Source organism: Benincasa hispida, chromosome 2, assembly GCF_009727055.1.
Source record: "Benincasa hispida cultivar B227 chromosome 2, ASM972705v1, whole genome shotgun sequence".
NCBI classification, from domain to species: domain Eukaryota; kingdom Viridiplantae; phylum Streptophyta; class Magnoliopsida; order Cucurbitales; family Cucurbitaceae; genus Benincasa; species Benincasa hispida.
Genome location: NC_052350.1, coordinates 41889639 through 41961727, shown reverse-complemented (window position 1 = coordinate 41961727; position 72089 = coordinate 41889639). Strand labels below are relative to the sequence as shown.

General features: G+C 32.8%; 2 protein-coding genes across 3 annotated transcripts; both read left to right on the top strand.

The window, feature by feature from the left end:
• Positions 1 to 4380: 4380 nt before the first annotated feature.
• On the top strand, positions 4381 to 9135 carry LOC120071489 (calcium-dependent protein kinase 8-like). Of its 2 annotated transcripts, XM_039023803.1 has the most exons (9): positions 4381 to 4681; positions 5047 to 5611; positions 6497 to 6620; positions 6763 to 6906; positions 7228 to 7380; positions 7471 to 7586; positions 7701 to 7868; positions 8210 to 8440; positions 8561 to 8716. In XM_039023803.1, the coding sequence occupies exons 2-9, from the start codon at positions 5108 to 5110 to the stop codon at positions 8714 to 8716; spliced, it is 1596 nt and encodes a 531-aa protein (XP_038879731.1). In that variant the 5' UTR covers positions 4381 to 4681; positions 5047 to 5107. The 2 variants fall into 2 exon arrangements, with proteins under 2 accessions (XP_038879731.1, XP_038879732.1); XM_039023804.1 differs by lacking the exon at positions 4381 to 4681 and having other exon boundaries at positions 5108 to 5611; positions 8561 to 9135.
• A 31552-nt stretch (positions 9136 to 40687) lies between these two features.
• On the top strand, positions 40688 to 45888 carry LOC120071307 (sulfite reductase [ferredoxin], chloroplastic). Its single transcript, XM_039023502.1, has 8 exons — positions 40688 to 41023; positions 41771 to 42553; positions 42668 to 42964; positions 43772 to 43969; positions 44350 to 44484; positions 44867 to 44983; positions 45140 to 45298; positions 45415 to 45888. Exons 1-8 carry the CDS (start codon positions 40832 to 40834, stop codon positions 45619 to 45621), a joined length of 2088 nt encoding a protein of 695 aa, XP_038879430.1. The 5' UTR covers positions 40688 to 40831; the 3' UTR covers positions 45622 to 45888.
• The last annotated feature ends 26201 nt before the right edge of the window (positions 45889 to 72089 follow it).

Below are 72089 nucleotides of genomic sequence, written 5' to 3'. Positions count from 1 at the left end.
AACAAATTGGACCAAGGGAAGAGAGTTGGGCTTTGGACGTTCAACCTATCCTTCGACCTCATCCTGGGTTGATCACCTCCAAGGTCGAGGAGCCCAACTCACACATGAGGCATGACCAAGACACTCTCAGAGTCAACAAACCCATAAAATATCTAATTTAGTTATCTAATAACCTAATTTCTAATGGAGACAGAAAAAGACTCGGGTTAAACATTATTATAAATATATGATTATAACTTCCAAAGTGGTATCTTGAATCCTATCTCAAACTCCCTACCTTCCACCCTCTTCTACTCATGAAGTTAAGCATCAAAGTGTGCATGACAAACATAACACTGGTATAGGGGTGTTTGTGGGTTGGGTTGGATTTAGGGATATTTTAGGCCCAACTCTATGCTTTAGTTTGTGTATTTTTCTAACCCAAACTAACATTTGTTCAATTATGAACCCGAATCAAACCAACCCAAAGAAAATGGGTTGGGTTGGTTCGGTTCTATTGGTTCCTTTGAAAAAAAAAACTTGGAATCACTAATTAAATACCTACAAAATCTACATTACTTGACACTTGTAGTTTTTAATTACTTGATGTTTATGTGGAAAAAACGTCAAGTATGGAAAAAAAAAAGGTCAAGGGGTTAAAAAAGCGGAGATTAACGAAATATTTCGGATATTTTCATGCGAACATTTACTTGACATGATTTTCGTGTCAAGTAATATAAGGTCTTACTTGACACATTTCACGTGTCAAGTATAAGAAGCTCTTACTTGACATTTTTTTCGTGTCAAGTAAAAGGGTTAAAAAAACGGAGATTGATAGAATATTTCAAATATTTTCACGCGGACCTTTACTTGACATGATTTTCGTGTCAAGTAATATAAGGTCTTACTTGACACGTTTCGCGTGTCAAATATAAGAAACTCTTACTTGACAGTTTTTTGTGTCAAGTAAAAGGGTTAAAAATGCGGAGATTGACGAAATATTTCAGATATTTGATAGGCCTCCAATTTAGTAGGCGAATCATATAGCATTTGGTAGTTCCGAGTAAGAGATCACAGGGTATTCGTGGGCGATTGTCTAGTGTTACTCAGTGATCGTGTAGCTGAGCTCAGCGATCGTATAGCATTTGGTAGGTGTTCGTATAGCACTAGGTAGGTGATCGTATAGCATTTTGTTACTCAGCGATTGTGTAGCATTTGTTAGGCAATCGTATAGCATTGGATAGGCTATTATATAACATTTTGTTACTTAGTGATCGTGAAGTAGAGCTAAGCGATCGTGTAGCCGAGCTCAACGATCGTGTAGCATTTGGTAGGCGATCGTATAGCATTTTGTTACTCGGCGTTCGTATAGCAGAGCTAAGTGATCGTTTAGCCGAACTCAGCGATCGTGTAGCCGAGCTCAGCGATCGTGTAGCATTTGGTAGGCGATCGTATAGCATTTTATTACTCAGCGATCGTATAGCGGAGCTCAGCTATTATAGCATTGGGTAGGCGATCGTATAGCCTATTCTTCCTGGGTCGGTTCGGTTCGAACCGAACGGTTTTCCTATGAAATCGAGAAATGAACCGACCTATTCGAGTTCATTAAAAAAAAATCCAAACCAAATCAATTTTTTATTAGCCAACCCAAACTAGCTGGGTCGGGTTGGGTTGCTCGATTTTTTCGGGTCTTTGGTTTTTTTGAACACCCCTACACTGATGTGCAAGTTCTTTTTAACAAACATGTTCTTTCCCTTTTAAACAAATTCATTGTTGATGCTACATGAAGGTCATGCACGTTTCTCTTATCTGAATTTTAGCATCAATACTAATGTTCTGAAAAATTGTAAACAAAAAAACAACTAAGAAGAAATATGAACATTAATACCAACATGATTTAAAAAATTTATGCACCAAAAAGATCGTTTTAAAGCATATAATTCAACTTAATTAAATCTAAAACTGAAGAAAAATGAAAAATGATTGATGACTATTACTTTCAATAGTTTTAGTTGAAGCACAAAAAAGTCCAAAAAGTAGTTGCAAAATGTGACCAAAGGAAGAAGATTTTATATCCACATTTTACTTTGCATAAAGGTTGGAATTTTGGAATGGAAAAGTCCAAAAAGTCCACCAACTGTACATGTGTTGAACAATACCTACATTTATTTTGGGTTTGGTTTAAACTTAAAGTTAAGATAAATAAATAAATCCCAACTTGTTCTTTGTAGTCTTCAATTGCAACAATTTCAAAGTAAGAAAAAGAAAAACAAAGGCCTCTTGAAGGATTCATAAGGAAAACAATGTTTAATATTTAATACAATATTGTCTATAGAATTTGGTAAAGTGATTTTTTCAATAATATTTTGTCAATTCAAATCAATCTTCACACGTCTTGTCTGATCTTATGTCATCTGTATATTATGTTTTTGTAATCTTTTTCTTATGTCATATATTATTTTTATTGTAACATAATGATATAGATGCATGTTTTGGAATAATAATTGTTATATCATATGTTAGCTTCTTTTCTTTTCTTTTCTTTTTCCTACTTATGTTGATTATATTATGAAAAGAATATTAATTATGTTAAAATATATTTTTTTAGGAAGAAGAAACACAAAAACGACACCACACTTAGGGGCACTATGACCTATAATGAAAGAAAAATCATACAAAAACTTAGATACAACTCAAGACGGAAAGTGCTTAAGTCATAAAAAGCTTGAGCCTATAAATCCCAATCAAACCAATGAATGAATTGTTTGATTCGAATCATGAGGCACATATTGGAAGAAGACTAATATAAAAGAAGCACAAAGTCTCCTGATATCTGCAATATAATGAAACACTTCCATATGAATAGATAAAGCTCCTCTAAGCATTTGAACAATAATCAAAGAGTCAGATAAAACAAACACTGATTTCAATCGTTCTTTCTCCCAAATTAGTTGAATTATGCCTAGATTAAATATTTATGAACATGAAAAAAAAAAATCTAAACAAGCATTTTTATGGATGCTTTGAATTTGATACGTTTATTTAATAACCATTCTTTTAATATTTTATTTCAATTTTAAATAAATATTTAATATATAACAAATTAGTGAATAAGCAAAACTTTTACCAGATGCCATAACAAAGTCATGCATTATTAAATATTTCAACTAATATTTATACTTGAAATACAATGTGAAATAATACAATAAATGAAATGTTAATAATCTCTTTTTGTAATTTTGAGAACAAAAGGCTATAAGTGTAATATATTATTTTTTGCACCAATAATAATCAGTACTTTAGTTTGAGCAATATTTTTGGATCATCCACATGCAATTGGAAGAACTTTCAGCAATTTGAGGAAGGACACATTTGTTTTGTCTTATTGATTTTATGTTAATCTAAGTAATTAATCTTTGGACACTTTATTTGTCCATATTCCATAATAATGGAAATAAGGGGAAAAATTATTTTATTTATTAATTTTGAGTTCGACCCATGTCCACTTTTAGTTCATAGTATTAGTTATTTTAAAAATAATAAATTAATTGTAATTTTACTAAAAAAACTAATTATGATTGAATTTGTTTTTATCCATTTTTTATCACCATTAAAATTAATTTTAAAAAAATAAATAAATATAACATTTTGAAATGTAAAGACCGAATGAAAACCATATGGGCCAAAGGTATTTTACCATAAAATTAAAAACTTGTAACCCATCCTTAAAAAAATGGCAAATTGCAAAAACAAACTCTAGAATAGGATGGTAGTTGTAATCATAATATCAAACTTTTAATTATAAAATTTAAGCCTATAAACTTATACAAGTATTAATATCAGACTTCAAATTTATACAATTGAATAAATTATAACAAACGGTTTGAGTTGGAGGGTTCAATTTTTATAATTTGAGGATTCAATTTCTATTATTATTATAAGTTTGAGTGTCCAATTTTAACGTAAGTAAGTTTGAGGGGTACATTTTCATAATTGAAAGTTTGAGGGTCTAGTTGCAACTATCACCATAATTTAAGAGTGTTTTTGTACAATTTATCATAAAAAAGAGTAAATTGCAAAAACCACTCCTGAATTATAGTGGTAGTTACAATTATACCTTCAAACTTTCAATTGTAAAAATTGGGCCAATAAATTTTAAAATTAGACTCTCAAACTTATAATAATTGTAGAAATTGAATCCATAAATTATAAAGGGAACACTCAGTTATACAAATGTTATATTTTATATAATTATATAAATTTGAATGTCTAATTTGATCTAGTTTTAATACTCATGGTGGTTTTTTTGCAATTTGACTATAATAATAATAATAATAATAAAAATCTCAATTCCAAAAGATAAATTATTAGGAGAAAGAAAGAGGGGGAAAAACAATTCACCCATTGATTGGGAAAGGAAGAAAAAAGAAAGAGGTTTCTCTCTTCATTTGAATCAAGGAGAGAGAATTTGGAATTGAGAGAGACTCGCAGAGAGAAGGGTCTCTGCAAAATGAGCTTTGACCTTCTCTCTCTCAGAGAACCCATGGTGTATTCACACTTTTGAATTACCTTTTTCCTCTTCTTTTAACCTTCCCCTTCAATAACTCTCTCGATCTCCTCTTTCCTTGAGTTCTTCAACAGATTCAGAGAAACCCATTTCGATTTCTGGGTGTTTTCCAACAAATTTTGATCTGGATTTCAGGTGAGGTTTTTGGGTTTTCTCTGTTTTTTCTGTTGTGTTTGTTAAAGAAATGTTCTTGTAATTTGGGTTTTCTTATCTTTTTCTTTTTTGCTTGGTTTCCCTCTTTCCCTTTTGTTTGGTCCATGACAAGACTATCCTTTCTCGCTTTTGGATAATTTTGAAAGATATTTGCGTTTGTTGTTGTTTTCTCTTCTCCATTTGTATGAATCTTTTTCTTGTTTCTTTCTAACGTATTGCTTTCAAATACCCTCTTAATATCTTCTTTTAAAATCTCGATTCCCCCCCTTTTCTCTGTCTTAATCGTTGCCCTGTTTTTGTAACTTCGAGATCTGTTTCCCCTTTTTCCCTTTATTCGGTGTTATTAGAATCTCTGAAGACCAAAAGAAAGTTTAGACCCTCTGAAAGCTCGAGGATCTGATTTGATTCATGGGGAATTGCTGTGCTACTCCGGCTACTCCTTCAAGGCAGCAGCACAAGGGGAAGAACAAGAAGCAGAACCCATTTGCAGCTGATTATGTAGTGAGCAATGGCAATGGTGGTGGGAACTGGGTGTTGAAAGATCCAACGGGTCGAGACATTTCTGCCTTATATGATCTGGGTAGCGAGCTTGGAAGGGGTGAATTTGGAATAACGTATTTGTGTACTGATAGAAACACAGGGGAGAAACTTGCTTGCAAATCGATTTCGAAAAAGAAGCTGAGGACTGCTGTGGATATTGATGATGTGAGGAGAGAAGTTGAAATTATGAAGAATTTGCCTAAGCATCCGAATATTGTGTCATTGAGAGACACCTATGAGGATGAACATGCTGTTCATATTGTTATGGAGCTTTGTGAAGGTGGGGAGTTGTTTGATAGGATTGTTGCGAGGGGTCATTACACCGAAAGAGCTGCTGCAGTTGTCATGCGGACCATTGTTGAAGTTGTGCAGGTGAAACATTCATGTTTATGTTTTGTTATTGTTGGATCTATATGTTCTCCACTTTGTGGTTCTTGTTGTTCTTTGTTTGAAAGGGTGAGGATAAGGTTGTGTGTCTTGGTGAGCTTGAGCTGGTTTCAATGGTTCCTGATAACAAATTCTTTTGATTGTTTGATTTGATTATAACATAGGTTCCGGTTACTAATTTAGTCATTGAACTTTGGTAGACGTGTTATTAGTTTTCTGAACTTTAGAAAGTTCTAGTTTATGTCAAGAACTTGGGATTTTGATTCGTTATAGTTGTTTACTCAATGATAACATAGGTATATTTATTAGAGAAATATTGGTTTATTAGAATTATGCGTCCAATAGATAGTAGATGGAAGTGGAGAAGTAGACGACCGGACAAGATAAAATGACACGTGTAGGATACCCTCACCCTAAAGCAACATATGAAATCCCTCTGAAGACCATGCCACTTTATTTTATTGCATTATCCACTTTCTTATGTTATTTGTCTATCATAACATGTTAAATCTGCTAGTATTTATCTAATAGGTATCATATGAAACTATTTAGTTAATGGTGCTTATAGAAAACTTACATGTAGTCACCATTTAAAATTATGAGAATTAGTAGTACCTTTTTGAAGTTTAGAAACTAAGTGGACATGACCATAAAAGGTTAGTAACTAATTTTGTAATTTAATCGATAACTTATAGTTAGTATTTAGAGCACGACTTTGCTGCTGATTTTCAAATCCTTCTTGTGTTTTCAACTTCAACATCACCCCTGCACAATTGACTCCATTGTCTGGTGACAGTGTTTCCTTCTGTGTTGAGCTTATTGAGAAGTAATGTGAGTCACTTATACATTTATATGCATTTTGCTGTGCAGATGTGTCATAAACACGGTGTTATGCATCGTGATCTCAAGCCAGAGAACTTCCTTTTTGGAAATAAGAAGGAAACAGCTCCATTAAAGGCAATTGATTTTGGATTATCGGTGTTCTTCAAACCTGGTATTTGATTAGATCCATTCAGCATAACTGCCTTTTACCTTTCTAAAACATAGTTGCTTTCATGTAATGCAATTTTTTTCTTTATTTCTTCTTCTTCATAAGCATCTGCAAGTGTAATGTAACAAATATGCAATTCTCTTAGGCGAGCGGTTTAATGAAATCGTTGGAAGTCCATATTACATGGCTCCAGAGGTCCTGAAAAGGAACTATGGTCCAGAAGTTGATGTTTGGAGTGCTGGGGTCATTCTCTATATTCTACTTTGTGGTGTCCCACCTTTTTGGGCAGGTTTGTGTCTCTCAACTTCGTATTTTTAATTTTTTTTTCACCTAAGGAATTGAATTAAAAAAGAACCTTGAATTCAACTAATGTTTGTTGAACCTAAACACAAATCAGTCTTAATTCCCTTTTTCTATTTAGCCTGATTATGGGTCCATATCATATGAATAACGAATGTCATGTATATGAAAATTCTTGTGATCCATAGCATAAGAATGTCATGTGTATGTAAATGCTTGTGATAGGTATCATAAGAACATCATGTGTTTGAAGATTCTTGCCCATTTTCTCTTTCTTTTTGGTTAAATTCTCTTCATATATTGCAAGCAGAAACCGAACAGGGGGTTGCACAGGCTATCATTCGCTCAGTAATTGACTTTAAGAGGGACCCTTGGCCTATAGTGTCTGACAATGCAAAGGACCTTGTGAAGAAAATGCTCGATCCTGACCCCAAAAGGCGACTCACTGCTCAAGAAGTTCTTGGTATTAGGTTTTTTTCTGTTAAAAAAGATTATCTAGGCTTTACAATTTAGTGCTTCTTACGGAATGGTTTTCCCTTCTATTCAAATGTAGAGCATCCATGGTTACAAAATGCCAAAAAGGCACCAAATGTTTCATTGGGAGAGACTGTGAAAGCAAGGCTAAAGCAGTTTTCCGTGATGAACAAGCTGAAGAAAAGAGCTCTACGGGTAATAATATCTCGAATACAAAGAACACTTTTGCAATGGTTCTGGAAGTTCTTGCTGAACATTTAATATTGAAGAAGCTTAATGTCTCAAAATTTGAATTATATTGTATATTAGGTTATTGCCGAGCATTTATCAGTTGAGGAAGTGGCTGGAATCAAGGAGGCATTTGAAATGATGGATACTGGCAAAAGAGGGAAGATAAACCTCGAGGAGCTTCGTGTTGGATTACAAAAACTAGGCCAGCAGATTCCTGACACCGATCTTCAGATACTTGTCGAAGCTGTAAGCATTCTTCTTTTTCTAACCTCATCCGTTTATTGGACACCGTCTTCAAAATCATATATAACTACAGATCTGATCTGATTGCTCCTTGAGCTCCGCACAATCAATCATCTTAGTTTGAAGAACTTAAGGCTCGGACTCTTACTTCTATCGACAAAAGTGTGTAAGAAAGTGAAGAAACAATGTAACTGCTTAATTTTGGAAAAAGAGAACAAGTTTGACATGTTTGCTCACACGAGATGCATACAGTAGCTCCATCTTGTTTGGATTGTTGTAAAACATAGCAACAAGAAGTTTTGGTACTATTGTTAAACTGAGAAAAGTGTTAAAACTCTCGACAGGCTGATCTTGATGGTGATGGGACATTGAATTATTCAGAGTTCGTTGCTGTTTCGGTCCATCTTAAAAAGATGGCCAATGATGAACACCTGCACAAAGCTTTTTCGTTCTTTGATAAAAACCAGAGTGGCTACATAGAGATTGAAGAGCTAAGAAATGCACTTAATGACGAGGACGAGACTAACGGTGAGGACGTTATCAATGCCATCATGCATGACGTGGACACAGACAAGGTCAGTTTTTGTTCCATACATAGAAGGGGGTTCAACTCTCATGCCACCCTTTAATGGTGTTGTTCCGTATGTTGTTGATCTTCACATACACATGTAATGTTTTCCTTTTCATTACTTCAGGACGGGCGTATAAGCTATGAGGAGTTTGCGGCTATGATGAAGGCGGGTACAGATTGGAGAAAAGCGTCGAGACAATACTCACGAGAAAGATTCAACAGTCTGAGTTTAAAGTTAATGAGAGATGGATCGTTACATCTAACTAACGAAGCTAGATGAATTACAAATATTGGAAGCTGATTGATTTTGTGGATTTGGATGGGATGGATACAGGGAAGAAACTCTGAAAATTTTCTTTTTCTTCTTTTTTCTTTCCCCAACTTGAATATGTTTTACTTGGTAGAACAGACATTTTGGGATAGCCAGGATTAGAATGGAGGTCTAGAACGGGCCTCTTGAAATATTTATTTTTATCTTTAGGGTGTCTGTTATGGGGTAGTTGAGAGATCAGAGATGACCAGCTAGTTGTAGAGAGAAAAAAGGGTAAAAAAGGGTAAAAAAAAAATGTGTTGGTTGAGGACCTCATCAGTGTGTGATTGTGTGTATATAATCAATCAATTAGGCCAAGTGATTTCATTTACTAGCAATGTAAGAATTTGCTTGAATCTACTTTTCACCTTTGATTTTTTTATTTTCAACCTCTATTGGATTGTTGGATTAGTACAACATTTCTCAACTTCCACCACAGCATTTCTTCTTTCCTCTTTCATTTGGGGGTGACTTTTTTTTTTAATTTATTTATTAGGGTTTTGTTATGAGTTCCATTTTTATTTTTAAAAAAAAGGAAAAAAAAACCCAGCCATGAACAATAACTTCATTGTTAATTTTAGCATAGTTTAGTAAGAAATTTGAATTCTCACCCTCAACTCATTGTTGAATTTGATAATAATATAAAAATAACAATAACCATTCAGGGGTTGTTTAGTTGCGAAGATGATAATGTAAAAAATTAATAAGCCATGAAATCGATATTTTTTTTAGTTGGCGCTGCACCGTGGGTTTAAAAACAAGGTCATAAGTTTTCTCAACTCTTATTCCTTGGCAAAACATGTCCTTAATTGTATTATAATGTAATCTCATCTCAACGTTTATTTCTTCATATATCTTCTACAATTTTAACTTTCACTTATGTAAGTCCCACCATCTCAATCTCAATAAAAAATAAATACCCAACAACAGTATAATTAATGATAATTTGAGTGTTCAAAATGAGTACAGCTCAATTGGTATAGTGCTCGTATCTATTAAACACAGATACGGATACAATCTGATACGATGATTCGTCGTTTTCTAAAAAATTAAGATATGCATACGTCTAAGGATGTGCAATTTTTTTTTTTTATATATATTTCTAAACAACAAGGATACTGATACGTTGAAGATATATTTTTTTTCTTTAAAAAAATATAGGATATAGATCATTTTAGCATACAAGTTAATAACAATAGCACAAAATAGAATATAAACACTAAAATACAATACAAAAAAAATAATATCTAAGATGTTGAAGTAGAATAGTTAATAAAATGCAATAGAATAGTGACTCATATTGCAAAGAAGAAGAAGAAAATTAGAGGAAGAAGTATGAAGATTAACGAAGAACTTCTTCATTGAATTGTTGAAGATATCTAAATGGTTTATATTTTAGTAGACTTTGTGGTGACTCAAATATGAAGATGAAGATTAGATGATTCTAGTCTAGGGTTTGGTCCGTTATTATTATTTTTTTTCTTTTAGTTTTGGACTTGAGTAGCGAGCTTTCTAAATAGATTGCCTAGTTTTAGATTGGAAAATATTAGATGAGTTGCTTGTCTTTTTTCTTTAAAAAAAAAATACGCGTAGAGATAGATACGTCAAATCGCGTGTTAGATATGTATATGAAAAGTTTCTGAAAATATCGATATTCGATACGTGTCTAATATTGATTCTTTGCATCATATGAAGTATCTGTGCTTCATAGGCTCGTGTTATCAAGCTCCAAGTGAGAGTATCCATTTTTCCACCACATATTGACAATAAATAAATAATAAGAATCTGATTGAATTGAAAAACCAAATTTCTCTAGGATAATAAAATTTTCAATTGAGATTTGTTTTGAAGTTTGAATTAAATTTTTATGATATTAATAACATATTAGAAATGATATATATTTAGAGTAAATTAACAATTCATAAAATTAATACAAACTTTAGAAAATTACACTGAGATTTAGAATAATCTCGCTTCTTTGTCCCTATTGTTCACACTGAGTTGACTGACAAATTTTAGCACTATAAATATATTGATTTTATAATTCATTTTTTATAATATGTAAAGTCGGAGAATCGAACTTCGGACTTTGATATTATAATATAAGCATTATTTCAGTTAACTATATTCACATCTAATTTAAACAGTTGTTTAAAATAAGTTTGATACTATATTTATATATCGTAAAACTAGTTGTAGTTACCCATCAAATATTAATTGACAATAAATTATTATTAATTTATTTATGATCGTGTTTTATTTTACAAAAAATTTGTATAGTTATTATTTTGTAATATTATATAATTTATAATGCACTACATATTATATATTTTAATTTTTTTTAAAGATGAATTGAGTTTATAATATGAAATGTTGTATTTCTAAACGTTTTAATCTTTGTTTAATATAATTTTTTATTTTAAAATTTTTTAAAAAATGAACATAAAAATATTACTTTTCAGAATTTACACTGTTTGGATCATATAATCCAAAAATAGTTTTCAGAAACGGAATAAATGAATTTAAAAACATAGAACATAATTCGAATAGCCAACCAAACAATAAGACCTAAATTATTCTATCAAAATTTCAATTTTTGGCACTAAAAAATGTCATTAGGTTGTAAATTCAATTTTTGATCAGGGAAAAAATTATTCAGAATTATAAAACAAAATTCATATTTTTTTAAAGGAATTTTTCACATATAAACAAAATGTAAAACTATTTATAGAAATAGTAAAAAAAAAACTACCGATAGAAAATGATAAACTTTTATCAGTATCTATTATATAGTATCAATGATAGACTTTTATCAGTTTCTATAATTGATAGACATTGGTAGATTTCTATTAAACTCTATCAACAGCTATAAAAAAAGATCAATTTTTGTTATTTTGTGTAAATAATTTTTCTTATTTTTCTATTTTTGAAAATCCTCTTTTTTTAATCTCACGAATCAAATTAAATCAAAATTGTTAAGTATATTTTGACAACTCCTTCCCCCACACATTCATATAAGTGCATAAATTAAAGGGCAATTCAATTCATAGCTCTAAACTTTGGGGATTGTATCAATCTAAACCCTAAACTAATAATTGTATCAATTCAAACCTTAAACTTTGGAGATTATATCAATTTAAACCTGACTTTGTATCAATTTAAACTCCAAACTAATGATTATATCAATTTAAACCTTAAACTTTCATAAGTAAATCAATTTAAATCCTGAACTTTCATAAGTATATCAATTTAAATCCTGAACATTCATAAATGTATGTAGATCTACATAAAACACAATAAGGGTTTAAGTTGATTCAATTATGAAAGTTTAGGGTTTAAATTGATACACTTATAAAAGTTTAGAAATTAATACAATTATTAGTTCAAGATTTAAATTGATACAATCTCCAAAGTTCAAAATTTAAATTGATACAATTATTAGTTTAGAGTTTATAAACATTCAAAATTCAGGGTATAAATTAATATCTGCTCTAAATTTAAATTTGAAAATGCGACATTTGTTGAATGGTTAAAATTTGATTCATGTCATCAATTCAAACTAATGATGAATTAATAAGAAAATATATATTTGGAATTAATTATAAACATACACAGTGCCTTAGAATTAAATTAAATGGATATGAAAATTTTAAAAAGTAAATAATATCACGCCTGCAATTGATCTGTCATAGGGTTGGCAACAAGTTCAGGATAAGGTGGAGAGGGTTCCTCATCCTCATCCCCGATGAGCTATGAAGCACAAACACAAATACGGCTACACGATATAGATATGATCGGATATGGTGATTCGTCAATTTTTAAAAAACTAAGATACAGATACGTCTAAGGATGCGCCATTTTTTAATATATATATTTCTAAAAAACGAGAATACTGATACATTGAAAATACATTTTCTTTTTCTTTAAAAAAAAAAGATATAAATAAATTTAGCATGCAAGTTAATAACAAGTACAAAAGAGAATACAAACACTGAAATATAATACAAAAAAAAAACATCGAAGATGTTGAAGTACAATAATTAATAAAATGCAATAGAAAAGTGATTCATATTACAAAGAAGAAGAAGAAAAAGATTAGAGGGAGAAGTATGAAGACAAACGAAGAACTTCTTCATTGAATTGTCGAAGATATCCAAATGATTTATATTTTGGTGGACTTTGTGAGGACTCAAATGTGAATATAGAGATTAGATGGTTTTAGTCTAGGGTTTGGTTCGTTATTTATTTATTCTTTTCCTTTTAGTTTTGGACTCGAGTAGTGAACTTTTTAAATAGGTTGCCTAGTTTTAGATTGGAAAAGATTAGATGAGTTGCTTGTCTTTTTTCTTTAAAAAAAAGTACATGTAGAAATAGATACATCAAATCGCGTGTTAGATACGTATTTGGGAAGTATCTAGAAGTATCAGTATCTGATATTGTCTGATACAGATTCTTTGCCTCAACATGAAGTATCTGTGTTTCGTAGCCGATGAGAGATTTTACTCCCATCCTCGCCCCTGTCTCCCATTTGAAAGTGAGGATGGGGGAAGGGATTCCTTGTCGTGGAAACGGGTTCCCGTGGGGACCCCTTGTCCATTTTCCCTTTTGTTTCTCTATGAGGACTTTTTTTTTAAAAAAAAAAAAAATCTTAAATTTCTTTTAGGTTTGAGCTTAGATACTTTAATTAGGTTNATTTGTTGTTTAAGAAGGAAAAGGAGAGGAATATCGAAATTAGAATGTATGAAGGAAAAGAAAAAAGAAGTTATATTTATTTATATATATTTAAAAACCTAATCGGGACGGGATCGAGGTCGAGACCTTAAAGAGGTCGCCGCTTTGACCTCATTCTCGGTTAAACTGGAGATTTTCCGCCCCAATCAAGGTGGGACCCAGCAGAGACTCGAACCTTTGAGAAATTTTTCCTACTCTAATCCATCATTCGACTTAAACTAGTTTAATTAATCAAATTATATCATGTAGTGACGAGATCTAAAGCTAATTTAGCTTGAGTTCGTCTAAATCGAGATTAAGTTAAATCCAAATAAACCCAAGTCCACACAAGATTCATCAAAATTGAAGCTACTCATTTTGGGTATTCCTTTAATTCAGAATTAAAGACTAGAGCTTTTGAATCAAAGAAACCTAAAAAATGGATCAATCATCCTAATTCAAGAACAAGCTTTTGAATCAAAGTTTATATTCAAGAGAAAACATCATAGAGTCGTAATATTAGAAGCTATAAAATACTTCTACAAAATCAATAAAATCAACTTTATTTATATGAATCAAATTTCTTCGAAAATCTCGGGATGTGGAAAAATTGATTATGAGATGTTGGAAACTATATGGCATTGAAAATGTTTTTATACCTTACATATTTTTTTCAAAAAAAAAAAAAAAAAAAACTACAATTAACAAGCGAATTACTATTTTAAATATTTCTTTGTTAAAGTGTTTACTATTTTTTACCCATCCTCTCTTTTTCTCTTTGTTACAATGTTTACTACTTTCTATCTCTATCCCAAATACAAATGGTTTACTAAGATGGTTTACACTCCAAGCACAAATTATTATAATTCATATACTACAATAACCATTGATTATAATTACCAACTCAACGTCACAAACACCTCCTTCAAAATTATTTTCTTAACATAATTTATCTTTCAAGCTTCAACCATTTTTTTTGTAAAAATAAAATAAAATCAATCCAATTTTTAGAAAGTATTTTTTATTTGTTAAGATTTTTCTTCATAAAAAACATAAGATTATTTAAAATTAGTAATTTTTTAAGAGTATTTGTAGCAAAAGGCAAAACTAGGCTAAAATATCTATAAATATAGCAAATATTGTAAAAGTATGGCAGAGATAGCGATCTGTTTTCTTTTATATTTAAATTTCTTGTAATTTTAATTTTACGTACCTTTATCATAGTGTATTGTTGATAGATTGATATTCACATATGATATCAAACTATCGGCCTTAAGCAAGGATTAAAGCCTATCATTCATAGACTATGATATTTCTTGTCATTTTATGTAGAAATATTATTCTATCAATGATATACTTTTATCTTACTAACATTTGACTTGTTGTGTAGATAATATATCATCAATAGAAGTCTATCTTTGATTAATCATGTATATGATAGTTTAAAGAAACACACAGTGGAAGAAAAACGGATCATTAAGCATTTTAATTCTTCAATTTTGACTATAAATTAAGCATGTTCATCAACTATGAAGAGGGTTTCATTACATACCTTTGAATATCCTTTTTAATTTTGAAATTGAGCTGCAAACTTCTATAATTCTTACTGTGGACCACCACTAGAGCTTTCCTACTATTCTCTAGGAGCTTTAGATTGAGTTGAGATACTCAAAATAAGTTTGAATTTAGAGAAATTGGAGGAGAGGTTACTGGTTTATCATCAAGGTGAAGAACTCTTCTTCAAACTCAATTCTCAGCAGATTACACTAACTTGCATGGTTGATTTACACTCAATCAAGAGTGTTTTATTGCATGACTTTCATACAAGATGATTACCTCAATCAATTCCAGCACCATTTTAGAATTTGAGTTGGAATTGTAATGCAAAGGTGACTAAGAAGGCTGCTTTCAAAAAGTGGAAAAATCCCACTCTTTAAAAATCCAATTTTCCAAAATTTCTTTTAATTTTAATTTTGAAACTTTTTCAAAATTAAAACTAATTATTTCAGTTTTTAATTCTTTTAATTAAAATTAAAATTTTATTAATTTTACAAAAATTAATTCAATAATTAATTTGTCTAATAAAATTAATAATTAATAATTAATTAAATAATTTAATTATACTATTAATTTAATATCATATATTAAATTAATTTGTCACCAATTCCACTACCATGAATATTCATGAAATTGAATATTTAAATATTAATTGATTCTCTAATTCTATTTAATTTCAAAATTAAACGTGTAATTATATTATATATAATTACTAATTCCCGTAATACTAATTTGAATGTTCCAAATTAACTTATCACGCTATTCTAAGGCTTATTCCGTTTGTGAGCTAGTAGGGGACCTAATGGACCTACAGATCATGAGCTCCAATGATCCAAGATTAATTGACTGAACTCTTTACACTGGATTAACCATCATTCGTTAACTATCGGGTCACTCCACTAAAGCCCAGTAGTTGCACTTCTATATATTGTGTCCACTTGATATAATCATGATTAATAAGTTAACCCTTCACAGGTTGTTCGTAATAATGACTAGGTCAAAAGGTTGTTTTACCTTCGAGATTACCTCTTAATCATTAAGTTCTACTGATCCTCTAATGAACAATTTGTTTGTTATCCATTCATCAAATCAGATCCCTCTCAAGACAATGAGAGGATGGGGCCCCTTGTTCAAGACCTAGAGTTAGCACTTAAGGAACAACCTCTCTACTATCCCTGAAAATGAATAGGAGTGAATTCCATCTTGCACCTTAGGTCCCCAGCTATCTACCTGGTCTTATCCCTGAAATGGGAGGCTTATTGAGCTGGTGCTGTTGAACCTGAATGAACTCTTAAATAAGAGAACCAATGAGCGGAAACAGATCGTTCCAAATCCTATTATGAAAGAACATACACATTTACAATCAAACAACAACACAACAGTTATGCATAAACTTTAATTTACAGCATGCTTCAAGAAGAAAATACAAGAGAGTGAACATACCCTTGAAGAACCTTTCTTTTCATATCCCTCGATCAAACTCATCCAAGTGTCCAACCATACAACGCAACATCTCTGGAATATCCTCGAACAACAACGAATGAAACTCGACCCTCGACCCCCAAACAACAAGTAAACACTACCACGAGGTACCTTGGTATTTTCGATGTGAGAATCCAAGAGTTGTGGGCTCTTTATAGATTTGGTAGAGGGAAGAAGGAATTGAACGATTGTTTAGACGATCGAGTAAGTGGGAAAAGACAGGAGTCTATCCTGTAGACTTGGGTACTCGATCGTGTAGCAGCAAGCAGCAATCGTATAGTATAGTATTTACTCTTTACTCGACTGTTTACTCTCTCAAAACTATTGTGTAGCTTTTTCTTTATGAGCATTCGATTATGAAAAAATGAAGACGATTCTGATTTTATCCATCAGTTACCATAATTGATTACAACGTCCTACGAAGTTGGTTATTAGGAGAAAAAATCGAAATAAATTATCTTATAATTGATTTAATTATAAATAAATATAATAACTAATTTATCATATTATATTTATAACCTATAGTTTTAATATCACATCTCATGCAATATATAAACCATAGTTCTTTTTCTCCTATATGATATTTAATATAAATCATATTTATATTAATTCCTCTAATTAATGTATCTAATACATCAAATCAATTATATCATGTATAATTGAATCAATTTAATTATATCATATACAATAAAATTCCTTCTTGTTAATTTGAACATTTCAAACTAACCCAAAAACTGATTCTCAACATGAATCCATTGAGCTACCAAGGGGACCTTATGGACCTGTAGTTTGAAGCTCCAATGGTACGTGAATAACTGACTAAACTCTTTAATCACGATATCCACCATCCGTTAACTGTCGGACACTCCACTAAAGATTGACAGTTACACTCTTCGCACTATAGATATATTTATGTATTCATCGGATATAACCAATCAACAGTACGATGACCCTTCACAAATCGCTCGTAAGTACAGCTGAGCCAATTTACTATTTTGCCCCTGTAGTTACATCTAACTTTTTAAGTACCACTGATTCTTCTAATGAACAATACATCATAGTCCTACTATGAGTAAGCACTTCTTGGGCCAAGAGAAGGTGTGGCGCCACAAGGAACAATGGATAAAAGCCATGGACTATGAAATGGAGTTTATGTACTTCAACTTAGTCTGAGAACTTGTAGATCAACCATAAGGTGTTACACCTATAGGTTGTAAGTGGATCAATAAGAGAAAACGAGACCAAACTAGCAAGGTACAGACCTATAAAGCCAGGCTCGTGGCAAAAGGTTTTACCCAAAGAGAAGAAGTTGATTATGAAGAAACTTTTTCTCCTGTTGCCATGATTAAATCAATAAGAATACTTCTTACCATTACCACATACTATGACTATGAAATATGGCAAATGGATGTCAAGACAGCTTTTTTGAATGGCTATCTTGATGAAAGTATTTTTATGTCTCAACCAGAGAGGTTTGTCGAAACATGACAGGAACAGAAAGTCTGTAAGCTTAATCGATCCATTTATGGATTGAAACAAGTGTCCAGATCCTGGAATATAAGATTTGACACTGCGATCAAATCTTATGGCTTTGAATAGAACGTTGATGAACCTTGTGTATACAAGAAGATAGTCAACAAAACTATAGTATTCTTAGTTCTGTATATTGATGATATCTTGCTCATTGGGAATGAGACAAGCTTTCTTACTGACGTAAAGAGATGGTTAGCATCACAGTTCCAAATGAAAGATTTAGGTGATGCTCAGTATGTTCTAGGAATATAGATCTTTCGAGAACGAAAGACTAGAAGATTAGCACTATCTCAGGCCTCTTATATTGACAAGATGTTGTCAAGGTATAATATGCAAAATTCCATGAAAGGTTTATTACCTTTTAGGCATGGAATTCATTTGTCGAAGGAACAAAGTCCTAAGACACCTCAAGAGGTTGAGGAGATGAATAGAATTCCATATGCTTCTGCAGTTGGGAGTTTGATATACGGTATGTTGTGTACACGTCCCGACATATGTTTTGCAATTGGAATCGTCATTAGGTTCCAATCTAATCCTGGACACGGTCATTGGACCGCTGTAAAAAATATCCTCAAATATCTTAGGAGAACGAGGGACTATATGCTTGTGTATGGACCTAAGGATTTGATCTTTACAGGATACACTGGTTCTGATTTTCAGACTGACGTAGATTCCAGGAAATCTACTTTAGAATCAGTTTTCACTCTTACGGAGGAGTTATAGTTTGGAGAAGCATCAAGCAAAGTTGTATCGCTGACTCTACCATGGAAGTGGAATACGTGGCTGCATGCAAAGCTGCTAAGGAAGCAGTATGGCTACACAAATTCTTAGCTGATTTGGAAGTCGTTCCAAATATGCACCTGCCTATCACACTATATTGTGACAACAGTGGTGCTGTTGCTAACTCAAAGGAACCTAGGAGTCACGTGCATGGAAAACACATTGAACGAAAGTACCATCTCATCTGAGAAATTGTACACAGAGGAGATGTGCTCGTCACAAAGATAACCTCTAAAGGCAATCTTGTTGATCCATTCACCAAGGCCCTCTCAGCTAAAGTTTTCGAGGGCCACCTAGTGGGACTAGGACTCTGAGTAGTGTAATCTAGGGCAAGTGGGAGAATGTCTATGGTATTGTAGATGTCCTAGTTTATTGTATTTTTCCCAATATGTATCTCAACATTATATTATATATATTTGTTCTCACTGGAGTTTTAGTCCAAGTGGGAGATTGTTGGGAATGTCCTAGAACTCGCAGTTCATGTTAAACATTCTATTTTATCAATAATAATGACTTATTGATTTTGCATCTTATTATGAAAATCCAATAAACGCATAATTGGCTATAGTCTGAATGCTATAACTTTATGTAGTGACATAAACAGGATCAAGTTGACAATATATAGCCTACATGGTCTAATAAGTATATGGATGAAATTGGATATATCATCCTGGTAACACTATTGGATGCGGCTCACTCTGTAGTTATTACAAGAAGTTGTAAGGTGCTACAAATGATGTGATCCACAAATTGTTCATGTTGAGACATAAGAGTGGGGGCATCCTATGCAATGAGTTTGAATATAGATTGGACCATGAAAATAGTTATTTTTCTTTATAAAGACCATTTACTGTTAAAACTGACTATTTCATTTATTATATAACCTAGGTTAACTCGATCTTAATCCTGAGCTAGCTATGAACTCTTGTTTTTTTGGGATTATCCTTTGATCTGCAAACGGTGAGGGTAGTCCAATAGCACTACTCATAAGCTTACCATTTTGGGGATAAGACCGGATGAATAGCTGGGGACATAGCTTTGCAAGATGGAATTCACTCCTACCCTATTTAGGGTTAGCAGATAGGTTGTTCTCTTAAGTACTGACTCCAAGTCTTGAACAATCGGGGCCCCGCCTTCTCACGATAGAGAAAGGATTTGATTCATAGAGATTATGAATCAGAATTGTTCATTAGAGGATTAGTAGAAACCTAAGGAACAAGATGTAGTCATAAGGGTAAAACAATATTTTTGACCTAGCTGTGACTACGAACAACCTGTGAAGGATCGACTTACTGATTATGGTTATTAAGTGGACATAATATATCTACAGTGAGGGGAGTTCAACGTGTCCCATTAGTTAATGAATGAGGGTTAGATCGGACTAATGAGTTTAGCCGATTAATCTCGAATCATTGGAGCCCATGATTTGTAGGTCCGCGAGGTCCCCCTACTAGCTCGTAAATGGATAAGTTTTAGGGTAGCTTGAGAAATTAATTTGAAACGTTCAAATTAAACGGAACAAAAGAATAAATATTTAAATATGATTTAAATATATAAAGAGGATTATTGTGAAAAATTAATTTAATATTTGATATTAGATTAATTAATTTAAGAAAATCAAATTTTGAATAAAAATGATTTAAAATCATTTTTTGTTTTAAAAAGAAAATGGAAATTCGTTTGCATGTTGCACAAAAATGGAAAATGGGTTTTTTTTCCATTATCATCATCTTTATGCTCACCCAAATTGCATTATCTTCTCTACTTTGATTCTCCAAGCATGAGCTGCAAGCCATGCACTTCATCTATTTTCATATTCATCAAATATATATAAAGAAGATTGGAGTTGTTGGAGGGAAAAGAAATAGAGAATTTCGAGATAAATTTTTCTGAAGAAGTTGTCATCTTCAGTTGTGTTGCTGTGAGTTTTTCTGGTTTCTACACATTTTCAGGTTGTTCTTGAGTCCCACAACTCTGCCTAAAGCTCTAAGAACATAGTAGGGAAGGCTTTGTTCACGTTGATAACAAGTGAAGACAGCAGCTAAACAGACGTTTTCTTGGAGAGTTCATCAAAGGTAAGGTATGTTCTGAAAACCCACTTTTTGAGAAGAGCATACTTTAGTTTTTGCTAAAGTTAGTGAATTAGAAAGCTTATAGATCCTTGATACTTCTGCTGCATGCTGTTTAACTCTTTCATTATGTACTTGTATTTTTATGTAATTGTATATTTTATGTACTTGTATTTTTTATGTAATTGTATATTTTATATACTTATATTTTTTATGTAATTGTAATTTTTATGTAATTGTACTTTTTATGTAATGTAATTGTATCTTTTATGGATTTTGTTATGTAATGTAATTTGAACTTCTTAGGTAATGGAGCCTGGTCTTTCTAACCCTAAACAACTATATCAACAAAATATGCATTGTTCATAATCGATATGGGATAGTTCTTCTACCGTAGTTTGAGTTGTCGAAGAAGGGAGACATCTGCACAAAATACTATCCCATTTGATCAACGTATTATTTCCTACGTTGAATGGGCAGGTTTTCTTGGGGTTGCACAGATCAGATTTATCCAACTTGATTGGCACCTCATTACTACTTTAGAAGAGCATTAGAGACAAGAAACCCACACATTTCACCTGCCTTGTGGGGAATGTATAATTACGTTGCAGGATGTTGCCATTCAATTTGGGTTATGAGTGGACGGAGAACCATTGACAGCTTCATTACAATATGATTGGAAGAATGTTTGTGATGAGCTCTTAGGCATTCTACCAGATGATTTGAAAGACTCAAGATTGAGTATCCTGTGGTTGGCGTCCCAGTTTCCAAAATTACCTCCCGATGCCGATAACATCAGCGTACGTAGGTATGCACGAGCATATATTATGCAACTTATTGGAGGATTTTTATTCGCTGACAAGTCAAACACTTTAGTACATCTCATGTTTCTGCCATTACTGTCTGATTTTGACCATGCTAGTACATACTCGTGGGGTGGTGCCTGTCTTGCATGACTTTATAGAGAACTTTGTCGGGCTATCAATGCACAAGCATTGGAAATAGCGGTGCTGTTAATACTATTACAGGTATGGGCTTATGATAGATTTCCAATTATAGCATCACAAGTCCAGTTACAGGTAGAGATGTCTAATTTCCCTACGAGGACGGGGATTCCCTGATTAGACGGGGAATGAGGGAGGTGGGAGAAAAAAATTCCCCGTGAGCTAAACGGGGATGGGGACGGGGAACATTCCCCGTCCCCGACCTCGGCCTTGCCTTGTTCCCCGTCCCCGCATCGATTACCTTTTACATATTTATTTAGTATAGTTATCTAATGTTATGTTGTTATTATTATTATTATATAAATATTACAATTAAATTTAAATTTTGATTATTTATTGATAAATATAATGAATATGTTTAAATTTAGATTATATATGTGAATAATTTGATTTATATTTATTTCTTTCCACTAAAAAAAATTAATTAACTTTTTTAGGCCAAAATTTGAGTAATTTATTTTTAAATTCAAATTGTCATATAAAACTAACCATAATAAACAATTTAGTAATTAAGTTAATTATTTAATTAAATTTTTCTCACATTAGTGATTTAAATTAATTGACATTTTATATATATAAAAAAAAGTAACGGAAAAAAAATCTCCATCGGGAACCCGATCCCTGCAAATTCCCCGTGGGAAATCCCCGCCCCGATCCCATGAAAAATTTCACGGGATGGGGAATGACCTAAGGAGCGGGAATGAGGATGAGGAATAGCATCCCCGGCCTCGCCTCGCCCCGCCCCGCCCCATGGACATCTCGGGTTACAAGCCCAGGTCACCGTCCACTTAGTGTTAGGTATTATTTCATTTATATATTTATTTCATTATCATTTTATGTAAGAATATAAATTTATTGTACTTTTTATAATTTTAGATGAAGTGGTGTATTAGCTCTACCTCTGAACAGTCAATAAATATGTTGTTGATGCACAATCAGATAACAAATGTATATATAAATGAATATTTAAAACATTTTGGGTGTATAATTATTATTATTTTTTTGTCAGATTAATTGGATGTCATACACACAAGATATTTGGTCATCACTACCTGATTACTGTCGTGATGGTGAAGACATCTGGTTGACCGTTAGCCCTCTTATATGGAGTGACATAATCTAAATCGTGTGTTAAGACAGTTTGGTCTGTGACAAACGATACCTTCGTTGTGCTATACACTTCTAGCACTACACCAGATTGATTTGAGAGGTAAGCACGACTAAGACTGGCATTAAATTCATGTAGAATATATATCTTACTGGCACAGACGACATGATTGTTATGCATAGGGAGAAATAACAAATGAGCCAGTTGTATAAGATGAATACTTTCCCTAGTACGATTCAATCACGAGGCGATTTATCACACCTGACTACGCTTACTTTTACTGCATGGTAAGAGATATAAAATCAGACATTTCCCAAATATATGATATGAATATTGTTTAATATTTATTTTTGTCATCGTACAAAATAATTTTATTGGAAATGTACAACAATATTTAGTACAACATAACTTATCAGAGTTGGGTTCAATGTGTCATCAAACATTGGTCAACATAGAAAGTATTATTCAACAAACAAGACGACTCAATATTGCCGACAGTGACCGAAGACGTATTCATCGTAGACGATAACGACAATAGGGTGAAGCTAATTTAGAGGCATACGAAGACAACCCCTATGTGGGGTAAGGGCTATGGGGGTCGTCTTTAAATTTCATGTAAACTTCTATTTTCAAATTAAAGAACTAATTGTAAATGTTCTTTAGTATCATGACATCTTTTTTTTTCTTTAATATGAGTGCAAAATAATTATGTTTTCATTGTAGATTAAATATATAATTAAGTTTAATAATGAAGGAATTTATAAACCCGATTCACGAGTCTTAATATTGTTGCACATCTCCGATTAAAAATAATAATTAGTCAATTGATTTTTTTTTTTAAAAAAAAGAAAAAAAATCGTAGACCCAGTCCATGAGTTCTTCTTCGACCGGTCCACCGATTGAGGCGATGTGGTACTGACGGGATTAAATGCTAATCGTGTACCTTGTACATGATTTCTCTTCATACCAAAACTACCATATTTTTGTTAATACTTTCCATTCCCACCTATTTTTAAAATTTCTTTCCCATGTACCCCATTTTCTGTCAATAATTTGAAAATCCACAATATTTTCGAACTTGATCCAATAATATCCAACTCTTTAGCCTAAACGCCTTATTGAGATTAAAAAAAAAATTACAAATTGATTAAACCTATTATACTTTTTTTTTCTAACTTTAATCCGCCAAAGGTAATTTTCTTCTTCGATTAAAAACTTTTTTTTTTGGCGCCACCATTTCCCAGGCTAGGGAGGGAGATAGCAACTCTGAGCAACCGCTTCTAGTCGATCCCTCGTGGTGGTGAACATGGCAAACGATGGCATGACAGAGACTTCTAGTTGAGCGATGGCGATCATGGTGAACAACGACGACTTCTAATCGAACATCCTTCCTCGCCACACCGTTGAATCGAGGCTACCGCTGCTGCTCGTTGTCATTACCCGTGAGGTTCGTTGCTCGCTGTCGTTGTTGTTGGGTGAAATTTTAATTTTAAAAAATAAGAGGGAACCAACCTTTGGTTGGAGAATCCCACATTGAAAATTTTTTATTTGCAAGCCTCTCGTTTGTACTACAACCTTGGGCTTTGGGTTTGGGCCCCAAGGGATACCTATGTTTTGGAGGGAGTGAGGAGATAAACTATTGTGGGTTCGGTGGACGTCCCACACGCGTGCTGCGTCCGGTCGGACGAGGTGAGTGTGATTATTATTATTATTTTCTTTAATAAAAATATATTTTTTTAATTTTATTTTTTTATTATTATGATTTTAAAAAAACTTAGTCCTCCGCGCGCATCTTTATGTCGCCCTCGCATGTTATTATTATGATTTAAAATAAACTATTGTAGGTTTTATTCTTTGCTCGACCGCCGTGACCTAACCATTTGTTGTTGTCATGTTCGTTGTTTGAGGATCTTGCCGTTACCAACAGTTGTTGCTAGTCGAGGCTCAACATTGGTGGGAGTGAGAGAGGAGGAGAATAAAATTTTGTTTGGTGAGAGCTGAGAGAGAAAGCATAACATGAGAGATGCAAAGAGAGAGAAAAAATTGGGGCGATGGCTACAAAGAATAAAAGAGTGGAGGGTTCTAGGGTTTTTTTTCTTTATTTTGTTTCTTTTTAGTTTTTTTTTTCGTTTTCTTCTTCTTTTTTCCTTATTTTTATTTTTCTTCTTCTTTATTTTTTATCTTCTGTAGTTTTCTGTTTCCTTTTTTTCTTCTTTTTATCTTTTCTTTCTTTTTTTCCCCTTTTTCTTTTTTTTTTCCTATTTTTTCTTCTATCTTTTTTTTTAATTGATTTTTTTCTTCTTCTTCATCTTTTTCTAGTTTCAACTTCATTTTTTTCATTTTCTTTATATGTATTATTTCCAAATTTCCTCTTTTCCATATCATTTGGAATTACAAACAACTTTTTTTACTTACTCTTTTGCTTTTTTTGTTTTTTTTTTTTTACCGAAGTTAGAATTATTAGCAACTTGCACTTCGAGGGAAGAGACCTCTATTGTTATTCCATCGACTTCTTTACATTTTGCATGAAATATGGGTTCTTCCCTTATATATGTATATATATATTAGTAGGGACGTTTTGATATGTGACTGCTAGCTCTGTCAACAAATATCTGACTCGTGCTAGACACAACCTTTATGTGGGTGACTGTATAGTCTGCCGGAGTGGTCGCGAGCTCTACCAACAACGATCTGACTTCTGCTAGACAAAACCTCTATGTGGATGATTGTGTAGCCTGCAGGGGTAGTCGCGAGCTCCAACAACAATGATTTGACTCATGCTAGACACAACCCTTATGTGGGTGACTGTGTAGCCTGTAGAGGTGGTTGTTAGCTCCGCCAACAACGATTTGACTCTTGCTAGACACAACCTATATTTGATGAACTTGGAACTTGTATGCATTTCAAGCCTTTATTAGATTATAACACTTATTGATCCGACCTTGAAGATGCATGAAGAAAATATGTCATTGAGTTTTGAAGATGAGGCGGATATACCATCAACATTTGAAGATGGAGAGAATATGCCATCGAGCTTTGAAGATGGGGATGATACACCATCAAGCTTTTAAGCAGAGTCGAGAGGACCGTCAATGTCACATATGACGCGAAGCCAAGCGGACAGAGATGTTTCCCATGTGAGGTGGAGCCAAGCGGACCAAACTTGATCTCGCATATGAGGCGGAGCCACACCAACATTTTTTGGAGAGGAAGCGAAGCTGCACTGACATTTTGGAGAAGGAGCGAAGTTACACCAATATTTTTAGGGAGGAAGCAAAGTTGTATTAACATTTTGGAGAGGAGCAAAACTGCACCAACATTTTGGAGAAGGAAGGAAATTATACCAATATTTTGAAGATGGAGCAAAGTTGCACCAACATTTTGAAGAGGGAGCGAAGTTGCACCAACATTTTGGAGAAGGAGCGAAGTTGCACCAACATTTTGGAGAAGGACGAAAGTTGCACCAATATTTTGAAGAGGGAGCGAAACATCCAAACCTGACTTCGAAGAGGAACTGATGAAGCCTCTGAACTTGAAGATGGAAGAGCATCGATGAAGCCTCTAAACTTAAAGATGGAGAAGCATCAACGAAGCCTATGAACTTGAAGATGGAGGAGCATCAACGAAGCCTTTGAACTTGAAGATGGAGGAGCATCAACAAAATCTCTGAACTTGAAGATGGAGGGGCAACTATGAAATTGAAGATGAAGGGGCAACTATGAACTTGAAGATGGAGAAGCATCGACTAAACCTCTGAACTTAAAGATGGAAGAGCATTGACGAAGCTTCTGAACTTGAAAATGGAGGGGCATTGATAAAGCCTTTGAACTTGAAGATGGAGGAGCATCGACGAAGCCCCTGAATTTGAAGATGAAGAAGCATCTATGAAACATCTGAGCTTAAATTATGTGAAGCATTGATAAATCCTTCAAACTAGTGTTTGAAGAAGCATCAGCGAAGCCACTGAACCTAAATTAAAGAAGCATCGACAAAACTTCTGGACTTGATCTTGAAGAAAATCTATTGTTGAAAATGAAGAGTCGAACTATAGAAGAAGAGTCGAACTATAGATGAGTGATGCTTCGAACTTGAAGTAAGTAACACCCAACACAACTTCTTTATTTAAGTGAGCGAAAAGATGACTAAATTTTCTAGCGATAACCTTATTGTACACATCCAACTATGTAGTATCGTGCAGACAACATGCGTCTTCAATTTATTGTGTTGCCCCTAATAGGGATGAACATCTTCAATTTGTTATGTTGCCCCCAGTAGAGATGAACAACATCATTTTTTTATAGCACCACACGTGGGGTGATTGTGTCACTTATTTTTTATGGGTTAAACTTAAATTTCTTTAAGTTGCCTACGTCCCTTGAAGGAAGGGATCAAGTCATGACGCGGTTCAAGAGTAAATTTTTTTTCTTCTTTTTGTCTGGACTGAACTTAAAGTTTCCTTTAAACTTTTTACGTACCCTTTACAATGACAAGGGATCAAGTAATAACGTAGTTCAAAAGGAATATATTTTTTTGGTTCGTTCACTTTTTAAGCTCATGCAAGCTAGAAGCAACATGCAGTTTAAGCTCTTGCGATAAGGATCTTCTACATTTAAACTTCAGAAGCTCTTATTTCATCATGGCTTTGATCATCCTCTTCATTTTTAGGATTCGTCAATATGATGAATTTTGGCTTCACAATCAAGGAACCTTCTGTATTTGTACCAACAGACAACTCCCTCTTCATGCGTGAAGAGATACAGTTGTGATTCTTCTCATCATTATTTTCATCATGAAATAGTCTTGCCTTCAAGGTTTTCATCTTTATTTTATATTGATCAATTGTCCTCTTGAGACGATCAAAAGCAGATGTTGAAGGTCGATCTTTCTTTGATGTGGAGATACTTAACCTTTTGAAGGTTGAAATTTGAGTAGAAGTAGTCGTTGAACATTGATTTTCTTCTCCTATTGTGGCTATACTCAATCTTTGAAAGACTGAAGACCGAGCACTTGAAGGCTTAATACGATTGAAGACATAAGTTCTTTGCTCCATTTCTTCTGAGTTGTTGATTTCTTCAGCAGTTATATGGTTGTTGTCGACTTCCACTATGCTGACAGCATGACATGTAATAACTTCTAATACTTCCTCTGGACGATTATTGAGGAAGCTTCTTAGGAGGAATTCTGCAATAGTTACTGGTTGTCAACATTGAGGGAAGTCCTCGTCTTATTCCTTCGAAGGCTTAGACTTTCATGCAATCTTTTTCCTTTCTTTTTCTAAGTCTTGTTCCCTCTTCTATAACTTTAATAGGAGTGTGACTCCTTTTGGGTAGAATTTGGTTGTCTTCTTTTTGGACGAGTCACAACTATCCACCTTTCATCCTCCTCTTCGATTGGTTCTTTCTTCTCTTAGGAGTCCTTCATCGCGATCTTCTGCGAGAATCGAACAACTATTGACTTAAAGGCCCCAAACTGGATCAAGCTTTCCCTTTGATCATAAAATGGTGTTGATGGTGAAACATTTGAAGTCATTGGCACTTCTGTATGATTTTTCTAAGCTACTTCATCAATATCTAACTCAATCTTCTTTTTACGAGCTTATTTTAGAATCAACTCCTTTAATACAAAACACTTTTCAATGAGGTGACTAAAGACACGACGATACTTGTAGTAATTCGGATCGTCTACTCTTTCTACTTGTTCTGGTTGTTTGCATTATGGTAGTTGAATAAGGCTTTCTCCAGTAGTTATTCCAGCATGTCTACAACATTAGAGTCAGGGAATTGATAAACCTTCTCCTGTCTTTCTTTAAGAGTTGGGCGACACTTCTTGCCCCTCGACTATGTTTTCTTTCCTCTATCGTTTGAAGCTCAGTCTGTCATTGCTTGTTCACCTCATCATCACCTCTCGCCCGGACCTAGTCGTGACGAACGATTGTGTCACATGTCGGGCCTCTAGATTTGTGAAGTTGTCACCTCTGCAACATCGCAGGTCATTCGTGTCAGGTCTGCTCGCCTGAAGTCTTCAGCCATTGTGCCATTCTTCCTTCAAACGTAGCGATTCGACGGTGGCTCTGTCTCTCGGCCTTCCATAGAAATCTCTATTGGCAATCGTCACTGACGTGTGGTTTGCGTCCAACACCAGTTCCGTGTTGGAGTTGATGCCCTAAATCTCGTAGGGTTCTATAGTTTGTAAACATTGTATGAATAAACTCATCATGTATTTAATGAAATATGTGATATTTTATTCATTATCGATAAAATATTTGACATTTTAGTTGCATTAACCATAAACCAATAAACTAACATCCAAGGTTATCATTGTAATTTAAACATGTATGTAATGACATATGGGTGGATCATATTTAAGTGATAACCTAAATGGTCTGTAGTATATGGATAAGGCTGGGTATCTTATCCTGGTGACACTACGAGTATGGCCTACTTTGTAGATGTTACAATTGTTGTAAAATGCTACAAATGATCTGATCCTGATCATTCATGTATTAGACATGCGAGCGGGGATATTCTATACAAAGAAGTTTGTATAAGACCGGACCACGAAATGTTAGTCTCATTATATAATGTTGTTCATGAAGGAAATCGAACACGAGGATTTCCTTAAATTACAATCTTATATGAACTTTACAATTACAATCACAAACGGAAACATATGGTTATGCTAAAATACAGAAATTACAGCATGCTATACAAAAGATCAAGGACAAAAATCAACATACTTTTGTAGACTCATCTTCGAGTTCCTTGATCACGAACGCTCAAACTAAGAAACACAGCAACACATGAATGCTTGTCAGACATGACACCGCGCACTCGAACTAAGCGATCGCCAAGGTCACAAACACCCCAAACACTACGAACGGCCTCCACAGAACCTCGACAGTGTCGAGTTGAGTATGACACCACCAAGAAGGTTACCTTGATATTCTCGATGTGAGAATCTAGATGGTGGCCTCTTGTAAACCCCGAACTCTAGGTTTCCTAGATAAGCATGTTCAGCCAAAAGAATGTTATATTAAATATTTAAGAAATGGAAATCCATGTTATTTGTAGGAGTTATGGAGGAAGGGAAGGAAAAACACATTAAATTAGGAAGCTCACTAATTGGCTTTGGCTGGAGGCACTAAGTGTGGGGGTGACGTGGTGGTTTAATATTTGAACTCGGGAGGCGACAAGAAGATTAAAAGGAAGTGAAACTTCAAAAGTTTGGTTTCGGCAATTGGCATAAGCAAATTTAGTGAAATTAGTGCCATTTAAAAGCTGGGAGAATCTAGTTTTTGAGATATTTTTACCGGAGAGAGATTTCAGAAGAGAAGGACAAAAGTGAAGAATTTGCAGAAGGGGGTAGATTCTCGATTTAATCAGGGCCCGAGGTGAATATTGGAAGCTCCAGGCCAAACTACAAGGAATTTTCGGCTGATATTTAAAGTAAGAAAGTTAACTTAATTCTAAATAAGTTTGTAGAAGGAAATTTCTTGAAAAGAGTTCTGGATTTTGAGTTATGAATTTTTGAATTTGAAATAGAGAATCTGGGCATAAGCAGACAACTGCCTGGGAAGAACAAGCAAACTGCTCACCATAGAGAGCGAGTGCGAGATAAGAAGGATGAGGATCTCACTCAGGATGATAATCTCGCTGATTTTTGTGCTAAATCTCGTTCAAGAAGGAGATCTCACTGGAAACTTTGGTTGAATCTCGTTGGTGAGGAAGCAAAGCTAGCTAGAAGAGGTAAGTCTCGCTAGGTTGAAGTTTTGCTAGGGAAAAACTTGATCTCGCTCATGAGGATCTCACTCATGAGGATGAATTCACTCATGATGATTATCTCGCTAGTAATGTTGTTTTTGTTGATGAAAGTTCCATTAGTAAACGAACTATCTGAGGTATTTTGCTAAGAATTCTAAGGAATTTAACCGGGAATTATGTCCTTTCAGGCCAAGAAGAGTTAGGAGAGGCGTACAAACCATTAAGAGTCCCGACGAGCTGTAAGTGACTAAATGAACTTAATGTTTTCAATACTTATGCATATAAGGCCAAGTAAGTTACAGTGATGTTGATGATGAATTTGTACTTCCTTAAGCAATAAATAGCTTAATGAATAGCTTAATGTATCTTCTCTGGCTTGTATATGTTTTAACGCAGGCCAAGGTATGTTGTGAAATCATTACAAAAGTTAAGTTTCTAATGTGTAAATATACTTTCTAGAGGAAAACTATGATAGAATGAGTCCTTGTGTAAATGACATGCAATGAAACTTAATTTGATGCTATGAAATAACCCAATACTGAAGGACATGGAGAAGGTATCTGGGTAATAGTACCTAAGGTATTGACGGTACTTAGAAAACTCCACATGCACATAGGTAGTTCTGAATGAGAGGCCAAAGTATGGGTCTCTTAGGGCCATATATCACTAAAGGGAGGCCAAGTCTGGGTTTTCTTGGCCGGTAATAGACGTTGGGAACTAGAGCATTGTAGGCTCGTTCTCAACTAAGGAATAATGATGTTTAATGATGTCTAAGAATGGTTCCTAATGCTTATATTTAGAGAAAGTTACTTGAGATGCTCATTGGTATATTTACATGTTTATAGTGATATAATGCATGGTCTAATATGATTCTATAATCACTCACTAGGCTACTAACTCACAGATTTTTTGTGTTTTCCTTTTTCAGGTAGCGATCAGATTCCTTAAGGTTGATCCTGCTGCTGCTTACCACTAAAAGGCCCGACTTATTAAGAAGACTTAGGTTGATGATCAGTTTATGTACACATGTTTTGTGAGGGACTAGGCTTTTGTTAGTGATGTTTGGGCCCAACCGTAAATATTGTTACCGTAGAGGTTATGTCATGACTGTTTGCATATGTTCATATACTCTCATGTAGAACCTTAAGGAGGCATGTTGTATGCGTACATTATTAATGTTTAACAGGTTGGTATATAGGTAGGAAGGCTAGGGTGGTGAGTGCTAGCAGGAGGGCTGGTAACTACTACCGTCATATTCTCTTTCAGATTAAGAGGGTAATCTGGGATGGGGTGTGACAGCTCTGTGTGGACTTGGATTGAGGTAGAAAAATGGAGGAATCATAGTCGTGTAAATGATTAAGCAAGTGGGAGATGGAATAACCTATCGTATAGGTTGATGCTCAATCGTTTAGGAAAAACTATGTGATCGTTTAGCTCATCGCTTAGTTGAGTGTCTATCTTGTACTAACACTCCACGATCGTTTAGCTAACTCCATGTTGTCGATTAGTAAATCATATTTACTTAACAACTTCTCCGTGAGTATTTTTTTAGATTGGAAATCTCAAATCAACATTTTTGCAAATCTTTTTCTTTTCTTCTTCTTACTAAAATTAGGAAAACATTTTTCCTTTTATCTCAAGGTTACCATGAAACCACCAATAACCTCCCACTAAATTGGTTATTAGAGAAAAATAGATAATTATCTAATAATTAATATTATTATAATACCATCTTGGGTAACTGAGTTCCCAACTGCCAAATCAAACAAGTCCCCAAAAAGGTAAGCATGTTGAGTTGCCAATATGGCTACTTTCAACCATACTAATCAAAGAACCGCCTTCAAAGATAGGAGTTCCTAAACACTCAAGATTGAGGTCGTTTCACCTATGGTCGTTTAGGTGACATGTAAGTCTTCAGTATCGACGGCGTTATATACAAAGTCTAGTCATCTCGTAGTCTGGTCTTATACAAACTCTTTGTATAGGACACTCCCGCTCACATGTCTCCACATGAATGGTCAGGATCTACCATCTGTAGTAGTTTACAACATTTGTAAACCTCTATAAAGCGGGCCATATCTATAGTGTCACTAGGATCAGGTATCCCACCTTAATCCTTATACTACAGACCTATTTAGGTTATCACTTAAGGCATGATCCACTTGTATATCACATATACATGCTTAAGTTTACATAAGATAACCATGGAGCAACCTTAAAAAAACCGACGAGTCGCACACTTTGTTTATTGGATATGAGTAAATGCCAGAATGAAATAACAGTTATTTTATTCATAAAACGATGGTATAATTACAAACAAGGAGACTCCGGGAGAATTAAGACACCAATCCCAACAGTTCATAATAAAAACTTACATTTCACTAGGATGAACATAGGTAACATGACCTAAATTCTAAGTGAGTTGTAAACTCCTGCCTATGAGGACGGTCATTTGATTTGTATGAGCGAGAAAGGCCAGATCGCTGACTCAACAGGCCTACCATTTTAGGGATTCGTTTGATTGGGGAGTTGGGAACACAACTACACAAGATGGAATTCACTCCTTTCTCGAAGCAGAGGTAAGTAGATAAATTGCTCCCTTAGAGGCTGAATCCGGGTCTTGAACAATATGGCACCACACTCTCTCCTGGCCTGAGAGGGGTTTAGTCATAGTAGGACTATGATCTATTGTTCATTAGAGGGATTGGTGGTACTTAAGGAGTTAGATGTAACTACAGGGGCAAAACGGTAATTTGGCCTAACTATACTTACGAGCAATTTGTGAAGGGCCATCGTACTGTTGATTGGTTATATCCAATGGACACAAAAATATATTTGTAGTGTAAAGAGTGCAGCTGTCGGTCTTTAGTGAAGTGCCCGATAGTTAACGGATGGTGGAGAATGTAATTAAAGAGTTTAATTAATTATTCATGTACTGTTGAAGCTTCAAGCTACAGGTCCATGAGATACCCTTGGTAGCTCAAAAGAATTTAGTTGAGAATCAGTTTTTGGATTAATTTGAATTGTTCAAATTAATAGAGGGATTTAATTATATATGATATAATTAATTTGTTTCAATTATATGTGATATAATTGTCATAATGTATTTGATACATTAAAGCTTAATGGGAGGAAATAAATATTTGAATGAGATTCAAATATATTTTCTATGATTTGAATGAGATTCATAGATGTTAAATTTAATATAAATATGATTTATATTAAATGTCATATAATAGAGAAAATAAACTATAGGTTATATGTTATATTTGATATAACGTATAATTTAATATAAATATAATATGATAGTTAGTTATCATATTTATTTATATTATATTATTATTATTTTAATAATATGAATGGGAGTTACAACTCCCTTCCCATCTTTTCTCTCCATCCACATTAGTGGGTGATGGTTAACTATAGCAAGAGGAATAAAAGAAACTTTGTTTTTTTTTCTAAACATTTTTTGCTAGTGTGTTGAACGATTAAGGTTTTACAGAAGAGTTCTGTATCTTTGAGTTGTGTGTGAAATAGTTCTCAATCTTCTTCCTCCTCCAAATTAATCTTTCCCTCTAAACCAAAATAGTCAGAGCCTACCACTCTTGGGTTCTCACGCAGAGAATACCAAGGTTTCACTATGGTAGTGCCCGAGTTTTGGTTCGAGATTATTTTTTGAAGAAGGTCTTTAAAAGGTTCGTGACTGTTCGAGGGAAATTCGTGAAGAAAAGGTTCTTCAAAGATAATATTTTCTAAACTCTTTTCTTGTAAAACATGTTGTAATTTAATATTAAATGCATATCTATTTATATGTTTACTGTAAATTTTATATTCAATAATGAATGAAATTTGGTCGATCCGCTTCCGCTCAAGGTTCTCCTCATACGAATTCCTTCATTCCGTTTAGTAGGGTGTCGCTGTTGGGCCTCGTTGAGGACAGATCTCGTCGAATTTTGTTGGTCACCGGAATTGTGAGATTTGGAGTAATTTCTTGACATTTGGATTAATTTGTAGGGTTGGTTCTTGAATATCCAACAAGTTTTTGGCTTAAAAACTTTTGATCTTGGTGTTTGACGGTTAGATTAGAGTTTTTGGAAGGTATTAAGGTGCTGTCTAGTAAGTTCATGACTGATTTCAACAAAATTTTGGTAAGGACTTAAGGCTTTATGGTCAATTGGAATATGAAGGATGCTGTAATTTAAAATTTAAAATTTTAGTTGTGTCCTATGTTCAAGTTGGTTGCTCGATTGAAGTTTTGGAATATTGGAACAAACCACTTTTAGGATTTGATTGAAGGTGTGTGGAAACTAGAAGCGTGGTTTGTTTGAATAACAACGTTTAGGCTTGAATTTAGGTAAGTGATTTACTACCGGTTCGCCCTCGAATCCCAAGTTGATGTTAAGACTATGAATACACTGAAAACATATTTTTATTGTAATAGAATATTTTGCCACGATTGATTGATAGATGACTGTTGAGACTATACTAGAAAGCCATGATTATTAGCAAACATATTTAAATGGAAAAAAAAACATAAAACTACAAAGATGAAAACATTGTAGAAAAAACTATGAAGAAGATAGAACACACAAATAGTTGGAAACAAATCAAACTAAATTTGTGTATTAGTGACTTAGACTGAAATTGTGTATTAGTGATATCGAGGGGTTTTAGACTTTTTACTTAGATTTTGCTATATTTGTAAAAAATTTTAAGTTTTGCTATTCTATCATTAATTTAGCTCATTTTATCATATATGCAATCATTTTTTCAAAATGTGCTTTATAGAGAAGTTATTTTATTATATGTTTTTCAAAATGCTGTTTGGCAGAGTTCTATAGACACATTTCCTTCCATGTGTCCTTATGGAACAGGATGCCCCATAAAAACATTTCATTTGTTAGGTGGTAATGGCCCTTCATTGCATACCCATCATTGCATACCCATCATTGCTATAATGCCACACAATAGAGTAATATATTATATATAATTTTGATATTACCCACATCCGAGAAAACCAAACTATGTGTATGATGTTCATTTTGAATTTTACTAAATTAAAATAACATAATATATGATAATTTAAATAAATTTCAAATACAATGGTTGTTATAATTCTACTCAAGATGTGTTTGGTCTAATTTTTCAAGGGTTTATTTTTAAACTAAGTCATTTTAGAAAAGAATGAAGTGTTTAACAACCACTCAAAAGAGCTTTTGAAACATTTTCAAAGTTTATTTTAAACCGTTTTCATCAAAAGAGTTTAAATTAAAAATGATTTTTTGAAAAATAATTTTCTCTACTCAATTCAAACGAGCCTTGAATCCCTCATAAGTTTTTTAAACTTGTACTCGCTAGTGTTACAGGTTATTTTGGCCGAAGGATATAATCGACATGTAACATAAGTAAGGTCACCAAAATCAAGAAAAAAACATGATACAGGTCGAAGGTGACAATTTTATGACCAAAATTGGCTTAGGAAAAGGGGTTGGCTTGGGCCAAGGCTTAAGCCAGTGTGCCAAATATGAAACTGAGCATGCCTATTGCCCTAGTAGATTATTTAATTATCCCGAGGCAATTTCAAAATTTTAGAAAATAACATAGGTCAACTTTCTTTATAAATACATTATATAATTTCATATGAGTAACTTTGAGTCATACTCTCAAACTATACAGTTTCCACACTCTCACTCTCCGACCTAAGCATCAGAGTGTGTGTGGCAAATACCATATCAGTGTGTAGATTTTTCTTTTTGTAGGTCACATTCTTCTCCCCACCAATAAATTTATTGTTAGTGTCACGTGAAGATCAAATGTTTTTCTCTTAAACTAAAATTTGGCATCAACCGTCCATATAAATATAACTTAATTGATGTAATGCACATCCTCTTAATCAATACATCCAACTAAATGTGCAGTTTAGACTACCAAATAAAAACAAAGAGAATTTAAAACTAAGGACAAAACATAGAAAGGAAATTGATAATAAATTCAAATCAGAAGGCAAAAGGATGGAAGTTGGTACGAAATTATTATTTAGACTGTGAAAGGAATACCAAATTAGGGTTTTTATTTTATTTACTAATTAATCTAAGATTTAGGTCAAGTCCAGGTTCAATGTACCACTAATTTTGTTAGTACAAAATGCCACGCGCCTCTTCACGCGCGTGACTACTTTTTCATATCATATTAATATTTATTCATTTACGCCGCCACCAAGAATGTCACTACAAAATGAATATTAAAATAGATATATGTATATTTGACTGAAATCTTTTATTTGACTACGAATTTTGTCATGTATTTTTCCAACAATTTAATTATTTTAATCGTAATACAAAGACTAAATAAATTTTTTTAATTGCAAATATGATACATATATTTCCTTGAGATCAATAATAAATTTATAATTTTATGTTATGAGAAATTTTGATATTATTTTGTTCAATAATGAGTATGTATAGGCTAAAAAAATTTATCATTTTTAAACTTTTATGAAAATAACAATTAATTTAATCTTTGAATGATTAACTGCAACAATTTAATCAATGTTGCGTTATTTGTAAATTTTAGTATGTAATAATTTAGTTATTGTATTTGAAAATTTATACTTGAGACTGTTTGGGACACAAAATTATGCTATGTAGTCTAGAGTTAATTTGTCTATGAAATTAATAGATATGTATTTGAGGCGTAGAGTTGTTTAAAATCGAGAATTATTGGCTATATGATTACAGTTCTTCAAAGATAAAAAAAAAAAAGAAGAATATAATCAAACGATTCGAGGATCAAAATCGAGAACTAGGGGTCTTAGGGTTATAACAATTATTAAAAAAACATGATAATTCAAACGATCCAAGTGTGTTGAAATCAACTATTAAGGGTAAGTAGATGATAGAACGAGTATTCGATGGAGAGTTAGGATTTCGATTTCGAAGGTGTCAATAATTTATTTTGTAATAACTTACTAAATCATTATAAACTAAAATTTAAGGACTAAATATCTTGAAAATTCAAGAACTAAAAATATTTATTAAACTTTTCTTATATAAATATATTGAAGAAATTAGAGAATAAAATTTGAATAATAAGTTTGATTCTGTTTTGTTTTATGAGTTATAGATTTTATGGAAATAATTTATATATATATATTTTTATTGTTCTTTATTTGTAAAAAATGTATTTGTAGATATCGCATTATTTAAAAGAGATGCAAATTAACTTGATGTACAGTGCACGTTGCACACATAGAAATATATCATGAAACAACATGAAGATTACCAAAGTGGCATTTTAATTTGGATCGTGGATCTATTTATTTATTAATTTTAAGTTTAATCAAATTAGCTTTTATTATGCTCTCATCACATATAAATTCACCACTAACCTTAAAAAAAAAAAAAATTAATTTTTATTTAGAAATAAAGCAAAGAAGATTTAGTTACAAATTTAGTCTATAAATTAAACTTTGCTCAATGAGCTTTTCATAATTGTGTTACACAATTTTTGAAATTTCAAATTTGTATTATTTGATCGTTCAACTTTAAATTTTCTAATAGGCACTTTAACTTTTAATCTTGTATCTCGTAGATTTTTTATGTATTCGAAATTGTAAGAAAATGAATTGCTCTATTAGATAAATTTAATGTTAAATTGCAAATTTGGTTTCTATGATTTAAAGAAAGTTAGAATTTAGTCTCTATGATTTATAATTAAAATTTAGTTCCTATTGTTCGATAAAACTCTGATAAATAGTCGCTATGGTAGGGACTGTTAATGATAATTATTTTATCAACCCATAAAGATTATTTATGAGGTTTTATCAAAACATAGGAACTAAATTCTAATGTTTCCAAATCATAACAACTGAATTTGTAATTTAATTTATTGGCACTCGAATCTTGTTTGTGTTGGACGTCTCTATGAGCCTCTTATGCGACCTCGACTTCCAACTTGCTTCTCCTTGGTTTGGTCTTTAATTACTCCAAGCTGACTTGAGCAAGAGATCCTCACACCGATGTCGTGCCGAGTCTACCACACTCTGATGCATAAATTAGTATAGGGTATGTATAGTTTAGCTAAGCACACAAGAAGTAATGTCAAGATTCTCATTTGAAAATTACTCACTCTTTCCTTTGAGATAGTCAAATGGGGCTAAATATAGGCCTTTCCTCTGACACTCTCATCTGGTTACGTGTAATATCGATGATGGGATGGACATTTCCACTGCTTAAGGTTGCAGGGTTTCGGTTCGAGTTTAGCTCGATTATTTTCTTATTCATATATATTCATTGGCTCAACTAGTTGACCTAAACCCCTAGACATTGACAATTCTCTTTTGAGACACACACTTCCTTATGCCTCCTCTTAGAACCCCATGGCTTGGGTTCACCCTTAGGGTTTTAGGCCTTACCTTGAGCAATTCTCAACATAACCTAATTTAAATTAAATGTCTAATAGAATATGAAATTTATGTCAAGTAAATTTATGATTTTTTTAATAGTCCATGAATTTAGTAGAGTCAAAATTGAAAATTCAATGATCTAGTAGACACAAAGTTGAAAATTTTATGGATTTATTAGTCACTTTTTAAAATTTTTAGGAATTTATTAGACATAAAGTTGAAAGTTTAGAAATTGATTAGACTGATTTGAAAGTTCATAAACTAACTAGACACAAACTTGAAAACCGAGGGACTAAACTTGTAATCTAAGAGGCAAAAGAAGAAGAAAAAAGGCAAGGGACTAAACTTTAACTTTCAATATAACGAAAAAAGGAAAAGAAAATATTTTTTGTCCATACTTGGATTTTGGGTCTAGTTTCCACTTGGTCCCTAAGTTTCAACATGTAACACTTTTGTCCATGATTTTTTAGTTTAATTTCTATTTGGTCCCTAATTCTTAAAATGTTACATTTTAATCCTTGAATTTTCAGTTTTATCTCAATCTGGTCCTTAGGGTTTCAAGATTTACTCTTATAACTTTGATTTTTCATTAGATAGTCACTTTTATTTTTTGGTATCAATATCTATTAATCAATTTAAAATTCAAAAGAATTAACTTAATTGTAATTAAATTAGTGTCCATTAATTTTTGTGAATACATGTTTAACTAAATTTTCATCACTATTAAAAAATGATTAAAAAACTCAAATCATAATTACTGTAAATCAGTTAACATCAAATATTAAAATGAGCATTAATAAGAAGTCGAAGATAAAATGTAAAATGTTGAATAAACATCAAATGAAAATTAAATTCAAAACTCAAGCATAAAAATGTAACATTTTGAAACTTAGGTATCAAATGAAAAGTAAACTCAAAACTAAAAAGTAAGAATGTAGCATTTTGAAATTTAGGGACTTAAAAATTAAACTTAAAATTTAAGATAAAAGTGTAATATTTTGAAACTTAAGAACCAAATGAAAATTAGATTCAAAACTTTGGAACTCAAATACATTTTTCAAGAAAAAAGAAAAAGAAAATTAAGGATAAATTACATTATACTCTTAAACTTTCAATTTTGAAAATGTAACTCTCAAACTTATGTAAATGTTAAAATTGGATCACATGAAACCTCAAAATTTACATAATTAATGACATTTGTATAAGTTTGGGGATCAATTTATCATTTATGGGTCAGATTTCTATAATTATTGTAATATTGATGACCCAATTTTAACATTTGTAAAAATTTAAGGGTTCAATTTTTACAATTAAAAGTTTGGAAGTATAATTGTAACTGGCACGATACTTTCAATTAAACCAAAAAGAAAAAAAAGAAAAGAAATAAGAAAAAAAAGCAGAAGAAGCGCGTGAATGAAATGAGAGTGGGAGTGTGTCTTTACAAGTATTTGAAAGGGCACCCGTGTAAGGCACGTGACACTTTTTTGTTGTTTTAAAATTACAAAAAAATATCCAGCAGAGAATTTCGTTTTCGTTTTCGTTTCGTTTTCAATTCCCTTTTTTAGTGTTCGTCCATAGCCATCCAAAATCTGATTCTCTTCGTCTCTTCTTCTCTTCTTCTTCTCCACTCACTCACTCCACATTTTTCCAATTACCCATTACCCTAATCCTTCCTCTGATGACGACGCCGTCGTCGTTCGCCGCCTCCAACTCTGCCGTCTTCGCCGATCAGACGGTTCAGATTCCTACCTTCCATGGCCTTAAATCCACCACTTCCCTTGCTTTAGCCAGACATGTCCGCTTCTTCCCTCCTTCTGCTTCCCCTTCTTCCTCCTCTTCCCGCCCTCTGCTTGTTCGAGCTGTCTCCACGGTACAACCCATCTCCCCCCTTTTCTTCTCTGTTTCCCCTTTCTACTCTTTCAATCTGATTTTGGGGTTCTTTCTGCTCGGGATCTTTGTAATTGTTCTAGTTGAATGTGATTTTATTTTGATTTCGTCTAATTTTTTGTTTCCCTTCTCTAACTTTAACGCTGTTCTGTTTTAGATTGAAACAAATGCAGAAATGATTTTGTTTGTTTTATACTTTCTTTTTGGATGGTTCGGCTCAGAAGGCTTATTTCTGTTTTCTCCTTTATTCGAGGAACTAAATTCACGAGAATTTAAGTTGGGGTGTTTTCTCTTCTACCGAATGTGGGTTCCCCTGAATTTGTTGTAGTTGGGAAAGTGTGTGCGTTGGAAGTGAAGTTCATCACTAATTGCTGTATGGTGTTGAAAGATTTGCTTTATTGGATTCCATCATGCTTCATTTGTAATCGAATCTATTCTGTTTTTTATTTTTGTTGGTTCCTAAAAGTATTTTTTTGGATGGGTTCTCCTTTACTTTCTGCTTTACCATGGCCACACGTTTGTTGATTATCTTAAAAAATAAGCCAGATGTTTCTTTCATTCTTTGCATTTCTCTGTATTGTTTACCCATTCCACGGAATTACATGAAGACTGTCAGTATAGTTCTTTTGATTCACGTATTTCTGTTATCTGGAGATATGTTTTGGATTAATAAGGTGAATTTTTAATGAGCTAGGTTCTTATTCTGTAAAATTTATGGCTTAATTTGCAGCCAGCGAAGCCAGGGGTTGCAGCTGAGCCGAAGCGTAGTAAGGTTGAAATTTTCAAAGAACATAGTAATTATATTAGATATCCTCTAAATGAGGAGTTGTTGACGGATGCCCCTAACATAAATGAGGCTGCCACACAATTGATCAAATTCCATGGGAGCTATCAGCAGTATAATAGGGAAGAGCGTGGACAGAGGTCTTATTCGTTCATGCTTCGTACCAAGAATCCTTGTGGGAAAGTGTCAAACCAGTTGTACTTGACAATGGACGATCTTGCTGATCAATTTGGAATTGGTACGCTTCGTCTAACCACTAGGCAAACATTTCAACTACATGGAGTTCTCAAGAAGGATCTGAAGACTGTTATGAGCTCCATTATTAGAAGCATGGGTTCAACACTTGGTGCTTGTGGTGATCTGAACAGGAATGTTCTTGCTCCAGCTGCTCCACTCATGAGAAAAGATTACCTTTTTGCACAGAAAACTGCAGAAAACATTGCTTCTTTGTTAACTCCTCAATCAGGATTTTATTACGATATGTGGGTAGATGGGGAGAGATTCATGTCAGCAGAACCTCTGGAAGTCGTGGAGGCACGTAATGACAATTCTCATGGAACGAATTTTCCAGATTCTCCTGAGCCTATTTATGGAACTCAATTCCTCCCTCGAAAATTTAAAATTGCAGTGACTGTGCCAACTGATAACTCTGTAGATATTCTCACAAATGATATTGGCGTTGTTGTCATTTCTGATGCTGAAGGGGAGCCTCAAGGATTCAACATATATGTAAGTGGATTCAGGGCATACAGAGATTAGAAATTTGAAGTTGTTATTACTTTTGTTTATTTGATAAAATTTCCCATGTCCCTGTAGTTTTTTGCTTAATAATTTCTGCTACAGGTTGGAGGAGGCATGGGAAGAACTCATAGAGTAGAGACCACATTCCCTCGTTTGGGAGAGCCATTAGGGTATGTTCCAAAGAAGGATATTTTATATGCAGTTAAAGCTATTGTTGTCGCACAACGTGAAAATGGTAGAAGAGATGATCGCAAATATAGTAGACTAAAATATTTGATCAGTTCCTGGGGGATTGAAAAATTTAGGAGTGTCGTAGAGCAATATTATGGGAAGAAATTTGAACCCTTTCGGGAGTTACCAGAGTGGAAGTTTGAAAGCTACTTGGGGTGGCATGAACAGGTTAGTTCTGGACTCTATAAGACATCTATTTTTATTAGCTCTGATATGAATTGTTTCTTCTTTTATCTGCTTAGGTGAAGCCTCATGTGATTTCTTATATTCAGGCTGCAGTACTGAGATGTTCAATTCTATTGGTTTAATATCAAAAATCAAATATTGTTCTTTAGTTTTAGATTATCCATCATCTGTTAGATAGAATTATTGAAACTATATGTTCATGCATGCATAAATGCATGGGTATGTGTGAGCAGTTATTTTGAATGATAATAATCTTCTGTAGACATGGAATGTTGTATTGTTTTTGTCACATTCTTTTTCCAATAGTGAATGTCGTATCTAGGTTGTATATACATTTAGAAAATATATATATTCTATTATAAATTGAATAAGTGTCTTATATTTATATATTGAATTAGGTCCTGGTTTATTTTTATATTTGGGCATATTCATGACAAATGATTTTCGATGTGAATTGTCTTGAATGTATCAATGAAACTTAGCATTATCGTATTCAAAGTAGTTTAAATGTGTATAGTAATTAAAAATGTCAGTCAATGTGATATTGGTCTACTTTGACATGAATATATCATTTGAAATTTAATTTTCCTTTCAGGCAATAATGAATGTTGATAACAACTAGCATCACATACTGTAAATTAAACACAATAGTCAGCAATGTCAAACTTGTTTCTTTAGTGGCCCCAGAAACTACCAGCAAATAAATTATTTCCCTTGAGGGCTAGCTTTAGTCCCTTGGACGTCAACATTTATTGTACACCTTGTTTGAGAATGTTATCTACCTTTCAGGGTGATGGTCACTTATATTGTGGACTACATGTTGATAGTGGTCGTATTGCTGGGAAAATGAAGAAGACTTTAAGAGAGGTGATAGAGAAATATAATTTGGATGTTCGGATCACCCCAAATCAAAACATTATCCTGACCAACATTCGCAATGCATGGAAGCGACCCATTACCACAGTTCTTGCACAAAGTGGTCTGCTGGTATAGTATTATTCTTTGGCACTACTTGGTGATTGAGTTCTCTCTGTAATTATGAACTTAAATGTTTCAACTTGTTTGAACATCTCAATTTACTTTCATAGAATTGATAGTTTTAGCCTCCCAGTCTGTCTATAAAAACAGAGCTGATGTGATATTGAAAGTTGCTTGTGTTGATAAGATACCCGGTGGTAAGGTTCAGTAATATATATGCATGAATCATAACTGGTGCTGAGCTGCTGATGCTAGGATGGTTATAGATTTGTGGTCTATTAACATGGAAGTTGGACTTATGGAGTTGTTTTCCCCATTCTGTTGTGGAACATTTTTTGCTCTTTTGTACTGATTGCTTTTGCATTTACTTGACTGATTATGCTGTACAGCACCCGAGGTATGTAGATCCCCTTAACATAACTGCGATGGCATGTCCAGCTATGCCACTTTGTCCTTTGGCAATAACAGAAGCTGAGAGAGGAATTCCAGATATCCTTAAACGAGTTCGAGCTGTATTTGAAAAGGTATATCATTTGTGGACAACCACAACTACTTGTGTTTTCACACTTTGGCTCAAGATGTGAGGGGGCTCGCCTCTATCCTTATTTACATTGGGAAGAAAATAGCTTGATTTTAAATTTCATTTTCACTCCTTATCAATATCAAGCTATACCAATTTGAGCATTGACCTACCGTGAGGATATAATTGAAAGTGATTAAAGTGACCTACCGTGAGGATATAATTGAAAGTGATTAAAGTGTAAGGGGGCTAAATTGAAAAATTTTAAACCATAGGGACTCAGATTGAAAAGATACCTTGAACATTAGAAACTAAAATATATATTTCAATGAAACATAAGTTTCATGAAAATATAGGCACTAATTGCTGTGTTTTCCTGTTATCAGGTTGGTCTCAAGTACAGTGAATCTGTTGTCATAAGGATAACTGGTTGCCCAAATGGTTGTGCTAGGCCTTATATGGCTGAACTTGGATTGGTAGGCGATGGTCCTAACAGCTACCAGGTATCATGAATTCCAAGCCAATGATCCATCCTAAGTGGAAACTTTTGAGAATGCGTACTTTGATTTTATATCATTGTGAAATTTCAGTTTCTTATGATAAAAAATAATTTATATTTTTGTGCTGCTTCACATATATGTGTGCTTGTCTTGTAACAGATATGGCTTGGGGGAACACCCAATCAAACGTCACTGGCAAGGGCTTTTATGGATAAGGTTAAGATTCACGACCTTGAAAACGTCTTGGAACCTTTATTTTATCATTGGAAGCGCAAACGACACTCTAAAGAATCATTTGGAAACTTTGCAAACCGCTTGGTGAGTGTGTAAAGGGTCTAAAATTTTGAAGAAACATCTTTGGACTCTACAGATATCTTTATAATTGTCTTACTTTTAACTGATAAACTGTGATCATTTTGATTAATGCTCATCAGGGCTTTGAGAAGCTTAAAGAGCTAGTTGAAAAATGGGATGGTCCTGTGCTTTCACCAGCTCGTTACAACCTGAAGCTTTTTGCTGATAAAGATACGTACGAGGCCATGGATGAACTCGCAAAGCTTCAAAGTAAGAATGCTCATCAATTAGCAATGGAAGTCATTCGCAACTACGTGGCTGCTCAACAAAATGGGAGGAATGAATGATTTGGTAAGAGAGATTGTTTAAATTTTGTCGCCTTAGAAGCTGATGTTAAAAGAGTGAACGAGTGTAATAGTCTACTCATTCTCTCCTTGGGCTTGTTACTGTTTTGTAACAGCTGGAATGAATGGATGCTGCTGGATTTGGTATAATTTTGTACCCAAAGCTAATTGTTTGTCTGCATGAGCTTTGTATTTACCGTTTTCTTGGATTTTTGTATCTCATTTTAAGGTTGCTTCTAATAAAATAACCTCCTTTCTGGCTTACTGATATGTAAGTAATGTTTGATTCATGGCTTTGTTGGGTTTTGTTGTTCATGTCGTTTTTGCAAGAGTTGAGAATGTGTCTTGGAAAGAAGTTTTTACAAGAAGAGTTTATTTCTGTTCATGTCGTGTGGGAATTATTGATTTTTGCAAGAAGAGTTCATGTAGAGGTTTTTGTTTGAAAAAAACGTAGATTTCTGATATAAGGTTTTTGCAAGAAGAGTTGATTTCTGTTCAATATAGTAAAAAGAAGTTAAGAGGCAGCGAGTACAGAAAGGAAGAAGAAACTCATTCACAAGTTTTGAGTTTCAGAAGACAGAAGAAGTGCTTTTTTTTCTCTTCAAACATTTAGATATGGTTATGGGTTCAAGTAAGTCTTGTTTAACTTTGGGTGGAGGTGAGATGTTTGGAAAGTTGTGTAGTCGTGGCAAAAATTTAGTATCGATGACCCACTTTCATGGGTCCAAATGAAAAAAAGTAATTTTTTAGAAAATTGTATTTTTTGTTGACCTTTTGCTTACATCATTACATGGTTTAATTATTGTACCAACTTTGAAGTACGTGTAGTGGCCTCAACACTCGCTTCATGTTATTGCTCTGGTTAATTCGACACTTTTTTTCTTCTTGATTCTTGCTCCATTAAAGAGTAAATATGAAAAAAAAGAAAAGAAACTAAACATATTAGTTCAAATTTAAAATATATAGAGCAAGAATGAGTAACGAGCAATAACGGTAACAAGTGTCGAGTTAATAAGAGCGAATAATGATAAGGGAGTATTGAGGGCTACCACACATGCTTCACGAGGTCGTTACGGTAATTTCACCTTGTGATGACACCAGTAGAAAGTAAAAAAAGAAAAATTAGTTTTATAAAAAGTAGACCTTTTTCACTTAGTAAAAAATGTTTGAATATAAGACATGCCAATTGTGAGACTCACGAACTCGTTGGGTCAAACAATGAATGAAGTAGCCACTCCACTTCTCACAACTCGAATACTTTGGACCAAACATACCTTTGTTGATGTTTGATCACTTCAAAAATGTCAGCATTTCTCTTTTACTTTTAGGTGAGGGATGAAGTTGACTTAGAGCATCCGTTCAATTTACTTTATTGTCTTTCTAAATAATATAGACAATTTATTTAACGTGGTTGCTCATAATTACTTTTGGGTGTAGAAGTAAAAAAGATGTCTTCCAAACTTCTAGACATATATCGAGGTACTTTTCTTATTGCGTTATGACAACCTAAATAATTTTTCAATTTCAAGAGGTTGAGTTTGATATGATTTTTGAATGATACAATTTTTTTTTGAGGAGGAGGTTAAACTATAAAAAATACCGTTGAGCTAAAAGATTGGTTTAAGCAGTTATATCTTTGAACTTTGAAATGTTTCATTTTAACTTTTTGGAGTTTGGAATTGTTCAAAACAATCCTCGTAGAACTTTGTTGTTAAATTCATAAGCAAAAACTTTATATCAGCTTATGTGAACTAAACACATACATAAGAAAAATTAAAGATGCATAATACATTTATGAATCATACCTATTGTCGTCTTTCTCCTTTCAATTCAATACTCATTTTTCTTAATAATTTTTTCGCCAGCTCCAACTCCTAAATTTACTACCCTTATGTGTTGTGTTTCTTTAAGCAACAAATACACATATACAAACTTTTCACTCATTAATGAACAACAAAAGTTTTAAAGACTTGTTTTGAAAAAATTTAAACTTCAAATGTTAAGATGACACTTTTCAAAGTTAAGGAGCATATAATTGAAACAAACTCATAGATCAGGTGTATTTTTAATAGTTTTAAAGGAAAAATCGGATTTCTTTAGGAAAAAATATTTAGTTATAGTACGGGATTAAACACAAAAGAAAAACCTTTGCCAAAAAAAAAAAAAAAAAAAAAAAAAAAAGAATATTAATCCACAATAATCAACTATTTCGGTTATTTAATCAACCATTTAAACTTCTTTTACACAAATTTTCTAAAATGAAGTTTCTTAAACTACATTTCATTGATTATAAATTATTTAAAATCATTTTCATATTCAAAATCACTCCTAAAATATTTTTATTCCTTCAAAATCAATTTTAAATTATAAAACTATGTTTATAAATGTAAAATTAAATATTAAATTGATCTTCAATGATTAGAAGTATGTTTCATAATGATTTTGAACCTAACCAAAGTGATTTTTGCAAACTTAGCTTCTCAACCCAATTTTTTTAATCCTAACCTCTAAATGATTTACTTAAAACTCTCTGTGTTTAAGCATCAATAAAAAACAAGTTTCAATGGCGCGCAATGAATCTATCACTAAGACCTTTGATTACGCGGTTACTGGGACGTATGCACTAAAGGGTGTCTAAACTTTCCTAATACTTTTAGTGACATTTTTGGCTTTTAACAGCGCATTTTTTGCGTCACTGAAAATTAAATTTTCTTGTAATGTGAACTTGCTAATCCTCGCTCACTTTTTGATGTTGAGTCATGTCAAACTCGTTGTAGATAAAACAGTAAGTACTCTCTTAGAAACTACTTTCAATTTGAGTCATGGCAAAAGGCCCCCTGATGTATAGAATGTGTGTTACAAAGCCATGAAAAGTGGTTTCAAGATAGAAGATTACTTGCCTTTTTGAACTTTTAAGAATTTTGTTTATAATTATCCATGCAGACTTGATAATATTGAAGAATTAGTACTCAAAAAGACTCAATTGAGATTTTCAATTTTTAGGTTTTAATTTCACATAAGCGTCCATGAAAATATCGATGAAATCTCAATATCCTATTTATTTAGAGCATACTAATTAGTGAGTTAGTATTTTACCCTTATATATATTTTTTGAGTACTTATTATTACTATATATTTAAAAGCTTAATTTATTAATATGTCATAATTTGAGCGCAACAAAGTATTTTTGTATTTCAATGCTCCAAATGTAGTATACATAGGAGAAAGATTCAAAACATAAAAGAGAAGAATTATAATAACAATAAAATAAAATCATTAACGATTTTACAGTTAATTAACATATTTACAATCCATTGAGGGTCTTACATATATCATAAATGATCAATTGACTTTTAATGTTGAGGTAGAGTTTTTGAATAAACAAGAATCTATCCGATAAAAAATTGAAAGTTTAAAGATATATCTAACATTTTTAAGATCATTGAAGGAGTTGAAAGTTTAGGGATATATTAGAATTTTTCTATAAAAAATTCTAGACTTAATAAACACAAACATAAATAAAAAAATTTAAGACTAAACTTATAATTTAACCTAAAATTTAGGTTAGAATTATAGATCCAAAAGACTATGTTGTAGAGTTTGTGGATGAAAGACGACAACATGTAGACTTTAGGTTAGAATGTAGTATCAATGTCACAAATATAAAAAAAAGATGTGCTATGAAGTTGTAGCGTATAAGGTTTTTGGTGTCGAAGTTGTTTCAAACATTGTGCATGGCAATTGTGAGACAAGCTCGATAACGAAAATTACTTTTGTCATTGTAAAAAAGAGTGAGAAACATTTTTAATCTCCACATTTAGTGGAACATGCTTTATATCTCTAGTGTTTGGATTTCTCTCTTCTCTATTACCTTGTTTTATTTATTAACTTGATATAACTAATAAGCTTGTGTTGTTTCTCTTGTTTGTAACATTGTACTTGATTAGTGCGTTTTCAGATTCATCTCTTATGTTTTTCAATGACCAAAATTATTTTTGTCATTGTAAAAGTCAATTTCCTTTCATATAATGATGTTTCGCAAGTGTTGAAATTAATTTTGGAAAATCTAAAAAATCATTTGAACTTGATTTTTAAATAATTAATTGAGAGGTGATTGTTGGAATCACAATGAAAGAGTTGCCCTCATAAATGTTGAAAGTTAAAGCATGTTTTAATTTAAGATAAGTTATACATGAATTGAGACATTTGAGAGTTATATATATTAAGAAAGTTGGTGGGCTCATATATTGGAGAGTTAGATATATTCATGAATTTAAATATGGACTTTAAATGATTCAAGTGTTTAATTAAAGTGAGAGTTACATATCTAGATTTTTCTATGACAATTCTATAAATAAGATTGGTTTTTGCATTGTTTTAAGCAAGTGTGTGGAGAAGAAAACATAAAGATAGTTTAAATAAGAGGTCTTTTTATTTCATCTTAAATATTCTTTTGTTGATTATTTATTGAAAAAAGACTTAGTTGCTCCCTGTGTTGCACATATGCAGCCCAATAAAATTCTGATACCTGGTAAATAATTTTTTTCTTTGTGTATAAAAAAAGAGGATGTAAATGGTTAGGTACAACCTAGGTTGCACCTAAGCATTACTCTTATTTATTTGTGAGTGTCTATCACATGCTTGTAACAATAAGAGGCTGTTTTTAGATATAGAGAAATGAACCAAAATATTTACAAAATATAGCAAAATTTTAGAACTATCAATAATAGATATTGATAGATACTGATAGACTTCTATCAATGTTTTTCAGTAACATTGATAGACATTGATAGAAGTCTATCAGTGTCTCATTGATAGTTCTAAAATTTGCTATCTTTTATAAATATTTTCAACAGTTTTATCATTTGAAATAATTTTCCAACAATAAATTCATTTTTTCAAAAGCTATTTTAAATGTTGAAAAACATTCAAACTTTTATTTTTTCTTTTAAAATAAACACTTAGAAAAAAACCAAACATATCCTAAATCTTTTTGGTAATGTATTGCCAAAAGTCCCTTAGCTTCTAGCTTCTGCTGAATTTTGCTGTGACATATTATGAATCTTGTTGAAAAAGAGCTCTATCTTTAGACTCTAACTGCATAAGTGGCAGAGAATCTAAAGATATGGAAATGAAAGTTGGAATGGTTGAATGTATAAGTAAGGTACATGGAAAAGACAACTCTTTGTAACTTCTTTAGTTCATCTTATAAGCAAAGAGTTGAGTTCAAAAGGGAAGTTTATGGGCCATTTGGTTGATGGGGGTTCACTTATGCTATTTATATTTATTAGTGTCTCGTTTGATAACTATTTAATTTGTATCTTTCTTAAGTACAATGGTTAAATTCCTAGCCAAATTCCAAAAACACAAATAATTTTTTGAAAATTACTTTATTTAGTTGTGAAAGTAGTGTCCATAGGTTTAATTTTTAAAATAAAAACAAAAAAACAAAATGGTTATCAAACATGGTTTAAGTAATTGGTTTTTTATTATTTTTTAAATTAAGTTTATAAAACATAAGTTATACCTAATATTTCTTTTCTAGGATAATTGTAATAGAAAAAAAATCAGAAAAAATATCTAAAAACAAAACACCTCCATTTGCAAATACAGTAAATATTGACCAATCAACTATTAGATTGTTTTAAGATTCTAAGTTTGCCCTTCGTACATTAGGGCATTATCTTCTTCTTCCCTTTCTATTTTTTTCCTATTTTTGATTGGTGCAGGAGCCGGAGTTAGAGTCACGCGTGGGTGGCAACGTCAGTGGTGCAGCTGGAGGAGTTGCTGGTGGTGGGTTGCAGGTGGAGGAGTCACTAGTGGTGAGGAAGTTGGAGGTGGACAAAAATTTGTAAATATAATGTCGATGAATTCTCAAAATTAGGGCACAAAAATTTGTAAATATTAAATACATGAACACAGCGACCAAATTCTCAAATTTGAAACTTAATTGAAACTTTCGTACGTTGAAATCAGAGAAACTTAAAACCTTTTTCTTAAATTCTCATTAATGAGTTGCCCCAATAAATAGGCAATTAAAGTACAGTTGGCAGGAATAACCAATAACAAAAAAAAATAACCATCTAACCAATTGTAAAACTAATTCTAATACTCCCCTCAAGATGGAGAATGAACATCAATAATTCCCACCTTGTCTAATAAAGAAGTAAAAGAAAAATATGGTAATGATTTGGTAAAAATGTTTGCCAACTGAGCATTAGAACGAACAGGAAGAAGTTTGATATCACCACGAGTAAGATGTTCGCGAACAAAATGACAATCGATCTCAATAAGCTTCGTCCGCTCATGAAAAAATGGATTAGATGCAATATGAACAGTAGATTGATTATCGCAAAATATAAGAGCAGGAATAGAAGAAGAAACTTGAAGATCTTTAAGAAGTTGAAGAATCCACACAATTTCGCTTGTGGTGACAGCCAAGGCTTGATATTCAGCTTCAGCAAAAGAGCGTGACACTGTTGTTTGTTTCTTTGCCTTCCAAGCGACCAATGAATCACCTAAAAAAACACAAAAACCAGTTGTGGACTTTCTGGTATCTAGACAAGAAGCCCAATTAGCATCAATAAAGGCCGAAAAGAAGAATCAGCTTTATGAAAAATGCCTTTGCTTGGACAACCTTTCAAATAACGCAACAGAGAATGAACAATAGATAAATGTGGATACCGAGGCTGTGACATAAATTGACTTAGCTTGTGAACAACAAAAGTAATATCAGGTTGAGATACAGTCAAGTATAATAGGTGACCAATCAACCGCCGATATGTGGATGGATCTTCCAACCATTCTTGGTCCAACTGAAGCTTAAGATTAGGATCTAATGGTAAGGAACATGGCTTGGCAGATAGAAAACCAGTATCTTCAAGCAACTATAAAGTATAGTATCGTTGAGACAAAGAAATACCTTTTGAAGATTTTACCAACTCTAGCCCCAAAAAATAATGCAAATCTCCTAAATCTTTAAGCTTGAAGGTCTTATCAAGATGAGTTTTCAGCTCAGTAATAGCAGATAGAGAAACCCCAGTAATTATAATGTCATCCAAATATACAAGCAAAACAAGAAAATGAGAACTAGAACCTCTTGTGAATAGAGAATAATCGGACTTGGATTGAGAGAAACCAAGTAACAATAAAGCATTAAATTTTTTTTTAAACCATTGACGAAAAGCTTGATTCAAACCATATATTGACTTGTGTAATTTACAAAAGAGACGCTCCCCCTTAATTGGAACATGATCATGCTTGTAGCCAAGAGGCAAATTCATGTAAACTTCCTCTATTAAATCACTGTGTAAAAAAGCATTATTCACATCAAGTTGAACTACGTCCAATTAAGAGAAGCAGCAAGAGTAAGAAGTATCTTGACTGTCACCAATTTAGCCATTGGAGAGAAGGTCTCAATGTAATCTAAGCCCTCTTGTTGAGATCCTTTTGCAACGAGATGAGCTTTATAACATTCAACAGATCCATCCGATTTATGCTTGACTTTATACACCCACTTGCATCCAATAGAATGTTGTCCTGGAGAAAGAGAAGTGACAGACCAAGTGTTATTGGCTTCCAATGCTTTTAATTCATCATCCATGGCAAAATGCCAATAAGGAAAGGAGACAGCCTGATGATAAAACTGTGGTTCATATTCAGAAGAGACACTCAAGACAAAATGTCGGTAAATAGGGGAAAGTTTATCATATGATATAACCGAAGTCAAAGGATATCGAGAGCCAGTTGGTTCCATAAAAGTGGCTTGTAAAAGGCTACAACGATATTGCCTTAAATAAGAAGGAAACTTTGTTACTCTGGTAGACCAACAAGGAATAATGCTGTCATTATCAGGAACACCACTAGAGGAACCACCAAGACAACAATCATCCGAAGTATCATGAATATCAGACGAAGAAGGTCTAGTGTCAATAACAATAACATCATTATTTAAAGAAGCTGTAGGCATATCATCATTATTATTCACAGTAGGACTATCATGACAAACAATAGGTGATGTGGCTACAAGATCATGAAGAGAATGTCTATTCACATCAGTAGAAACAACATTAGATAATGAAGTAGACAATATCCTTGGTAGTACCAAATCTGGAAAGTTATCTACGGCTTTGTTTTGATCAGTGATATTGTGAAAAGGAAACATATGTTCATGGAAAATGACATCCCTTGAAATGAAAATCTGTTGCTTTTCAATATCATAAAGTCGATATCCTTTAATCCCTGGTGGATAACCCAAAAATACAACAAGAATTGTACGAGGATGAAACTTCAACCGTTGGTTTGTTAATGTAGAAGCAAAACATAAACAACCAAAAGTTCGAATAGAAGAATAATCAGCATGTTGTCCATATAAATGAAAATAAGGAGTATGCCACTTTAATAAAGGAGAAGGAATTCGATTGATGAGAAAGCAAGCAATGAGAACACATTCACCCCAAAACTTAATAGGAACATAGGACTGAAATAGTAAAGATCGAGCAACATTCAAAAGCTGTTGGTGTTTTCTTTCAACCACAGAATTTTGTTCTGGACGAGTAACACAAGAATACTGATGTCGAACTCCTTTAGTAGCAAAGAAATCATTAAAAGGAAGTTCTGGGGCATTATCATACCGAAACTGTTTAATAGATGCATTAAATTGATTCTCAACAAGTTTGAAGAAACGTGGAACAATGACTAATGCATCTGATTTTTGTTTCATAAAAAAAACCCATGTATTTCGGGAATGATCATCAACAAGTGTTAGAAAATATCGATAACTAGAATGCTTAGGATTCTGATATGGTCCCCAAATATCACAGTGAACAAGATCAAACATATGTGAAGATACATTGTTATGAGATATGAAAGACAACCTTTTCTATTTTGCAAGAGGACAAATCATACAAGTAGAAACATTATTATGCTGAAGTTTAAATGGTAAAACATCTTGTAAAGCAGATAAGTGTTTGTGAGATGGATGATCCATTCTATTATGCCAAAGATTAATATTCTCCATATGAGAAACAGAAGAGCACATAGAATCATAGAAATTTTCAGATGATTTATGTTAACTTATCTGCAACTTATAAAGCCCCTACCAAAGATCAGCCTTCCAATCATCTTCATGGTTGACTTATCCTGAATAATACAGGAATTTCCAACAAACTTAACAGCAATGGACTTATCAGCCGTTAAGGCACTTATAGAAATCAGATGATAGTAGAAACTAGGAACGAACAAGACATTGTGGAGCATTGAGATGAGAATCAATCCGAATATCACCAATAAAATCCACATTGATACAAGACTGATCAGGCAAAGTAACGCACATCCCAGATACAGGCATGAGATGAGAGAAAAAATCTTGACAAGAACAAATATGTGCAATAGCACCAGAGTCGACTATCCAAGCAGCAGATAAAGGAGAAACAGAACATGTACCTACTACATGAGAAGTGATAACATCAGAATCAGAGGTGGACTTGATTTTGAAAAGATGTGTCTGAGAAAAGCTTAGCAAACTTTGATATTGTTCAGCCGTAAAGCCAGGAATAGAACTTGAAGAAGTTGTAGAAGAGGATTCAGGCTTAGCTGAGGCATTCTTCTGATTCTTTATCCAGGAGGAAATCCATGTAATCTATAACATTTCTCAACAGTATGACCGGAAATGTTACAATAGTGCAAATCATACGATCATTTTTCTTAGAATTAGAAGAAGTTGATGTGGACTGAGCACTTGAATTAACAGAGGAAGAAGTAGGGGAAGAAGAGTTCTTGACTAGGAGAGCTGTAGCGGATGAAAAATTTGTTGATGAAGGTGCAACAGAAGCATGTTGTTCAACTTCTTGAGCAACAAGATAAAAGGCTCTTTGTAAAGAAGGCTCAAGTTCCATTAACAAAAGTTGTGTCTGAATCTGGCTAAAAGAACCATTCAAGTCCATGAGGAAGGTCATTACATGCTCGGTTTGGAAGTAGTTAACCAAATCTTTGACTCCTTCATAGGTATAATGACCACAGGTGCAAGATGGATGATAAGAGGCGAGTTCATTCCACAACGTCTTCATTTTTGTGAAATAAGTCGTAACAGAGAGCTGATTTTGAGAAAGAGTCGATAACTCTTGACGAAGTTGAAAGATTCGAGGTCTATTCTTATATTGGTATCGTTGTTGAAGATCAAGTCAAATGTCCCTTGCTGAATCAGAGATATTAACACTTACAGAGATCTCCTTCGAGAGAAAGTTGAGAATCCAAGCCGTAACCACACTGTTACAAATAATCCATGAATTTCGTAAATCGCCATTAGGTTTGGACAAACTTCCATCAACAAAACCAAGCTTGTTCTTGACCATGAGCTCTAGAATCATAGCACGACTCCATGATGTATAGTTTGATTCTATCAATAAATCTGAAACAAGAATGAGATTTGTGCTATCAGAATGATGAAGAAAGTATGGGTTCAAATATTGGTCAATAACGGAGGAAGGAGATGAAAGGTTGGCCATTAATGGCGAAGTAAAAGTGTTATCGGGAAGATCAATCATGGGAAAGAGGAGAAGAAAAATGAAAAGGCTCGAGAGAAGAAAATGACATCTGATACTATATTGGAACTAGAGAAACTTAAAACCTTTTTCTTAAATTCTCATTAATGAGTTGGCTCAATAAATAGGCAATTAAAGTACAATTGGCAGTAACAATCGATAACAAAAGATAACCATCTAACCAATTCTAAAACTAATTCTAATATCGTAATGGCTTTTTTGATGACATTCTCGTAGATGATATCTGTCACACCCCGTTCCAGATGTCCCTTCTAACCTAGAACGAAGCGTGAAGACATTAAACTTCACTTCTCTCTATGACATCTAACGTCCCAATTCTTAACATATCCTGTACTCAAGATCAAACCCAAACTTCCAAAACCCATTTCCAAAAATAATCTATGTTCATTGACAGAGTTTAGGAATTTGATTTAGTTTAAATCATAATATTGTTTAAAGAGATATATAGACCAATAGTACGGATTATTTTGAACAAAACCTCCCATGACATGTAACTCACAAGTTCTAGCTGTTCTGGAATATTCTCAAATACATGCACAAACAATACAACAGATGTTTAATAACACTAGTGGCATTTGGCGGCTCAGCAGGCACTAGGAACTTGTTGCTACCTAGGGTGGGGAAAAACATAAAACATGGAAAGCATGAGCTAAAGCCCAGTGAGTTGTAGTTTAATATAAACATAAGCTATCGCTTTCTAAATCATCAATAAAGTTTATCAAATCATTCAGTAAACCATTGAACAAAGTATAAAAGATTGAACAGCATCTCAAACATGTGCTAGTAAAAAAAAGTGGCATGATCAACTCTCATAAGCACATTATAAAGCATTCAGTCGTTATCAGAAAACCACACCAACTTTGTATCCAAATACTCGTTTACAACAACGGGTTACTCTGGACAAAGAATGCCCTCTGCGGTATAAACCAAATCACAAGGTCATATGTGCACGCAGAGCTATCTCAAGGCTAAGCATAAATACACACCACAGGTCCAGGTTACTCTGGACTCCCCGGTATACTCTGACCACATTTGACCCTGGTGGTAGCCTCTTGATAGCCTGGGTGGCGCTTCAGGTGCAGGTTCCTCTGGACTTCCCGGTATACTCTGGCCACATCTAATCCCGTTAGCCCCCTGATCACCTGAGCGATGCTACTGAAACATATTCAAGTAGCATGTAAAAATAACCATCTCTCGGGTACAAGAATTAGTAGTTTGAAACCACTTTCATAAAAATTCAGCATTTTTAAATTCAACATCAAGAGGTTTTCATATAAAACCATACAAGTCACAATTGTGTAAACTATGGTTCCAAACTACATTTTGATAAATCAAGATTGTATACAACCATCGAAAGTTTAGAAATCATGATTTAAACATTTTTGAAATATCAGTCAAGTAAAACAGATCATGCCATCACATTTCATAAATCATAACATACTATAATATATAATTAATTTCTCAAAACATTCAAAAATAAACCACTCATTGTTAATCGGCTCCTCCTCATAATTTCGGTTTCTCCATCTCCCGTTTATCCTGAAATTATATTGATAATCCTCTAGTTATCCTCCACATGACCATAATCCAATTATTTGAAAATTAATCTTCAAGTATAACCAATTTCACTTAAACTTTTGTCAAATCCCTAATTTGATCCAAGATAGAGTATGATTTGTAATTTGGTCCTTCAATTGCTCTAAAATTAACTCAAAACCTTAAAATTAATCTTCAATAAAAACTAATTCTGTTTCAATTTTCCTTAATTTTTTTCATTAACCCTAATTAGGGTTTACTTCAAATTAACCCCTTAATCAACTTCAACGTTGACTTAGGATCCTAATTTCAGGTTTAAGGTATCATAACAATACCAATTGGATTCCTAATTATGCCCGAGAACACCTTAATAACCTGAAATTGATTTTCCAGCTTTTAATGACGGACAATAGATGACAGACAGAAGTCAAACAGTAAAGTCAACTCTTTCTTCAACCTCCAGCCCAGAAATTTCCAGATTTGATCTCTGTTTTTCGGTGAGCGTTTCAGACTTAAATTTATCATTTTCCGGCCATTTAAAGATTAATTAGCATATAAAAACCTTTTACCCATTCTCTTAATTAACTTACCTCAAAGTTTGGACGTCCGAATTGCCCTAGAACTCCCGGAATCGACCAAACTCTCCACGGTACCCCTGTTTTTCCGGCGAGAAAAAACAGAATTTTCGGAACTTAAATTCAGAAATTTCAGCCAATAACGATCAAATAAAATACCATAGAAGTCTATAAGGGCCTTATAAGTAACTTAAATTTAAATTTAGAGCTTCGAATTAGCCTCTAACTCCACGAATTTGCTAAAAACCTGAGCATCCTCTGTTTTCCCGATAACTCTAGCGCTACTGTTTTTTTTATTCGTTTTCCTTACTTTGTCGGCCAAATTTCTTCAAATCAAGCCTCCCAAGAGCTTCTTCTTTACTTACTCTTTAATTTTCTTTCATTTTGCCCAATTTCCCTTCACAAGAACGGCCGTAATTCGAAAACAACTTTTTCCTCTTCTTCGGTCAGCCAAACTCAAAAAAATTCAAAATTCCCTTTTTCTCTTCGTTTTTCAGCTTCCAGTTTAACACGTGCCCAGATGATTAATCCTTAACCTCAAAGCCATCAAATGAGAAATTTCAATAGAAAGCACCTCAATTTTCCCAAAATCTCTCAAAATCTTTTTTTTCCTCTTCCTCTCGGTTTTCCTATTAATTCACTAGTTTCCAGTCAAAATTAGCTGTAACGTCCTTTAAGAAAAATGTTAATAAACCTAACTTACTAATCTCAAAATATCAGCTTCAAATTCGATTTCTATAACTCGAAAACTTCAAAACACTGAACCCTACTCAGACTGTCCAAAATTCAGTCTTAACTCAACTTTTCCTTTAAATTTCCTTTGATTTTCAACTAGCTTTTGCCAATAAGTCTTAAGCAAGCCAAATTTACTTTTAAAACTCATAAATTACCAAAATTTCACCACATTTCAAGATGTTGACTTTTTTTTACTATGACTTTGACCATTTGACATTTGACTTTTACAATGGACTTTGACCTATCCCGGACATGTCAAATTCATCATCGAATTTACTTTACATGCTTAACTAGGTTCGTTACCTCAAATTGTTCCTCTAATCCTTATCTTCTCTTTCTAAATGAAACAAACGTCAATCCAAATATTTTTAGTTTTAATTATAAATCTTAACAACAGATCCACATTAAACTTTATCTCAAGTCCCCGAGTTCAATCTCAACTATGTGCTTCCTAATATCCCAAAAAAAAGTAGAAGAAGAGCGGGCTTACAATGTCAGTGAATTCCTTGCCGGAATCGTCATTGGCAATGCTCCAAACGACAAGGTAGTTGAAATGACTCCGTGTTTGCGGTGATAGTTGTTGTTGATTAAGGCAGCGAAAAGGTAGATTGAGTTAGGTTTTGGCAATGATGTAGAAGGTTTTCAGCATTAAGCTTCAAGGTAGATCAATTTGTTTTCTTGATATTTCTCAAATTGAAAGCTATCATTGATAGCAACTACCAGTGATAATATTTGAGAGTAACTATTAGTGGTAGTAACTGATAGCACGTTTCTCAAATTGAAAGCTATCACTGATAGCAGCTATTAGTGATAACAACTGATAGCAACTATCAGTGGCTAGCATTATTACTGATGTCATGGATAGCTTTCAATTTGAGAAAACAGGAAAGAAGCGTGCGAGACGGTGGACTGGGCATGGGCTTGTTAATCTTTTACCAATTTTTGTACTATATATGCAATTATTTTATCCTTCTACTATATACTCTATTATCTTGGGCTTGATGCCACTTATGCAACTAGTTTTTATTTATTTTTTATTATCTTAGCAAGTAGGGTTGTAGTTTTGAAAAACTTGTTTTTATTTTTAAGTTTGATTGAAAATTTAAATCTTTATTTATGAAGAATGAAAAACATAGTAAAAAAATGACAAAACAAGTACAAATTTTATAAATGAAATACCAAAACCGCTCATGCTATTGCAGCTTTGGCTTTCTCTCAAGGCTATTCTTTGATCTAGAAAGAGAATTTTTCCGATAGTATTCTTCCCTTCATTCTCGACGAGGTGTGTTAGGAGTAAAGGTCTATGGTGGCTGTTTGCATTTGGTAACAATTTTAGTTTTAGATATCTGTTTTTGAAATTTATATTTTTTTTCTCTCAAATTCTCTATTTTGGTTTTTACCTACCTTGAAAACACTTGAATTCTAGTCAAATTCTATAAATACCAAGATGTTTTTGAAAACTACATGAAGGGGCAAATACCAATTTATACCTTAAACTTCGGGGGTTATATCAATTAAAACCTTAAACTGATATTTGTATTGATTTAAACTCTGAACTTTTGTAAGTGTATCTATTTACACCTTTCAAATTTCTTTTGATGAATATTATATGAAATTTATGATTAGATTAAATTAAACTCCAAAATTTTCATAAGCCAATCAAATTAGACATTTCATTATAATTATCTTTGAAAATTAATACATTAATTCTCTAACGTGTGTGCACTTCTTCAAATGTCAGTTTATAAAATGGACAAGAGGAGTAAATGCATAGATGATTATCAAAGAAAATTTTAACTAAGAGTCTAAATTGACTCATTTATGAAAGCTTAGGAATTTACTAATGTAACTATAAGTTTCACACGAAGTTTACTAAACGAAACATAATGAATGGTGTAAAAATTGATACACTTACAAAAATCTAGAGTTTGAATTCATACAAATTAAGTTTAAATTGAAATAAATCGTAGAACTTGGCTGTTGGATAACAAAATATAGAAATTTATAAATTGAAGTAATGTTTATAGACTTACTTTTCAAAAACAAAAACAAAAAACTAAATGATTATCAAATACATGTCCTAAACTAATGTTGTGTCTATATTTGATACACAAGTTTATCTATCTAGTTACTAATTAACCTAGGTAGAGTCCAAAAGGAAGCACAAGACAGTTCTACAAGTTCTTGGAAAAATCTTGACCCTCTTTTTGACTGGGAATTTGAAGAGATAAAAGAAATAAATGAAAACAAAAAGATAACCAATAAGAAAAGTAAAAGGACACCATATGAGGTGAAAGGGTAAAGAGACCCCATGATGGATGTATTTAGAATTTGGACTTTAGTTATTGCACTTCCTGTGAAATGAGGTGAAAGGTTCTCTCTTTATCAAAGGAACTGTGTTTTTTAAGTGTCCTTTTTATATATTATAAGAAATGATGTCCTTCAAGATGGTAGATTACAAATTTAGTCAAATCATATAAAGCATTTGGAACTTGCATTGCAAGTTCAAAGATTAATTCTCACAAATTATCCCCATTTTAGCATTGAAACTTGCATTGCAAGTTCAAGATTTGTCATCTTCTCAATATTTTCTTCTCTCAAATCAATCAAATCAATCAACATGGTGTATCTTTTTATCTAGGGTCTAAATAAACACTTTCAAATTCAATAGCTTAGATTTGATATATATTAGAATATGATATTTAATATCTTTATACACATAGTTTGATTTACTAAACTCAACAAAAACACATGAATAGTTAAACGTTAAAATATCTCGAACCTATTTTGTATTTGTATTTATATTACTTATGTTATTTACGATTTTGGTCTTATGATTGAAAGGAGTGCATTATATATAAGCTCTATAACACTACAGGCGCCTTCACAATCTGTATTTTCTTATTTTCTCTCTAATAAAATTTGATCTCATGTTGGTGGAGGTAGTTAACATACTGTTAATGAACCATATAAATCTCTGTGAAGTTAACACATTGTTTGGTCAATTGAAATCAAGAGAAGGATCTAAATCGATATATTTACAGAAGTCTAAGTTTCAATTATTAATTTAGAATTTCAATTAATATAACCTAAAATTTAGGGGTATAAATGATATTCCCCAAAGAAAAAATCCCAAATTTTAGTTTTTAATGTTAAAATTTTGGCAAATGAAAAAGGAGACTTTTTTAAAAGTCTTATTTTTCTTATTCATCTATTGTGAAAACTAACCCATCACACTATAAATTCTCATAACATGCATCTTCCTCCACACAATTATGGTATTGAAATATCATAGCTAGAGAGATAAACTCACCAAGACTTATTTATAATCCTCACACACTTTGTAAGTTGTATTCCTCCCAACCCAACACACTTGATCTTCAACACAAAATTCCCATTTTACCCTCTTGCAAAAATGGCAAACCTTTTCAAGTGTGGGAGAAGTTCATGTTCAAAATCATCCTCATCCCACTCTTTAGACAAAAATGAATATGGCAAAGTGGAGAAAGGCAAAGATCTTCTTACATGGAACATCCCAACACTCCCCACTTCCAAAATCTACAAAACAAACCTCCTTTCTCACTTCTCATCTCAAAATTCCCTCATCAAAACCAAACAAGGAAAAGGCTCTATAAACCAAGGTGGTGGATTTCTAAACTTGTTTCAAGAAGATGACTTGTGGATCAGAGAAGGCAACTACGCATGGAGCCTTTCGAACAAGTACCACTCGATCCACATTGGAATGGTTCAAATTGGAGTTAAAGCCATAACAAGAAAGCCCTTAAATGCCAAAGTGCTTTTGTGTCTTAGAGATGCAAGACATGGCAATTTACAAGACTCTCTTTTAGGGATGGTGGAAGCCAATTTGAGTGATGGCCCTTTTTATTTCAATGTCTTTCCTAACATTGTGGAGCCTCTAATTGAGTCTGATCAATTGAGGAATATGTTGTTTTTGAATCTTAAAGTTAGAGACTTTGAGCTCCTCCCTCAAGGTCCCAAGAACATTGTTTTGATGTATAGGATTTGTTACAAAGCCATAAAACGTGGGTCCAAGACACGAGCTTTGCTTGAGAGTCCTTCAAATCGAAAAACTGTGTTTTTCCAAAATGATAAGAATGTTTTGGATCAAAGAGTTACAGCGTGGGATGAAGTTCAGGTGCCGGAAAACTGGCCGCCGCCACCGCCCAAACCGGCCACCGTTGAATCCTTGTTCGAGGATGCTTGATGCATACATATGTGTAATTTTAAGCTATGTGTTTGGAATATTGTTTGTGCTTAATTTCTTGGTCATTTTCTGTGTTGTATGTGAAACTTTACTATATGTAACATATTATGTAAGAATATGATGCATAATGTTAGGATTGCCTGTTACTTTGGATGCCAAATGGGTTGAGAATATAATAAAAGACTTTGTGTTTGTAATAAATTTGGGGGAAGATATTGGATTAGTTCTCGAGATTATTTTCTTAATGTCCCCATTCAGGTGGATGGTAGGGAGAGAGTGGGAGAAAAAAATTCCTAGAAGTTGACCGGGGACAAAAAATTTCGTCCCCACTTGTTTAACTCATTTTTAGTTTATAATAATAATTATTGTTGTAAAAATATCTTATTTAAGTTTCAAGTTTTATTGTTTAATTATCAAAAAAATGAATATGTTTGACCGAAACATTTAAATTTAGCTTATACATATAAATAATTCGATAGAGAATTATTCATTTTTACTAAAAAAAAAAAGTTTGAGTAATTTCTCTTTCAATTCAATGAGAATATGATGTATAAGATAATCTACATTATAGAACTCGAGTTTGTATTCATTTTACATTACTTCAATGTTACATGAGACAAAAATGAATTCTTTTCACAGAAATTTTTCTATATTCATTCATGATGTAGTGTAGAGCTTTATATTTGACAATGGTTGAACCACAATTTGGACTATAAGTAAACTTGATTCATTTCTTCCTATTTTCATGAATAACAAAATGCTTTTCCCAATCAAGTTCTTAAGGAAAATTTTAATTCATTGAATAGCTACATAATAACCACATCGTCACTCATAGAAATTTATTCTACCCAAAAATAGTGAAAAATTCAAACTTTAAAGAATTGTTAAATTTCCTATATGTATTGTTTTTGAAAATAATTGACCATATGGAGAATAGAAAAATAGGCGTAGGTGTTTTAGCGAAGTTAATTGATATATAATATGTGAGTGACCAAAAGGTTTGTGATTTGAATTTCCATGTCTTTGTTCCAAACAAATCAAATAAAATTATCCTTTCTCCCAAAATCCCACCAAAAGGTCAAAGTAAATTATCATATACTTCTTTCTAAATGAGTAGAGAAAAATAGAGGAAGATGATGTCACACCCCGCCCCGAGCACGCACTCCTGAGCCCAAGGAGAGGCGTGATGGACCGCAGATACCACCCTTTTGTGATACCTACTGCCCAACTGAACCTCTTTACTATACTCAGTAAACTTTAAGCCAAGGAGATAATAATAACTGATTAAGTAGGCTCATTTTATTCCAACCATGTAATGTTTATACAACTCCAAAACTTAACTGCAAAGTCTACAACATGAAATAACAGAATGAGCTTCACAAAGCTCAGTGAGTGGTAAGTAACTTCTAGAGTCTATTTCAACTCATAATAATAAACATATCATAAATACGAGGTTACATTCAAACCTTAGCCTTGAATGAGTCTGTTCTCAACTCTATCTACACGCAAAGTAGATAGCTAAACTGATAACTACTTAGAATGAGTATGTTGTCTACCTACACACATGGTAGATAGTTAACTGTTACTAATTACAAACGCTTACTCTTTTGCGTTCCCTTTGTTCCCTATGTCTCCTATGTGCACATAGCTCCCTGCTCATGGGCTCAAAAGGTAGGTCCGTTGGCCCTCTGACCATCCCATACAAGGATCCTCCAACAGGCTCAGGAACTAGACCTCTCGGTCTTCTGATCATCCCGTGAGGTTCCATTTAGGGCTCAAGAACTAGGTCTATTGACCCCCTGACCATCTCGATCATATAATTTCATTCTCATGCTAGATACTCATTCATAACATAAGCATATACAATTTACTCTAGAAGATATACTTAAGACTTAAAGAAAAGTACCACTCACCTTGGTAAGGATAGGAATCTTCCTTTCTAGAAGTTCCTTTAGTCTTCCCGGGCTTCCCCTTGAACCCTAAGATCTAGATTCAACTTAAAGCTCAAATTACTCATAGTTCTAAGTCTTATCTTGAGATATTTTCTTCTACAAACATGCTCTAACATGTCTCAGCAATCGTATCTTAAAATCTTAGCTCAGAACTCCTCGTGATTTGGCCGAAATCCTCAAAATATCAAGACTGGCTCAAGCTTACTCGACAGCTCGACCTTTCTGTATTTTCTTCACTCTCTCCAGTCTGATTCCTTGGAGCTTCTTCTTCGGTAACCCTACCCTGAAAACTAGACACTTAGAGTTTTCAAATGGCTTTAGAATCACTCCAAACGCACGAGTATTCTAGGAGATATTCTCTACTTCCAGACTTCACTGTTCGACAACATCTCCTCCTCTTGGAATTTCATGACCGACGCATGATCTTACTCCCAACGCATGGTTTCCTTCAAATCCACCTTCTAACACTTCTCTTTACATTATTTGAAGAGGATTTGGCTTGTGAATGGAAGAGACATCTTGTGATGGTATTTATAGACCAAAGGAAATGATCCTTATCATCTTTACCAAGCTTCCAACGCATGACACATCCTACTTTGGGGTGTTTGCATCATGTTTTGCCACCACCTACTCGTTTGACATTCATCTACTTTTATGCCACACACTTACTTGTGTTGTCCTTTTCATGCATAAGACTTCCTTTGCATGAATATTTATTCATCCAGCTCCTACTAACTCAAGTCTATCCATCTCTTAGTATAGTCATTTGTTCAGATGAGTTCTTCAATCTTGCGTAACGCAAGCCTCAACACTGCTCCATTGCTTAGTTTCTACATCTATCTCTTAGCTTCAATGCCCCATCGTGTAGCTCCATCGTTTAGTAAATGATCTCGCTCTCAGCCTATCGCTTGGCTACTGCGCCCTTCGTTAACCTCCATCGTTTAGCACTGACGACTTATCGTCTAATGCATCCGCTAATCACTTAGCATCATTGCCCAGAGCCTGCATCTATCGCAAAACACCCATCGCTTAGTATTCCGCCTATCGTGTAGCGCGTCTGCTCATCGTCTAGCACAACACGGCTATCGTCTAGCGCTCAAGCCCATTGCGTAGCGCCATCGTGTAGTTTATCGCTTAGCACCCGCACATCGCTTAACGCTTAATGCTTAACTCTATCGTCTAGTACTATCGTTTAGTGCTATCGCCTAGCTTCCACGCTTATTGTCTAGCGCTTACACTGATCGTGTAGTACTTACTGCCTATCATATAGCCCGATCGTCTAGTGCATCGCTTAGCTCCGCGCATCTGCTATACGATCGCCTACCTCATTGTTTAGCTCCCTACATTGCTACACGATCGTCTAGCGCCCACCTACACGATCGCCTACCTCATCGTGTAGTGCAGCTCACTTACTAGATGATCGTCTACCTCATCGCTTAGCACTGCTCAGTTGCTACACGATGGTCTGCCCAGCGCCTTGCACCCAACATCTCGCTCTCTCCGCTCTTGCTCATACAAACTCAATGCATGAACAACTCTTGGCAACACCTCTTGCCAATACTTCAACCAACATGCGTCCAATCTTACAAACACATCGTTGCTTTTCTTCTCATCTTATGTGTTAATGTCTCCTAACACTCAACGCATGGGTCCTTTTTGACTTTACACTTAGCCAAATTTCACCAATTAAGGCTTAACTCAAAATTTCTCAAGGAAAATCTATTCAAACACTTAGAATTTTCTTCTCTCCAACATAGGATTTAACTTTCACTTAGTTAATTCCTTTTATTACCTGCTTAAGTAGGAAAAATGGAAATCCGAATTTCACAGATGATGAGATGACAAGTCGCTCAAATTTAACAAACAAATAAGCTATTATTATTATAATATATTTGATTGTTGCATTTCTCTCTAATTTGTAGTTTCTCAATTTTATCTCCATTTTAAGAAACATAAATAGTTATCAAACAAATTAGTTTCTTAAAAGAATAAGAAACAAAAACAAGAAATAAGAAATAGGAAAGTTATCAAACATGCCTTTAGAATATTAAGCCTAGAAATGTTAGGTATGGAATTTAAAGTTTGGGGCTTAGGTACTTTGGTTTAAGAAAATTTTGTCTGGGATGCATGTTTAGGAAGTAATTTGGAGGGATGCACGTTTAAGAAGTAATTTGGATTTAAGAAGTTTGTATTTAGAGTGTAGGTAATTTAGAAAGTCTAGAAATGAAGTCTAAATTTAAAAATTGGATATTGAAATATTTATATTTAATCAACGATTGGATCTCATATTAATTGGTTTAAATTTGTCATCCTAAAATTTATTTTAATTATTTTAATATAGTTGTGTTTGAAATAAAGATATTTTTCATATATATATTTTTTAAAACATAACTAAATTAAAAATTAAAATTGTGTCTCTTATTATTATTATTATTTAAATTGATTAACTTAAATAGGTAAGTAAAAAGACGGTATTTTTTTTTTAAAATGACTAATCTGAAAATAAATATTATTTATATTATTGATTTTAGTTTAGTAGTTTGTACTTCAAAATCAACGAATTTCAGTTACATTAAAAATAATAATAATAATAATAATAATAATAACGGAAGATGTATTTTCACTAATTTGAAATCGAGATTTGACTAAAATTTGATTTTTTTTTTTTAATTTTGTTTTTTATAAGTTGATATTTTAATTTTTCTAAGAAAGCAAACAAAGTATGAAATTTATTATTTATTTTATTTTTAGATAATTAAAGCACCGTTTGGTAACTATTTTATTATTTATTTATTTTTTTTGAAAATTAAGTCTATTTATAATAATTTGTATCTTTGTTAAGTATATTGGTTGAATTCTTACCCTAACTCAAAAAATAAAAAACAAGTTCTTAAAAACTACAGTCTTAGTAACCATTTGGTTTTTTTTTTTTGTTTTGTTTTTGAAAATTAAGCATATTTCATTCACATTTCTTACAATGATTTGTATCTTTCTTAAGTATAATGGTTAAATTCTTAGTCAAATTCCAAAAACAAAAATAACTTTTTGAAAGTTATTTTTATTAGTTCCCAAAACTTGACTTGGTTTTTTAAACAATTGGTGAAAAATAGATATCAAAAGAAGAATTTGAAGGTAAAAGTAGTATCCATATGCTTAATTTAAAAAACAAAAACAAAAAATAAAATGGTTACCAAACGGTGCCTACTTTTTTTAGTTTTTAAAATTTGACTTGATTTTTTAAATTATTGGTAAAAAATAGTCAAAGAAAGAAATTTAGAGATAGAGTAATATTTATAGACTTAATTTTCAAAAACAAAAAAGAAAAAGTAAAATTGATTACCAAATAGAAGATTAAAAATAGAGACATTTACTTAAAGTTTCAACCCTAATGTAAATTAATCCATGTTGATTATTCACCCCATATTGATCAAATCAGAAAATGAGAAAAATGATGACTAATTTTATTCATTATTTGCATCTAAGTAGAAAAATAAGGAAATAAATATATTTTTTTTAATATTGCCAATTAAAAATAAAAATGTTATTGACTTAAATAAGTTTTTTTTTTTTTTAAAAAGGGAAATGGTTGTTAAGTTAAATGAACCAAAAACATTATTATCACGGAGAGAGACCTCATGAAGAAAAAACTAATAACGAATTGTAGTTTTCAACTCTTAGAGAGACAATTATGTAATATAATTATGACATTTTTATTTTAATAAATAAGGAAACGGGGAGTGTTAAAGAGCTAATAATAATAATAATAATAATAATAATAATAATAATAATAATAATAATAATAACAATAANATAATAATAATAATAATAATAATAATAATAATAATAATAATAATAATAACAATAATAATAATAATAATAATAATAATAATAATAATAATAATAATATTTCTAAATTCTAGAGAAAAAAAATTAGAAGGTAGAGAAAGAGTATGTAAAAAACAAGAACATATTGTAGCTGGCTTTTATATATATAAAGGATAATCTATGAGTTGAATAGTGTTTAATTGTTTTTTTTATTTTTTAATAAGAAAAGCCCTTATCTGAAATAAGGGTTAAATTTAGTATGTCTAATTTATTCTAAGGTCAACTCTTGAAATAAACGGACTCCATAAATATTCAAAGTACCATTGCAAAATAAACTATTTTTACACAATAATTTTTTAGATTCTAAGATTTAGGTTTTGATAGTATTTCTTTGTGATTTTTTGAGTTTTTAAACGCAACATTTTAACTTATAAGATGTGAATTTGGTAGCATTTTGGTTTCTATTATATGTTTTCTATTTTGTAGTTAATGAAAACCGATGCAACACTTTATTTATATTTTTTTTAATGTTTAAAAATGAAAAATAATATATTTTCATATTTTTCTCCTTCTTTTCTCTCATTCCTTTCCTTTCTCCTTCATCGATATGCTATGCTGCTATATGTCGGTCGTCTAATTCTTTCCTCTCTTCTCATTCTTTTTTTCTCCTTCGTTTCTATATGTGGTGACACCTCTTCCACATATGTCGGAGGGAGAAAGAAGAGAGAGAAAAGAGAAGTAGAATTGTCGACTTAATTAAAATTTCAAGGACCAAAATGGTATAGAAGAGTGGAATGAAAATCAATGAATAAAATTAGGTAAAGGAAAAGAAAATCTATATTGATAGAGTGAATAGACTATTGACTTCTATGACTACTTGGAAAAGAAAACGAAACTACAGAGAAAAAAAGAAAGAAAACATTGCTACGTGGGATTTCACTAAATTCCAAACTCTCCTACATCACTATAATGAGCTCACTCTTCAATAATCAATAAACTTTTCCTTTATTCTCAATAATCAATGAACTTTTCCTTTATTTTCAATTAAAAAAAGTTATTAAAATTCTTCTTTACTTTTGAGTGGAAAGAATTCCAAGTGAGTAAGTTCGTGGAAAGAACATCTTGCTATCTTTTTTCATTGATATCTTAAAGCTAAGAAAGAATCTCAAAAGAAACGAATGACAAATCAATCAAAAAGACAAAAGAAGTAGGGGCATTTCTTTCTTTAATTATGACTCATACTTAAGTGAATGTTCCTTTTTAATTAAGACTTTAAAATATGAAGTAAACTATTTATCTTTTAATGTCTTAATGTGACTTGGTTGTTATGCTAAATTTAGTCGAGAGAATATAACATTAAATCAACTTCAATCTAAAGTTGCATCCGAAAATGTAAATGGAAATGAGAAAGAGAAAAATTTTAGCCAAAGACCTAAATTCATATATTTGACCTCGACAGGTCGAAGTTGAGTTCCCAATTTGTTTCATAAAACATGCTAAATGCATATCTTGAACTAAAAGATCTATGTGTCAACTCGATCCGATTTTGGGATGGAAATTTGGGTGTCTTAGATCAAATTCTCTATATAAATACACCATTATGACTAAAGAGAAGTAAGTTTACTTAAAATTTTTTAGCCTTTTACTACATCCAAACGTCTAAGGTTGTTTGGGGAGCTGGTTTAGAATAAGAAACATGAGAATTGATTCCTGTTAGAGATTTGAAATTAGTTAGATATTTGTTCAAGGCTTCTGGACTTTGTTCCTTGGGTTGTTTTGATGATGTCTCAGAATATATCTCACAGGATGCTGTAATAGAATGTTATCTCTGCAGATTATTTTATTTCTTTATCTGTTTTATTCTGCTCTATTTTATTTTGGGATGTTTTTCTTATTTATGGACTATCAACATTAATTAGGAATATTTTCCTTCTTCCGATGTGGTTATTTAAGAGCATGTTTGCAGACTTCTAGGGTTGCTGCTTGCATTGTGAGGGTCGACCATAATTGTGTTTTCATAATCCTCACTGAAGCTCTTTGAAATTTTAGTAGTTGTGAAAAAAGAAGTTGAGTGTTATTTTGCGACATATTGCATTCCTGTTCTTGAGATATTAGAAGCAATTGTGAGAAGAGTTCTTCGCCTTAGGGGGAGCCTAAGGAATCGTTGGTTGAGAAGAAGTTCTCATCCTTAGGAGGATCCTAAGGCATTGTTAGTAGAGAAGGAGTTCTCAAATTTAGGGGGAGTCTAAGTTTATCAAGTGAAGTGAGTCTCATTTGATAGAAGAAAGATAAAACATTGATGAGAAAATGTCTCACATTTAGGGGGAGCCTAAGTGATTATCACTGTACTCACATTCTTAAGAGGTGCCTAAGTTCTACTGAGAGGGAGTCTCACATTTAGAAGGAGCATAGGTGATCAACATAAGTTAGATTCAACGTGTGTCTCTATATTTGTTATGATCTTACAAATAAGTAGGAATGTTGTAAATAACTGACTTTCATATTAGTAAATTTATCTTTTCCAAAGATACTATCCCAAGACAACGTAGCTGGTATATCACTAAATTGGGTAACCAATCTCTGTGTGTTATTTGTTTATTAAGCTGTTGGTACTTTACTAGTTGTTTCTATGATTGCCAAGACTATTTGTAGAACATTTGTGTTCTGAAACAATTTAAGCAGTTTTTCCATTTAAAACAATTTTGTTATCTTGATCCATTCTTAAATGAATTAAATATAAATAAATAAAAAGAATATATATACTAAAAATAAAGATAGTGCAACTCTATATTTTAATTGAAAATAGTTATATAATTGTAATACAAAAATCTTTAGGAAAAGGAAGAGATGGACAGAAAAATGGAGGGAGAAGTGATGAGATCCACCATATAGTTAAGAGAAAAATAGAGAGAAAAGTGGTGGGTTCTAAATTTGTGCGATTTCAAGGAAAAAAAACATGAGTAAATTTAATTCCTTTGTTGAAGTTTAGGTAGGAGAAAAGTGGTTATTTTACCTAATATGAAAAATAATGTTTAGTTTTAGCTTTTTGAAACAAAATCTC

Bases quoted from the DNA above. Each gene is read 5' to 3' on its own strand.
- LOC120071489 (XM_039023804.1), top strand. From the start codon at position 5,108: ATGGGGAATTGCTGTGCTACTCCGGCTACTCCTTCAAGGCAGCAGCAC. The intron at 6,621-6,762 runs GTATTTGATTAG...CAATTCTCTTAG, and splicing joins ATCGGTGTTCTTCAAACCTG to GCGAGCGGTTTAATGAAATC. The intron at 7,587-7,700 runs GTAATAATATCT...ATTGTATATTAG, and splicing joins TGAAGAAAAGAGCTCTACGG to GTTATTGCCGAGCATTTATC.
- LOC120071307 (XM_039023502.1), top strand. From the start codon at position 40,832: ATGACGACGCCGTCGTCGTTCGCCGCCTCCAACTCTGCCGTCTTCGCC. The intron at 42,965-43,771 runs GTTAGTTCTGGA...TCTACCTTTCAG, and splicing joins ACTTGGGGTGGCATGAACAG to GGTGATGGTCACTTATATTG. The intron at 44,984-45,139 runs GTATCATGAATT...GTCTTGTAACAG, and splicing joins ATGGTCCTAACAGCTACCAG to ATATGGCTTGGGGGAACACC.